General features: G+C 42.3%; 5 protein-coding genes across 5 annotated transcripts; 3 read left to right on the top strand and 2 right to left on the bottom strand.

The window, feature by feature from the left end:
* Nucleotides 1-4,650: 4,650 nt before the first annotated feature.
* On the bottom strand, nt 4,651-19,694 carry supt3h (SPT3 homolog, SAGA and STAGA complex component). Its single transcript, XM_080740520.1, has 12 exons — nt 19,621-19,694; nt 18,488-18,594; nt 14,952-15,036; nt 13,969-14,055; nt 13,369-13,462; nt 11,954-12,099; nt 11,550-11,625; nt 11,196-11,308; nt 8,319-8,423; nt 7,323-7,451; nt 6,210-6,299; nt 4,651-5,084 (listed from the first exon to the last, which is right to left on the bottom strand). The coding sequence occupies exons 2-12, from the start codon at nt 18,565-18,567 to the stop codon at nt 5,043-5,045; spliced, it is 1,047 nt and encodes a 348-aa protein (XP_080596646.1). The 5' UTR covers nt 18,568-18,594; nt 19,621-19,694; the 3' UTR covers nt 4,651-5,042.
* On the top strand, nt 19,555-23,283 carry LOC308297310 (runt-related transcription factor 3-like; the record flags this gene model as incomplete). The annotated part of the gene is made up of 6 exons (XM_080740723.1): nt 19,555-19,642; nt 20,252-20,490; nt 20,900-21,059; nt 21,942-22,046; nt 22,474-22,545; nt 22,922-23,283. The coding sequence occupies 6 exons, from the start codon at nt 19,555-19,557 to the stop codon at nt 23,281-23,283; spliced, it is 1,026 nt and encodes a 341-aa protein (XP_080596849.1).
* A 2,767-nt stretch (nt 23,284-26,050) lies between these two features.
* On the bottom strand, nt 26,051-39,565 carry LOC308297309 (follistatin-related protein 1-like; the record flags this gene model as incomplete). The annotated part of the gene is made up of 11 exons (XM_080740722.1): nt 26,051-26,056; nt 26,177-26,274; nt 27,017-27,127; nt 27,439-27,551; nt 27,691-27,809; nt 28,076-28,206; nt 28,949-29,078; nt 29,781-29,870; nt 34,601-34,679; nt 38,187-38,205; nt 39,481-39,565. The coding sequence occupies 11 exons, from the start codon at nt 39,563-39,565 to the stop codon at nt 26,051-26,053; spliced, it is 981 nt and encodes a 326-aa protein (XP_080596848.1).
* Nucleotides 39,566-44,553: 4,988 nt separating this feature from the next.
* LOC308297602 (gap junction alpha-5 protein-like) lies at nt 44,554-54,891 on the top strand. The gene is made up of 7 exons (XM_080741107.1): nt 44,554-45,207; nt 49,047-49,194; nt 49,561-49,725; nt 51,102-51,407; nt 51,995-52,060; nt 52,406-52,554; nt 52,858-54,891. Exons 2-7 carry the CDS (start codon nt 49,126-49,128, stop codon nt 53,327-53,329), a joined length of 1,227 nt encoding a protein of 408 aa, XP_080597233.1. The 5' UTR covers nt 44,554-45,207; nt 49,047-49,125; the 3' UTR covers nt 53,330-54,891.
* A 4,227-nt stretch (nt 54,892-59,118) lies between these two features.
* Nucleotides 59,119-60,207, top strand: LOC308297308 (ceramide synthase 2-like; the record flags this gene model as incomplete). The annotated part of the gene is made up of 1 exon (XM_080740721.1): nt 59,119-60,207. The coding sequence occupies one exon, from the start codon at nt 59,119-59,121 to the stop codon at nt 60,205-60,207; it is 1,089 nt and encodes a 362-aa protein (XP_080596847.1).
* Between the last annotated feature and the right edge of the window lie 741 nt (nt 60,208-60,948).

Raw genomic sequence — 60,948 nt, 5'->3', positions numbered from 1 at the left:
CCAATAGATTGATTGAATACCCAGTGAGCAAAAGGTTACAGGTTCAAGTCTCAGTGCTGACATTGTCAGAGATATACTCACCACAGATTATAAAGTGATGACCACAAAGAGATGCAATACAGTAGGCCTACTTGATGTCAGCTGGAATTGTCTGCAGCTGCAAACATTGTATGGAGGCAAATTCTCATTATATGTATATATTTTCAATGAATATCCTACTTGATCATACAACAGTGTCACAAGCGAAAGTAGCAGATACACAAGCTCGAAACGTGGTGCGAAGTGACTGCTGCTTTAGCTATCTACCGGTATGTATTATTTGAATGCTTTGAAGGCTTGCTCTCAAACAAAGTTGTTTGCAGCTGCAGCCTGCACTTGACGTCTGCATCAGGTGATGTCCCTCCATGCAAAGGAGCTGCCCTAAGTGACCACCAGGGGGCACAGTTTCCCAAACAGTGGGTCGGGACCCATTTGTGGGCCACGGAAACATTTTTATGGGTCCCTTAGTCCCCTAGTATTAATGATTATCATTTCAAAAGATAAAAAAAAAAAAAGAACATTCCCCCCCAAAAAGCAAAAACTTTAATGAATTAAAAACAAAATTCAATGATTGTTTAAATTATTTCATGAAAGAAATCAAAGAAAAATCTAAAAGATTGGGAACCACTGGTATAGCGCACTTGGTTCTCAAATACAATAATGTCATGAACCCCCAGATTAATTCATGTATGTGTGTATTTTCCCCACAAACCCCCATCTGAAAATGTTGTGCCAGTTGAACCCCACACATACAAGTTGTTTCAAAAAGTGTAAGCATGTCCAGAATACAAATTATCCTAAACAATCACAAACATTGTGATTTAAATTAATGCTCTCAAAAGGGGCATGCACACATGCACACGCACGCACGTGCCCATGTATATGCGTACAAAATAAAGAGATAGAGAAAGGCCGCCAAGAGCATTACCTTTAATTATGCAGTACTTTAAATGCGCACCCATTTTCTTACAAATAAATGATTACTTTTGTTTTTTTCTTACACAATTACAAAAACAGCTTTTTCATTTATGAACAGCTATTGCTTTACATATTAGCATTTGCTTGCGTCCAACTTGCCATAATCATGCACTGGCCCTTTAGGACACAAGTTCACACAACAACCTGTGTAGCAGCACCCAGATTGTTGTATAGAGAGAGTGGTGTCATCCCGTTCACTTCATGGGGCCAGGTCTTCCACACACACATCTATTGGCGTATAGTGACAAACTGCGAATCAGAAGTTTACAGAATGCATTGAAGTCTATGAGGGTCAAGTGAAAATGAACCACATTCGACAACATAATTTGACATTGTACATCAGACGGAAATATTATATTTCACATGTCTAAAAGGCACTCCCTTTCTCCTGGAAGCACAATGCACCTTTCACCATTTACGGTTTGGTTTTAAAATGGAAATATATGCAGATGAAGTTGTTATGCGCTTATTGCTTAAAATATGTTGTATACTTGATTGACTGAGGTCCTCGAGGGGGTCTATTCCAGGTCCCCTCCTCCGCCTAAACCTCTTCACCGTAAAACAGCAGATTTACAAGCTTCAATAAAAATAAAAAGCAACTATTACTAATGTAATAGTATATAGATCTTCTAATGTAATAGTATTTTACATGTTATCTATGGGGTTCTATACACTCGTGTGTGTGTGTGTGTGTGTGTGTGTGTGTGTGTGTGTGTAAGCCAAACAAGAATACACAGCAATGAAGAAAATATACATGTTGAAGTTTTACAGCAACTGCATCCAGTATCCAATATAAAGAGTGAGTGACTAATGATGCAATAACATAGTGTCCCTTTTGAATGCCCATAGGAATTCCATCATGTCTAATTGGTACAACTGGGAGTGTCACCATGTAAAAATGAAAGGCAACCACCCCCTAAGGCACAATGTATTATTGTTCAGTGTTACAGATAACTTAATATCTCAAGACAGACTGGACTATGATACGGATACCTAAAAATATTTCTTTCAGGTGGGACACCAATTTCACCCATTCAGGAGGGAGAACCCATTTATCAAAGTGTACTGAGACCATACTATAGACATAAAAAGGTAGACGCCTCCTCCGGCTCTGGGGCGTTGGTAAAAGAGGACTGGCTAGCTTCCGGAATTCTGAAGGACACTTCCTTGTGCGTCACAGAATGGGACGCTCGGTAGGCCAATCAGATGCGGGACTCCCTCTTTCCCACTGGGGCAGAGTGCCTTCTACAGTTCCACAGTTCCGCCAGTCCTGTTTTACCAGTCACGCCAATGAACTGCAGCGGCGGATGAGGTATCTAGCTTTTTATATCTGTGACTGAGATCAGGTACTGATCTGTCTACTCATTGTTGTGGTTCATCACTTCCAATTAATCTCCTGATAGGTTAAAATAGTTATCCTGACCTGAACATTTATTTTATATTTATGTTTAATAAAGAGATGTGTAGGCCTGTTACTGAACAAACACTCTATATCAGGGGTCTTCAACAGGGGGTCCGGGACCCCTAAGAGTTACTACAGGGGGCCACCAAATCTTTGTGATAGGATCATTCTTTTAACAACTTAAACACTCGCATCGCTATTCTGAGGAGAACTTTAGCCAAAAATAGCAGATCTACAAGCTCTCAACGACTTGCGCTGCGAGGCATTGAGAGCTTGTAGATCCACTATTTTCGGCAAATAGATTTGGTGTAGAGGTAAAAAAAAAAGAGCAGACCAAGTCCAAGGTCAAGTTAACTAAAAACACGAATCCAACATAGACTGATGACAGTGCTGTCAAACAAGTCTATGAATCTATGAAATCGATGAAAATCTGCATCACACATTTATACAATATGGAGAGGGGGTCCCTGCTTCATCTCTCTCTCAGCTAAGGGGTTTTTGGCCAAAAACGTTGAAGACCCCTGCTCTATATAGCAGTGATTACTATATTTAACACAACTTTCACAACATCAACAAATCCCTTGCAGCACCTCTAATCCTGAAGTGATAAGAGGCATTTTCCCTTGGGTTGACCTGTTCAAGCATGCCAATGTCTCCACCTACAGGTGTGATTGGTTACCTGCACCAACTGCAATTACAGGTGTAGAAGTGTTGCTGTGAATGTCATCCCTTCACATAGAAATTACGTTTTATTGGTATAGCAACAACAAGGTAATATACGGTTGCTACAACAATTGATTGTCAGAGGCGTTCTATTAATATGTTTCTACACCCCAATCATGACCCCACTTCACCACTCCATCAATTGCTCCTTGGACCATTCTGATTACGTGCTAGATCTGTGGTTGTCAAAGTGAGGTCCAGGGACCTTACAGGTATGTAACACTGAAAAGTGTTCCATTTGTAAACTCTCGATAGTAATTGAAATGACAAAAGTTTCCACAAGAGCCAATCATCTGCAACACTCTCAGTTACATACAGTACCCATAAGGGTCCATTGGTTCCTAACTATCATTTAGCTGGGGACCCCCTGGAACTCCCTCAAGGACTCCTGGGGGTCGGACTCCTGGGGGTCCCTGGACCCCACTTTGAGAACCACTGTTGTATTGAACTGTACTTTCCTGTGCTTTTTTCTGCAAACTGCTAATAAAGTATTCAGTCAATCAATGCATAGTACTGTATATGCCAAACAGTGACCTCAATGGTTTGAAAACTCAATAGATTAAGCCTTTAGTTACACCACAGTTAGCACTTAGCAGAGTAGTGTTCATATTGCAAGTTAGGGACCCCCAAAATTACTTTTTTCCTATCGATTACTCACCTCACGGAGACTTGAATTCATGGAGATGTTTTGTTTTTGTCGCATTCGTAAGACAATAATTTAGTTAAAATAAATGTACGCCCATAGAATCAATGGGGGTAAACGGTGCAAAGGCAATAATCAATGTTGAACATAATAGTTCTCCTCTAATAAAGAGAGATCCATGCAGATATTTGATCTCTGTTTGAGTGCAGGTTATGATACTGACTGAGCAGAGGAGGAAGCACGCACATCTCCAAAATATTTACAGGTGCTGGACCAAAAATAAGCACCATGAACAGAAGAGGAAGTCTGCACACTGTTTGTGAGCTCCAGCGACAACTTTAAACCTGAGGAAGACCCACTAGGGTTGAAACGTTATCTTAAATAAAGTTGTCGCTGGAGCTCACAAACAGTGTGCGGACTTCCTCTTCTGTTCATGGTATGATACTGACTGACCATGATCTATCTATGCATAAAGCAACGTTTCTATACAAACAGGGGTCATCGCCTTGCTGGCTTGTGGACATTTTGGTCAAAATTCTATTATTGCCATGGACATGCAAATGAGCATACAACATTACCAGAAAGGCAGAAACACATAAAGAGCTAGCCCCGAATGACCATTACAGGTCTGTAACTCTGAGTGTACAAATGAAAAACAAAATGCTGAATTTGCAGACACGGACAAGTCTTGCCACGGACACATTTGTCCGTGTACGGATACATTGATGACCCCTGGGTACGAATCAAGTAATCTGTAGGAGGCGTTGCAATATACAGGCAGAATGATGACGGCAATGATATTAGTAAATATGCATTTATTTCATGTACACTGATCACACAGAAGACAATTATCAGGGCCAGTGAAATTCCATCTCACTATTATAAGTGAGAAATATATGCTTATTGGCCATCCAGTGATTTGACCCTTTTTCGGGTCAAATCACTGGCTTTGGATTAGTTATGGTGGATGCAAAATAAAAAATAAAGTTCTTACAGGTATTATGATTTATACAGAACTAAGTACAAAATAACAGGAATAACCTTTTCAACTTTTTAAAGGAACTTTCAGTCATGCTGTGAGGTTTCTCCAACTGAGTTTCTAAGCGCAGTAGAATTACATTTTTGAACAGTGGCCTGGAACTTAAGTCTGTATGTGTGTGGATACCGATAGTGGTTAGCTTGCATTAACACAGGCAAAAAGTGAGTGATCAGAAATAATTTCAATATGTATATGCATTCATAAGTGAGTGTTCTTCTTTAACAGGCCAAGAAGGCCATGCCACCCCTCCGATACGAACCCTGCAAGAGAGAAAAAGAACACAGAGCCCCTAAATGACAATGAGTTAAAAGATAAAAATATCTTCCGTCTGTGTGGCCTCCAAATGTTCTAACATAACATTATACTCTGTATTTAAACACACACACACACACACAAGGAGATTGGTTTCTCTACTATAGCACATTATTTGTAAAAAGTATTTTTGTGCGTTAGAGCAGTGGTTGGCAAACGTTATAGCTCGAGACCCAAAAGTGAAATTTGACATTTTTCGGGGGGAAATAGATGATCTACAACAGCGGTTCTCAAACTGTGGATCCCGACCAAAGTGGAGTCACGGGCAGGTGACAGTGGAGTCGCACATTGGCTTGGTTTTATCAAGAAACAACAAAAGAAAAAACGTGCAGTCGTCGCCTCCAACCATAGAGTTAAAGCGACCAACAGGACGGCAAGTCGGCGACTTGACTATACACTCCGCCTCCAACACCGAAGGAGGAGAAGCAGAGAAACACAACAAGACACTGCAGAGGAATTATGTTCAATGTGAGCTGGTGGCTTAAAACAGCCATTGTGGGTGTTTTTGTTACTAGCGAGGTAAATACATGGAGTCCATGGGTCCATTTGGTTCCATCTATCCAGCCCCGCGGCTTGCAGAGCTAAATTACGGATCGCGAACGAACATTAAGCGAGAGTGGAGATCATTCTCACACAGACAGACAACCAGACAGATACCAACAGTTGTTGTGTCACAGACTCACAAATGAGCCAAAAACATAATAATGGGGTAGTGACTTGTGAGATAAAAAAATACTGCAATATAGAAATACAAGTAAAAGTCTGGAATTCAAAATGTACTTTGTGAGCTTTGTAGGTCGGCTATTTTCAAATGGCCGAAATGTATAATAATAATAAAAATCGACAAAGTAACTATTGTATATTTCCAAACAGTAGCCAAGGGGGAAATACCGGGTCCGACAGCGTTTTGCAACGCCCATTCAAATGGACAAAAAAAATAAGTATTGCAAATAGCCTCTGAGATGTTGTGGAGAAGTAAAAGTATGGAAAATGTTAAATACTGAAAAAAGTAAAAAATACCTCAAAATTGTACATAGATAGATGTACCTAGAATAGTCCAACCTAGAACATACCGTGTGTCTGTAGTTATATCTTCTGATAGCCTCTCTAATGTGATATGTCTGGATGGCTCCACTAGGTGGCTCCACTGTAGCAGGACAGCTCTGAAAAACACAAACAGTATTACTTACTGTACTTTAAGTGCTGTGCTAGTCATGGTCAGAGCCAGGTATCAGTGTTGCCAGATTGAATGAGAGAAACAAGCAGGGGTGAGATGACGGTGGAGCGGTGCTCCACTACCTTTGAAGGTGCACGCACACCCGCACATGCACCCTGCCGATCGATGCTGAGTGTCACAGCTTGCATTAACAGCAATGACCAACCTGGTTGATGCATATGAATATGGTCCATCCATTGTGTGAACTGCCAAGTATCCTAGTAGGTGTGAGAAATTCAGTCTAAACTTCGAAGCAGTCTAAAGAGTGGCTGATGGATTCATGAAATATTTAAATTACAGAGGTGGCTGCGAGGTAAATGCATAATTATGACAACACTAAAGTTTCCCCATTATGCAAGTAAATATAGAATACAATTTGACATGCAGTTGGCTACATTGTGGGTTAATAAAATAGGCATAAATATTAAGAGGTTAATTCAATCTGCGATCGCGTTCACGTGCGTGACCGCTCCACTAAATCCACAGCACACACAACAAACAAGCAACAAGCTATGAAAACAAGCCCAACAAGCAACAAGCTATGAAAACAAGCCCAAAAGAAGCAACAAGCCCCAAATAATGCCAGTGTATATCTGCTTTCATCAATCATGAGGTAATATTTTACATCTCCAATATGCCTCTGTCTGCAGTTCTTTGATATATGTGTGTGTGTGTGTGTGTGTGTGTGTGTGTGTGTGTGTGTGTGTGTGTGTGTGTGTGTGTGTGTGTGTGTGTGTGTGTGTGTGTGAGTGAGTGAGTGAGTGAGTGAGTGAGTGAGTGAGTGAAAGAGAGAGAGGTGTGATTTGAGAATGTACGGGAGCAATTGGCAAACCCCGCACCTGGAGAGCCTCTGGAGTCCAAAACCACTCCTGAACGTTTCCAGCATTAAACTGTACCGTTTGGTTATGTTTCTAGATGCCAACGTTCTACTATTTTGACATTCATGTGTCAGACACATACACACACACACCTTCTTGCGTTTCCTTTGTCTGGCTCTGCCATCCAGGCTTCCGTTACCCTGGAGAAGGGGTTTAGAAGAGTGGGAGGAGCCTGGAGTGGAGGGGGGAGTGGCCTCAGGTGAGTCTGGGTCTTTCTTTTCCTGACACAGGGAGAGAAACAGTGGCTGTTGACATGACATGCAGATTTGCGCTGACCACGGACAGGTCCATATTTGGGCTGTTATCAGCCTGCCCATCGTTGCAGGGTTATAGACCCTATTCACGGCCCGCCCACGCACGCGAACTCAGCAAATTTCTCAGCAACTTCCTGGTGCTGAGGTCAGCTTTGATGGGTAAAGTAACACAGAAATTGCTAGCCAACAAATCATTATTTCGAACGGTAAAGTAAATTATGACGCTTTGTGCCTTTTACTATCTTGTGTTCTTGATCATGCTAGCCGTATTTCATACATATTCGGAAATTGCATTACATTTGTGATTTCTGTGTTAACTCTATGGGCTTTTAGTAGCGTTTTCCCCTTCAACCGTGACGTCAGCACCAGGAAGTTGCATTGCATAACGTGAATTAACGTGAACAGCTGCTGCGACAGTCTATATACGGGCATACAGGTACAAAGACAGGCACGCTTCAGCCAGTTGAAAGTAGAGAGGCTCGTCTGTGCACACAGGGAGAACTTACATCAGAGAGAATAATACCTGGACACTTCAGGAGAGAAGTAAATAAAATATACTCGAGCACTACCCAAATAAAATATACTGGAGCACTCGACTATAATAATATTAAGACATTATATTTCTATTGCACTTTACATTTGAAACAAACCTCAAGTGACTGGTCTGCACATCCTTTATTTTGCAGGGGTGACTGATGTTTCTGACTTCCTCAGAGTCAAATATACAGTATATTAGCATATCTGTGTGCCCTCGCCACAGACACCACCACTCACCACAACAACTTGAACTTTACGTAGTAGAAGACGTATGAGAGGGTGCGACTGTGCATGTACCTCAGTGTGTGTACTGTAGTGGATATAGCTGGCAGAGATCACGTGGCTGATAGGATTGGTCTTTGACGTCATTTCCTGCTTCACCAACAGAGACAGATCTACAATCTGTATAGCAAGAAAGACACAAAGAAAAGTAATCAAGCCATGTCGTTAAGTGAATGTTTATGGATCTAGTGACATGGGTAACAAAGAGGATTTTGCTCTTGAGTAAAAATTTCACTCTTGAAATCGCATGCAGGGCAAACTATAAACGAAAAATTTGAAATAAAAATTCTGAGGCCGATTAGGAGCACAAAGTATGTTTCGGAACAATCCAAATATTGCGAGACTGTCCACTGTTTCCTGTCTGGCAACCAGATCTTGCGATACTTCCGAGACAGAAACGGTATCTCCCGCTGTTTACATCAATAAATCGTTCATAAATAGTGTTTGTTCATGAGCTGGTCTAGCCGGTTTCCATTCACTGCCAAGTATTTCATCGCACTTCCGGTGCGAGTTTTGGCACCTACGGTGAGCGTCATGCAGACCTGCCAACCCTGGGAAATTTTTTTGAGTACTCATGCGCGGGCACGAAGTGCCCGCGCGGCGCCCGCAGCGCCCGCGCGGCGCCGAATTTTTGTTGTTTTCCCGCACAAAACAGTGTATATTTTGGGGGGTTCCATGCACCTTTTTGGGTGGGACCTTTACAGTTATGTTAACAAAATTTCACACCAGAAATGTAGCACATTGCATGTCTTGACTTACACTAATAGGAGGAGGCAAGATGTTAGAACAACCTTTTAAATAAAAATGCCATTTGGTCTGGAGAAAAAGTAGGCTAGTATTACCAGGCAATACAGTAATGTTGCTTTGGCAATATTGTTGACAAATCTTTAATAAAATATACTAACTGCACTTGCTCAGAGTTAGTTAACAATTAGCCCAATAGACTAGCAAAACAGTCTCACCAGTGACTTAATGAATGAACATACATCAACATAATCATGTTATTCAAATAGCAAAATAGCTTTACATTGTCAGGTAGGCTATTTACCTTTAAATATTTACCTGTGTCTTTGTTAAACATTGTTAATTGAGCAGCCTAAATAAAACCACCTTTCTGTGCATGATTTGCATGAAGTTGAAAGTATTCAACTCATGTAGGTTTCTAGTGCATTCATTAATTGATATATAGGCCTACATTGTGTATAGATCAAATACCGTCTAGTCTGTATATTCATTCATAGAGGATACAGGCTACTCATTGTTAACAAACCATTAATGTCTTCATATATTCACAGGTGATAAATAACTTGTTCACCTTTAAAGCTATACTGTGTAAGATTCTCAACTAGTGGTCAGTAGCCATATAGCAAACCGCGGTCGCGTTCGCGTCTTTCGCCCGTTTTTCGTACCTTCACACCCCCGCGTCTGCCTCCACAACGCCGAGAGCTATCTTTAGAGGGGTCCCTGGTTCCTGTGCGTTCAGGCATTCCGGAGAAACGGACTATTTCACCCTGCCTGGTAGGCGAGAATTACCTTTTGAGTAAAGAGACACACGGGCGACTACAAATATGGCGACCCCACTTCAAGATGCGCTGCATTGGCCGGTAGTGTACCATGTGTGCATGATCGGCGATGTGATTGGGCAACGTATACACAACGTATACAGATGATGCAGATTACGTAATCATGGCGCGAAATTCTCCCCCCCTCACGGCTCATAGAAAACATATAAAGAGAAGGCTTCAGAAGCTGAAAATAACGGAGTGGGTGTTCTAAAACTTTAGCGATTTAACAGTTAGGACAATTTTAAGATTTGTTTTATAAAAAAAGTTACATAGTAAAACTTTAATGTTTTTGACAATACACATAGTCCCCCTATTAAATTCCTCCATTCATACTCATTTAGAGATAGTGGAACAGGGAGCCCAGTATTTTATTTTCATTCGTTTGGATCTTTACTCTAAAGCCTAATCATGGTCAATGTATGCTACAGTTCATTGTACCTGGTCACAAGTTTTGACATTTCCCGACTTCGCTCACGTGCAACACCGTCGTATGACGAAGTATAACACAGGCTTCATACACAACAAGCTGTCGCGGGGGCGACCGCAGTTTAATAGTATAATATTATTGATTCACTTGATTAAAACCCTAACCGCGTCGCGGAGAGGAGCGACAACACCATAACAACCATTTCATTCTCACCATCGTGGCTGCTGACATGTGAATTCACCTTAGCTGAGTGTTATCTTAATATATTACCTGTTAGTCAGACTACTCGTTGCACGGCAGCATTGTAGGGGCGACACCGATGAATCGCACAACACGGCCATTCTCCGTTTATCTTCTTTATAAATTAATCGTATTAATATCGCCGTTGTACAAACCGGGCGGCGATAGCTATGAGATGAGATGAGTAGCTTCTTATTATAACTCTATGATGAGTACTACTGTAGCGTAAGTGTACATGCTGCACCGCGCTGAAAACCAAAACAAACGCATGGCATCCGGTTCAATTCTTCTTCTGCCGAAAAAAACGAGCATATCTTCTGTTCTAGTGCTCCCCAGCGCCATGCGCCCCATTCACACACCTTTCAAGTGGTGCCTGGGAGGAACTACACGGCAGGTTGCAAAAATCTTTGCCTCGTTTGCTGCTGCAGAATGTGTTGTTATACCACGCCGCGGGCCGCGCCCATTCCCCGAAATTGCGTAGCAATGAGGGGAAATATCGTACCTGCGTACAGAGCCTTAAAATGCGTGCTTAGTACGCAAAATGCGTACGGGTTGGCAGGTCTGCGTCATGGCCGGTCAATGGCGCATCCCCGGCGTCACGTGTTTCCCTTCCTCCTAAACTTTCCTTGCACAACACCAGGAACTTGAGGCCAACGTTACCTGGGCAACCGTCTCATAGGCCAGATATGACAGGATCTCCATGGCGATGCTGTTGGGTTTCACCTCCAGACTACTGCAGTCCAACCAGTCCCGGAACTTGGATGCCTTTTTAGCTAAACCCAAACACACACGCGCGCACACACACACACACACACACACACACACACACACACACACACACACACACACACACACACACACACACACACACACACACACACACACACACACACACACACACACACACACACACACACACACACACACAGTTGACAATGTGACCGGCAAAATGATAGAACAAGATAAAAACAACAGATGGCCTAAGGCCTAATATAATGTTCTCAGCAGTCTTACCGAAGCTGAGCTGTCGGCTCTCACAGAACTCTGAGTAATGATTCTGATCCATGTTGCGAGTATGACGCTCGATGCGCTGAAAACACAAATGTATCATAATAGTCAGAGGATATTAACAAAAAGTTAGAAATTCAAAATCCCCAGGGGAATTTTTGACAGCTGTTGAAAGGTGGGGTCCCATTCACTTACTTACTATATACACCATACAGGAAATAAATACCCCCCAAAAAAGCTTTAAGTAGCATGTTAAGTGGTCAAACTAGGGGTTTTTCATGATTCTGAATCCATTGCAAGCATTTGTTTTGTACGAAAAACATTCCTTGGGCTAAAAACGGACCCACAACGTTTTGTGATATGAAGATCTATTTGATAATCACTATGAATTCACAATATTAAACCCTGACCTCCAGTCGCTCCTGTTTGATAGGATCCACGTCCTGTCTCTCAGCCAACGACAGCAGCTCTCCGGTGTGATCCATCCACACCAGGAAGTCCTGAGCCAAGCGCTGCCTCCGCTGGTTATTCCCAGCGACAGCACTCCCCCACCTGTCTACAAGACACACATGGGTTTGAGACGTTTAAAGACATAATCGGTATCAAGAAACCTACTGGAGCACACAGACATTCTAGGCATTCTTTTAGCAGGTAAGACAAGTAAGCTGCTGTAGGTGCCACTGCCACCAGTTAACGTATACCTTCTCTTCGTTGTGCAGTGTCTCTGCAGAGAACGCCTAAAATGTACTACATTTCACATTCTATTGTAGAACCCACTGTTTCCAGAACAGTGAGTCGGGACTCGGGACCCATTTTTTGGGTTGTGGGATCATTTTATGGGTCGCAAGCAAATACCCCCTTTTTCCCGTTTGGATGGTCGTGCCTGGACAAGGATTATTTTCCGATTCTAGGACACCTGCGGAGGCCTTTTGAATGCTCCCATGAAAAATGCTCTGAATCCTGACAATCAAATGAGTTTTTAAAAACAATTCCAACATTTTTCAAAAGGATTGCAAAATAAATAAAATAAACACAAATATTTTTTTATTGGTGAGAGAAGTGGTGAAAATAGCAAATCCACAAGTTTTGGTCTGCTATTTTCACTAGTTTGGGTACCAAGCAAACTTCTAATTTCTCTTTTGTGTCTTGAGTTAAAACGTTTGGGAACCACTGTATTATAGTATGACATCTACAGTATATTATACACATTATAGCACATGGCATCTACAGTATAGTACTATTTCAGTATCAGGCTAGTCCTTCCCTTTTGCTTTTTTCATTTCAGAGGCTCTTATACAACAAACTAAATCAGATAAAACATGAATTTACCTTGATGAATGTGATAACATTCTGCAATCAGCTAAATAATTTTAAAAGCTAAATGGACTCTTTTCACCTGACGTTTTCAGGCCGGGTAGGACTTAAAATGTACACTAATTAGTCGGGCCGGCCCAGTTAAGGCCCAGTAGGGCCGGGCCTTAATTTTCAGGCCTGTTGAGAACTAGAACTGATATCACTCAATACAGTTTCAGCACAAACATGGGGACAAAATTCATCCGACTGCTACAATACAGTATGCCACCAAAATGTGGAATGCCCTTCCAACAAACATCAAAAAGAGTAACTCCTTACCCTCCTTTCAAATGGCCATGAAAGAGCACCTAGAGTTGAATTAAGCAATGACTGTCTTTTCCTTTCGTACATTTATGTTCATTGCTTCTAGCGTTAATGATGTGAATTGAATACCCAGGACCACAATGGAAACTGTTTACAAACTGTTAATAAAGTATTCAATCAATAAAAAAAAAAAAGAATGTGCGTGTACCTGTGTCTTGTGTCTCGTCTTCATCCATGCTTTTGAGGAGTTTAGATTTATAATCTCTAAACTGTATATATTTTAATAACCTGGATACTTTCCTCTGGCAGCAAAACAGACAGAAAATGAAAAAGAAAGGGGACAATGAAGCAAAGAAAAAAGAAAGACAGAAGGAAATGGAGGAATAACCATTAGGTGCTTTTCAAGTTACTCAGACACTGTATAGTATACAGTATAATAAATGAATGCAAGGAGAAAAAAAAAAACATGTATAATACCATCTCAATAAATACAGTGGGAAGAAATATTAACATCAAACGCACAGTAAATAAAACATGTTCATGCCGATTTATACCTGGTGGTTATGCATTGTGATGTGCACCAAGAATAGCAGATCTACATGGTTACAACACGCCACGCAGCGGCATACTGTGAGCTTGTAGATCTGCAATTTTCAGGCGTGCAACTTTGAAAACTTTAGTTACTAGTTACTTTGTAGATGTGGATTATTATTACAAAACATACATTAACCACTTCAGCTCTACATACAATGTATTATCCTCTATCTGGCGATCTTCATGGTGTGTGAATGTGTATCTATCGACTTACCTTGTCTCTCCTCATCAGAAAGAGGATGTCCTCAGCTGAAATGACCCTTGACCCTCGTAAGACCGCCCCCTCGCACGCCTGCTGAAGCTAATCAACAAAAGCATGCATACAACAGCAATTAGATAATCTACATAATATCGTCCCAGACGGTCAGTGGAAACCTCATGTCCAAAACTGTTACTTTTCAGGATTATAAAGTAGTATGATAAAGTAGGGCATTCAGTTACGAGAGAAAAACAAACAAAAAAACAACACTGACCATAGGTCAGTTGGTGTGTCATTTCTAGAGATAATGTTCAGAGTACTGAACATGGACGAGAAGAGAGAGCATGTGTCTCTGGGCCATACTCCACACATCAGATTCTTATACTGTCCATTCGTACCAAGAGTTCCCGGCAACCCTGACCTGGTTCTGGTCCTGGAAGAACTTCCTGGCCTTGCTTTAAATGGATCCCTGGCTAATAAGCCAAATATGTGTTAATACATTAATTATAATTGCCCTCTATAATTAGGCCTACATATATTTTGTAGAACACCTTAAATATTTTATTCATTTAAAAAATAGAAGATTCTCAAATAGCTGATCTACACAGCCACAAACGCATCTCAACATGTTGTGAGCTTGTAGATCTGCCATTTCTGAATTTCTATAGATAAATATTGTCATTTTTTCTTAATAACATGCCCAAAATAGGGACACCAGTTTGAAAGTGGCTAAAAACTAGAACACGTCGGCTTTATAATTGTGTCTGAGAGTGCAACATCATTGTAGTCCAACAAACAGCTTTCTGTCCGGTGTGTGTTCCTGGTAAGTGATCATTAATTTGGAAAATAGACTAAACTGTTGCCCGGTACCACAATATGTTTGAGGTATCCACATACAGTATTAACAGACAACTGCAAGCCAATCAGAAAAGGAGTCTTCTCCATGGCTATAGAAAAGTATAGTAGGGAACGAGCTCAAGTGTGTAAAAGTGGATTACCATTGTGATGAGTTGTGTGTGTACAATGTCCTCTACCAGAGCTGCGGTCTCGGGCAGTGGCCTGCGAGCGTCTCCCAGAGCAAACCTAACACACAGGCCAAGTTGGAAGCAGAGTTACAGAGGAATACTCAACACAAAGACCATGAAATACAACCGACGATGACTTCAAGTCATCGTCTATGACGTATACCATATACCATATGACGTATACCATACAGTATATATTTATGGATTGTAAACTTTTAATAGTAACTCCATGCCAAATTAATCAATTAATCTTATTTTATTTAAGAAAACAGTGCAAATACCTTCTGCAATCCTAATGGAGATTGGAGAACCATGGCATGTCACATACAGTGCACAAACACAGCAAGTATTGGCTAGAAATTGATTAGAAAGTACTTGATGTGCTTGAAGATACCTCACATCAAAGCCGTGTCATCTCACAGCCAAACCAATGTAGGCACGAATGACAAATAAAAACATTGTCTAAATATGCCTATACCTCACAGTAAACTACACCCAGAACTCACATATACACACACACGTCCATACACATATACAAACACAGAAGAGAGAAACATCCTACACACCACTCATGCCACAATTAGGCCTGGCCACAATTTGCATACAGGCATACCACTTCCACGATACCAGACGAGTAACGTAAAGCCACATCCTGAATGACTGTCCTTTGCCCATTCCTTCTCTTTTCCCTTCTTTCTTTCTACCTCCATCCTTCCCTCCCTCTGCCCCCTTCCTTTGAGCTGTGGTTGGCTGGCTAAAGGCTTTCAGTCCCAGGGACTGGGATAGAATTGTGCTGCTGGGGGTTGTGGGCAGGTTGGCTTCAGGTTTGGAGGTTGGCTTAAGTCAGACAATTGGTTTTAAGGTTTAGACAGGTGTAGGTTTTGGGGTTTAGTTGGTCATCGGGTTGTCTGACCACCAACACCACATCTCTACTCCACAGGCCGAGCCCACACACACACACACACCACACTCGGTGAGTACCCCAAAACACACACACACACACACACACACACACACACACTTTTTGACATTCTTACAGGTGAGCTGTCAGAGCATAAATGGAATTTCCACAATTTAGAGCGCAATAAGGAGAAGTAAAAAAAAAAAAAGATCAGATCTGTTTAAACAAAGCAAGACAAAAAGTATGAATGCAATTATGTACTGTAGCAGGACATCAAGATATGCTTTTTACTTTATTAATTTCAGGGACAGTGAATATTAATGAACATTACAGTCAATACACATAACATGATTTCATGTAAATAAGCCGGATTTAGCAAGAAGTTAGAATATATAATAAAAAAAATCCTGGTGTTTTAGTGGGTGTCTAATCTGCATCTGTCAAAGCATTATTATTATAATTAAACTTTTTTATTTGAACACAAAACTTAGTATTGTAGGGGATTCAAGAACATTTTAAAATGTACTATAGTTGCAATTCAGTTGTAATTCAAAATGATTAAAATATTTTTCAAAAACTTTCAAGATTTTTCAAAAATATTAAAAAATAGCAGATGTACAAGCTCGCAGCGCGGCACAAAGGCAGCGCTAAAATCTAAAATGAGATGAATTTTAGAACATTTGCTCTGTCCATTCCATTGTCTATTCGGATTCATTTTGTAAATTGATCTGGTTTCAATGTACATATTATTTATTGATATTATAATGTTTAGACTGATGATAGGTTCTAGGTTTAATCCTAGTTTACTGAGGCACTACACTATCTCTTTATGCATTTGATGTTTGTGTGTTTACCTTGCTTACTACTGTAAGTCGCTCTGGATGAAGAGCGTCTGCTAAATGCCTATATTGTAAATGGTAAATTGTCTTCCCTTACTCTCGGCTGCAACTGTATTGATTCCTTTCTTATTCAAAAAATAATAATCAAACAAATTGATTAATCTGATTAATCAAAGCCTTGTTGTGACTTTGACATACAATGGTGTCGTGCACAAACCTCACACAACCTGTCACTGCAAGGCTGAGAGCTTCACAATCATTCTTTATTGCAAATGTTATTAGAAATAATAACAATATGTATAAATGTTATGTCTATGTAAACACAGAATATATCATTTTAATGATTAATGTGAGTGTATGATCATGATGCACTGTGCTAACTGTCTCTATTATTTCAGTGGAACAGGTTGCCATGGCTTCAAACAGCCTATTTGGAAGTACCAGCCCAATGCTGTATTGGGGTCAGTCTTTCTATTTATTGTCTGTCTGTGTCACTGTCTCTCTCTCGTACTAGGTCAGTGGTTCTCAACCTTTTCAGCAGTGTTGATTTCGTCGACTAAAACTATGACGAAAAATGTTTGTCGACTGCGTTTTTTTCACTGACTAAAACTAAATAAAAACTAAGCTGTGAGTGTGGTGACTAAAACTAAGACTAAATATATTGACAATTTCGTCAACAAAATAAAAACTAGACTAAATCGTTAGGGAGGGACTAGTGGAGAAGAGAGTCATTTTATGTTTGGTTGCTCTCAGGTGTTGCGTGCTGAAAATAGCAGATCTACAAGCTCACAACGCGTTGCACTGCGACGCGCTGTGAGCTTGTAGATCGGCTATTTTCAGCACACAACCAAGTGTAAAATCAGTCATTGCAATGCCATCAAGGCCTGCCAAAATACATTTTAGTTGACTAAATCAACTGTAGATTTAGTCGCCATTAAAATCTTATGATATTTAGTTGACTCAAATTTGACTAAAACTAAAACTTTTCAGGTGACTAAACTATGACTAAAACCAAATCAAAATTTGCTGTCAAAAACAACACTGCTTTTCAGGCCGTGACCCCCCAAAATAATCCTATTTGAACCCCCCAACTTGACAAGCACTTGGAATGTAGGAGTTGAGGCATTACATTTAGTTTGACTCTTGAATTTGGCCTGTTTTGATTCCATAATGGTCTCTCTCTCTCTTTTTTTGAGCCAGAGGCATTAAAAAAAGGTCTTCATCTGGAGACAAATTGTGTATTTTGTAAATTCAACAAAATAAAAACTGAGCTATGATGTCTAAAACAAATATATTGACAATTTTGTAAAAAACGAAATATATATATATATATATATATATATACTATATATATATACTATATATATATATATATATATATATATATATATATATATATATATATACTATATTATATATTTTTTCCTTTGTGGCAATCAATGTGGCATTGGTCCAAAGGTTCATTAGTCCGAATTTGTTAAGAATACTATGCCTAACCCTAACCTTAGTAACCCTAACTAAATTCGGACTAATGAACCTTCGGACTAATGAACCTTCGGACTTATGGGCAGTCCCCAAAAAGAAACATTAATAGTGGAATTAGACGATCAACAAGCTCAAAAATGTGTCATATTGTGACGCTTTTTGAGTTTGTATACGGACATATACAAACATTATTAACATGGAAATGACCATGACGATTATGACAAAATAATAATTGCAATTAGGTGATCATGTAATAATTGTGTGTGCGTTGTAGTGTGTCTCACATCATGCTCTGTAGCTCTGGGATGAAGCTGGCCCTTGGAGCGGGTCTGTCTTTAGAGTTGGAGGGAGCAGAGCTGGCCATGGGACTGCTGCTCAGAACCACTTCACCCTGCACACACATTACATTCAAGCTTTATTCCAGACACACAGGGGGGTCCGTATATAGAGCAGTGGTTCTCAACCTTTTCAGGACCACAAAATAATCATATATTTAACTGAGGATCCCCCCACCCCACCCCACCCCACACACCCTGACGAGCACTAAGAGTTGAGACATTGCATTTTGTATAACATGGTTCTATTGTGAAAATAGCAGATGATCGTCTATTTTCACAATTTCTGTCTCTAATATTTGATATTTGGCCAATGTTTAAGTTAATAAATAGTCCTTAAATTGTCACTTTAGAAATGTGCTGTACACTTGTTGGTTTGTTTACTGTTGAGTGAGAAGTGTTGAGACACAGTCTTGTAAATTAAGTAATGCAGATGTTTAACAATAATTTAACTCGAGGGTAGGTTTCATTTTACACTCAAGAGTTAAAGATCTATAAGGGTCCATTTGGTTACCAACTGTCCCATCATTTAGCTGGGGACCACCTGGAACCCCCTCAAGGACCACTGGTTGAAAACCACTGATTTAGGTCAATTCTTTTAGCTCAAAATGTCTGTCTGCACCTCATTTCTGTCTAACCAAGTCTTAAAATCAATCATAGCGGCTGCAAGCCGGGTGGTAAACATAGGGCAAAGTTATTTACAGTAATGGATTTAGAATAACAACATAGCAGAACAGAGTGGTGCAAAATCAACACAGCTTATGAACACCTGACTTCTTCTGTGTCTGTCTCTCTCTCTCACACACACACACACACACACACACACACACACACACACACAGGTGGCTGTGACCACTAACTTCCCCTCCGGCAGTAAAATCTGAATGATAATACAGACCAGTTCCCTCCTATTCAAACATTGCGGTCATAAACAACACACACACACACACACACACACACACACACACACACACACACACACACACACACACACACACACACACACATAGACGGCGATGAGAGACAACAGACAGGACACACAGAGAGGAACATGGGGACACAGACATGAAGGAAAGACTCACAGATCTATGAAGACGTTCAGCTGCAACCACTTGCAACTTTTTTCCTCTGTTTGTTTGTTGTTTGTTTGTTCCGTTTGTTCGGTCTGTTCGTAACGCGCTTTGATGACGTAGCTCCTGCCACCGAGCCGACGCACGCACTCTGGTCATTGTAGTTTTTCTTCGCTCTCGGATACAAACGTTTTAGGTCAGAATGCCAATGGATTCGAGGTTCAGGAGAATGTTATCTTAAAAGTGTGTGTGTGTGTGTGTGTGTGTGTGTGTGTGTGTGTGTGTGTGTGTGTGTGTGTGTGTGTGTGTGTGTGTGTGTGTGTGTGTCACTGTGTGTGTGTGTGTGTGTGTGTGTGTGTGTGTGTGTGTGTGTGTGTGTGTGTGTGTCACTGTGTGTGTGTGTGTGTGTGTGTGTGTGTGTGTGTGTAATAATATACATTATTAATCATTATAGTTTTATATAAATAATTTAAATAATATATATAATGTATATTATGTATATAAAAGCATATATAAAATATTATATATATAGCCCAGAGAGAGAGAGATCTATATCTGTTTTTGATGACTTGATCATCACGCAGACTCTGTTTTGTGTGCAATAAACAACACAGGGAGGTCATCCCTCTATTTCTTCCTTTAGATCCCCTGGTGAAACGAAGGCTCACACCACCACCACCACCACCACCACCACCCAGCACTCATCCACCAGAGTGCCAGGACGTGAGGCCCCTCCAGGGGCCCCTCACTCAGCCACAGCCCCACCAAAGGAGCACAGTCACTCCACTCCCAGGCCTGGTCCACACCGACAGTCCTAACTTCCTCTGCAGCAGCCTGCCTCAACACTGGAGATGCAACAAGACCCTGCCTAGAACCTTCACTGTTAGTATTTCATTACTTTTAAAGAGGTGGTGCCAATGTGCCATAGTTTTGTACTATTTTATATTTTGTATGTGTCTATGGAGTTAACATCTTCTTAAAATAAATGCGAGAAGTCTCTGTAAGCGTGCGTGCGTACGTGTAACCGTTCGTCCCACCGGCTTCAGAATTGGCACATGCGTTCCCTGCCGCGGTGTGGATCAGTGCCCGGCAGACAGATACAGATATGGTTCCCACTGCAAGAGGCTATGCCTGTAGGAATTAATGAACCCATCTATTTGCCTGTCTATCTCTTCTCCCCTCTTCCTCTCTCTCTCTCTCTCTCTCTCTCTCTCTCTCTCTCTCTCTCTCTCTCTCTCTCTCTCTCTCTCTCTCTCTCTCTCTCTCTCTCTCTCTCCCTCCCTCCCTCCAGGTGGTTGCTCTCAGCGATGACGTCCCAGACGGCGTGGGCGTCATAGTGATGGCTGGCAACGATGACAACAGCAGCGCCGAACTACGCAACGCCACCGCCATCATGAAGCAAGGCCACGCCCACTTCAATGACCTCCGCTTCATAGGACGCAGCGGGAGAGGTTAGTTAGACCAGTGGTTCTCAACCTGTGGGTTGGGATCCCCAGGGGGGTGACGAGGAGGTCCTCGTCACCCCAAAATTATTTTGGGAGGTCCCCAGATGATTAACTTAATGTGTAACATTGTTTTCTCTCTCAACAGTAAACAAACTAACATAAAGTTTGAGTGTATAGAGGGTATCTGCACATTTCTAAAGTGACAATCTAAGGACTTTTTAATACCTCTGAAATGTCAAATTAAACATTGGCCAAATTGTCAAATATTGGAGGCAGAAATAGTGAAAATAGCAGATCTACATGCTCACAACGTGAGGCGTTGTGAGCATGTAGATCTGCTATTTTCACAATAGAACCGTGTTATGCAAAATATAATGCCTCAACTCTTAGTGCTCGTCAGGGTGGGGGGTCCTCAGTTAAAATATGATTAGTTTGGGGGTCGCAGCCTGAAAAGTTTGAGAACCACTGAGTTAGATCAGTGCGGTTCTCAACTTGTGGGCCCGGACCCCCACTTGTTATTCTTTTTTTTTCAAAAAAAGAAAATAAAAAGCTCAATTCTGCATCAAAAGTAATCAACAAACTATACTATAAAAACTGATCAAACATTGGCCACAGTGTCAAATTATATAAAGAGGGAAAGGTTTACAAATCTACAAGATATTTGGCTATTTTCGCAATTTTTGGAACTGAGTCAAACTAAATGTAATGCCTAAACTACAAATCCAGGTTCTTATGTGGGGGGTCCCTATTTCAAATATGATTGTTTTGTGGGGGTAACACGGCCTAAATGGGCTGTGAGAACCACTGAGTTAGACCAGTCCAGAAGGTAGATTTTGCGTGTGTCACATTGCTCATTGATGGTGTGTATGGTATGTATTATTCCTGCAGGGAAGAGTTTCAACATGTCAATCAACGTGCTGACCCAGCCCCCTCAGATCGCTACTCTGCAGAGAGCCATCAAAATCACTGTGGACGGACCCCGCCTGCCAAGACGTTAGTATGCTGTGTGTGTGTGTGTGTGTGTGTGTGTGTGTGTGTGTGTGTGTGTGTGTGTGTGTGTGTGTGTGTGTGTGTGCGTGTGTGTGTGTGTGTGCGTGTGGAGGCCTGTTTACTGTTGCTGTGGTTTGTCAGGGCAAATGAAAGCTTGCACGCACGCACGCACGCACGCACGCACGCACACACACACACACACACACACACACACACACACACACACACACACACACACACACACATAATCTGACAAGACAACAGTATAGTAATAACTAGCTTTGGAAATTGGAATGAGATTCAGTTAAAATCAAGCAACAAATGTTACCAAGGATCTGCTATCAATTAAATTAATGCTTGCCTCCACCTCTCTCTCTCTCTCTCTCTCTCTCTATCTCTCTCTCTCTCTCTCTCTCTCTCTCTCTGTTAGGGCAGAGACAAAAGGAGATGAAGTCAGGAACATGCAGGTCTTCCAGCAGCGTCAGCAGTCAAGCATCCTCTGGTATTGTCTGGGAGAGACGTTATCTTTTAGACCAGTGTTTCTCATACTTTCAGATTTCAAGGTCTCCCCTTAACTCTTGAGTGTACAAATGGAACCAAATTTGGTTCCGTTTGTACACTGCCAGAGTTACATACTTGTATGGGTCAATTTAGACCCCCTAAAGGAACCCAGGAGTCCCTGGAATCCACTTTGAGAAGCACTGTTTTAGACACTGATGGCACAAAACTAATGGAAAACATCCAATTGAAATTGTCTTGTCAAAACTGTTGTTTTTCCAGGAAATGGAAAGAAAATTCACCCACTGTTATACACCTGTAAACCTGTGTTGTGACAATAAAAGTTGATTGTGATTCTCTCCCGCTCTGTCTCTCTCCAGACTGCAGGCCTCTCTCCTCCTCTCTTTGGGCCCATCATGAGACATCGTTTCGGGGCCAGGTTACGTCTCTGACGTCACCCTTCGCTCCAACGCCCAGACTGCACCACATATCGTCCAGCATGCCCTACTCCACCCCCACGCCGCCGTACCCCCACCACTACATGCCCCCACATCCTCCTCCTCCTCCTCCCAACCCTCTCAACCACAGTGGTCTGTTCCAGCCGGGCAGCTTCTACTACGGGTCAAACCAACACATCCACACCACAGGGGAGCAACGCAACGTCTCGGCTCCGCTGATCAGTCACGTTGAAGGGGTGTGTCTTTCTGCCAGAGGGGAGGAGCCTGTCTGGAGGCCCTATTGAGGCCCGATGTCAGTGTATTGATCGATTATTCACTTTCACACTTTTATTTAAATTATTCTACTTCTGTTGTGTGTTTTTTATTTTTTTATATTTAATTGCCTTTATTCTATTATAATAAAAATGGTTGCTCTGCCTAGATTTCTCTACATTTTCCAATGTTTGCCTGTGTTTATACCTCTCTACTATTTCAAAAAGCTGGACTCAATTGTGTCATCCTTTATTTGGAATAACAAGGCTGTAAGGATATCTAAAAACCACTTGTGTAAGCTCAAGGCAGAGGGGGGCTTCGGTCTTCCACACTTCAAACTGTACTATTGGGCAGCCAATTTGAACGCGCTCTCCTACTGGCGCAGTCATCCGACAGCCGATCTCTTAAATACCCCAGCCTGGCTGCAGACTGAGATGGCCTCCGTCAGGCCTACCTCTCTTACTGCACTGCTCAACAATCCTCCCAAGCGTAAACTACCATCATACATTACGAACCCAGTTATTATCAATTCTTTGAAAATTTGGAACCAAATTCAGTCTTTTCTTAAACTGCCCAAAGTCTACTTGGATAGTCCAATCTGTCGGAACCACGCCTTCCCTGCAGCCTTGTCAGACCGTGTGTTTTCCATTTGGAAGGATAAAAATATTGTCACTATTTTAGACCTGTATTCCGAGGGTATCCTCATGTCATTTCAACAACTGCAAAGGGCTCATAATTTACCGTCAGCTCACCACTTTAGATTTCTCCAGATCAGAGCATACCTTCGGACTCATATACCCCACTTTGAACAGTTAACAAGACATAACACATTAGACAGTATTCTTCTGCATACACCTGGCATTAAGGGCTCGGTCTCCTTCTTTTACGACATCCTCCATGCTTCTGTGCCAACATCCAGTGATAAATCTAGGATCGACTGGGAGAAGGATTTGAGCATTCCAATTCCAGAGGATGTATGGGAGTCAATCCTGAGCAATATACACTCCAGCTCCATAAACGCTAGACACACTTTGGTTCAATTCAAAGTAGTCCACAGACTACACTACTCAAAGTCAAGGTTACACGCCATATACCCTAATACCTCTCCCTTGTGTGATAAATGTAAACTTGAGACAGGCACACTTGCCCATCAGTTCTGGTTCTGCCCAAAACTGAATTCCTACTGGTCCCTCATTTTTGATTACCTATCAAAAGCCCTTAAAAAAACCATTGACCCTGATCCACTATTGGCTATGTTTGGACATGTTACCTTCAATCCTTCTATTAAATCATCCGAAGGCCGAGCGATCTCCCTTTGCACATTGTTGGCTAAACGTCTAATTTTACAACAATGGAAATCTGAATCTAGCCCTTCATTCAAGCAATGGCTCAGAGACCTGGGCAACGTGCTCCATATGGAGAGAATTCGGTACTCAATTATTAAGAAGGACGATCTCTTTTTGAAAATATGGCAGCCTCTGCTGGATAGGTGGTCAGTCTCCTGTGACAGAGCCCGTGACCGGGGTGTCCCCTCAAATGCCTGAGAACAGTCTGGGTTTTATTTCCCTGAATCCCGCTTATATTATTAGCTAAGGTTTTCTTTCCTGGATGCTGTCAACAACTACTTTTACTTTTATTGTTCTCTCTTTGGCTGATTTTTTTGTCTTTTTGTTTTGGTCTGTCTTTGTCTTTTTGTCTGTTTTTTCTTGTGTTTCCTATGTAAAAGGGGAAACTGACTTTTTGACCTGTGTTGTACTTTGCTACTTACCCCCAATAAAAACTATATTAAAATTTATTCTATTATAAAGAATGTATAGTGTATTGTCTAAAAATAATGATGGGAGTAATTCTAATCAACATTATTCGTATGCTAGGGTTTTATAGTATAGCAGATTATTAGTTGGTTAATAAAGTTTTTTCTAAGAAATAAACTTGATTCACAGGACTGAAGAACAGGACTCAGCGGTGTCTCACGTGGATCAAGTCCGCTTGAGACGGTGAGCCTCTGTCGTCTCCACCTTAACTGAGGTGCTTTTTTGATACACACGGACTGAAAGACCTGCAAAAAAGGGACTCCCGTTCATAGAGCCTATAAATTATGAGCGGTGCTAACCGCTCCTACATCTGGCTTTGTCTGTTTGTTCGTTTGTCCCGCATCTGTTCCGTACCGTATGTCCTGCCAAATCCCACATTGGCCAAGCTTCGTGGGATGCTTAATGAAATGAACCCATAAATAGCACAGCTCACTTCACCCAGACTTTTTCCAACTGAAATGCCACTTGATTGTTGTGTGCATGAAAAATGTAGATTACCGTAGTTCAGAAAGAATAATATTATTTCAAATGTAAAATAAACCAAAGATGTCTGGGAATGTTTTATTTTTCCACCAAAACAGTCAAATTATTAACATTAGCAACCTTGTGTTAATGATTGTATGTATACCATATATTTATATCAGTTTTACAGTTTATACCATGTGCCACCAGTGATTACTTTCATCCAATGTGTGTTGTGTGTACAGTACCATAAGTGTGTACATTTAGTAATATAATCTATAACAATATAATACAAATTGAATCTTCAGCCCTGGTAGTGCTGGTGTCATGCTTAAAACAGAATAAAAAGTACAAAAAATAAAACAAAACGCCCCAAAAGGTCATCCTGTTTTAATACTGGATAAAAATAGTGGCTTCATAATTTGAAACACAGAAATATAGAACTTTAAGTTGAGGAAGGCCTTGAAGCTGGCGAGAGTGAATTCAGTGGGCGTTGCCTTGTTGTCCCCATGGCGAGTGTCCCCTAGCCCTAGAGAAACAGACAGTGTTGTTCAGGGGGTTTGCACAAGGTCACAGGAAACATAATGTAGCCTATAAATATGACAGAAGACATTCAACAGGAATGTCAAAGAAGACAATATGTGTCTACCTGTAAAGCATTAAGTTCCGCTACTCTCCTGCTCCATTCCTCTTCTGTCATCTCTTCATCCTCTCCTCCTGGCTTCTCTTCCACCTCTATTTGCTCCCCTGAAAGACAAGATAAATATCAAGATTTTGGTCGACTTAATCTACAGTTGATTTTGTCGCCAAAACATTATTGGCGGGCTTTGATGCCGTCCTAATGGCTGATTGTACATTCGGTTGCATGCTGAAAATAGCCAATCTACAAGCTCACAACGTGTCGCAGTGCGACATGTAGTGTGATCTATTTTCAGAGCGCAACACAGAGCGGAGAGCGCAACAAAAACATAAAATGCCCTCTATAACATTTTAGTCTATTTTTATTTGTTGACGAAATTGTCAATATATTTAGTCTTAGATTTAGTCTCCATAGTAGCCTAGTTCCAGACCCTGAATCGCTCGCCACACCCCTTTAATTTTTTTAATTCAGGCTGAGTGTCAGGCTATCTCCATAGCTCAGTTTTTATTTAGTTTTCTTCAGTGAAAAAAAGTCATAGTTTTAGTAGATGAAATCAACACTGCACCTGACGCCTATTTGCGCCTTGCACGTTTTTCTTTTCTTCCTTTTTCTGCTGTGAATTTGTGTATGAATGGAACGGGTGAATCTAGTGCACATTGTAATGTGCTATAGAAACACATTTAAGATAGTTATTGCTTAACGAGTCATGAGCTCATTTATATTTCAGTAATTGTTAACTGCTTCACTGAATTGTAAATGTAATTAGATACTACTTGTTGCTGCAAAAGTAGTGGAGTTAGTGCATTATTTAGTAACATGTTTATTCCCAACACCAGTGTTTGTACTCACCATCACAGGTCAGAGCAGTGCACACCCAGCTGCCACAGGCACACACACACCTGTTACACTCCATCTGAGTCTCAGAGCCATCCTCAAACACCTCGTCCTCTAGAGCACATTCTATGCACACACACACACACACACACACACACACACACACACACACACACACACACACACACACACACACACACAAGCATACACACACATAAATATAAATTTCACATGGTCATAATTCATTCATCAAAGAAATGAGCATTCGTTTGATGTAGCTACCTATGTCGTTAGAAATGTTTAATTTTTGTCTTCATTTTGGGGTCAAGCATTTTATGCACTTGAGGAAATTGCCACCTGTCAAATACTGCAAACAACAACAACAAAAAAGTCTAAAGATAAAGAAGTAATATTGATTTATTGTATGTGTGTGTTACGTCTCTCAGGTGGTTGGTAGGTGGGGGTCAGACAGTTGATGAACTCAACGAGACTCAGCTTCCAGTCAGCATTCTCATCTGATAGCTCTATCAATGCATCTACACACAGAGACCTAGAGAGAGAGAGAGAGAGAGAGAATCATGACTGTCAGTAATAAAAAAACAAATATTTGTGTGTGTTTGTGCGTGTGCGCGCCTGCATGCTTACAAGCGAGCGTGTGCGTGCGTGCACATGCGTGTGTCAGTGTATACCTCACTAGCTGACTATTCTCCAGACTCTGAGAGTGTGTGAGGTTGAGGGCTGTGTCGTTGTGTTCTAGGAATCGCAGAAACTCTGTCGAATCAAGCTTGGAATCTCCATTATCATAGACCTGTAATACACACACACACACACACACACACACACACACACACACACACACACACACACACACACAAGCGCGCGCGCACACACACTCTGTAACTATCACATTTTGATGAATAGGAAATTGATCATCCATATTCCCATATGACTTGAATAATCTCACATAATAATCTTGTGAATTTCTATCACAGTACCACAGTAACTATAGCTACACTACAACTAATACCTACAAGTAGGCCAGACCAAGATGCAAGACAGACACACTGCTCTGACCTTGAAGTACGTGTGCAAAAGGTCATGGACCGAGGACCCGTTTGAGGACAGGCTGGACGTTCCTGCTTCTTCCTGAATCCAGTGGATCACTCTGTTCCTCAGCCAATCACGATCAGACAGGAAACATACAACTATACGTTCACAGAGACAGACAGACACTTTGAAAAGCTTGTTCTGCATCACAGCACGTGTCTCTTTTTATTATCATTATTTCCAAAGATTTTCAAAAAGAAAAGATTAATCTTTCAGAAATCCCTAAAACATTTGTCACTCATGTTGAGACATTGTGAGCTTGTAGATCAGATATTTTCATTAGTTTGGGTCTCGGAGAGACAGAGAAGATCTGGTGCTACAAGGTTTGGGAACCAATGTGTTATAATTGATAACTTAGTTGCTCCAGTTTATAACGTGTTATAATTGATAACTTAACAATAAAAGAGTATAGCCGCACACTCGTAGCTGCGATGCAAACTTTTTATTATTACAAAGACTCAGAGAGGACCAGAGGGACAGGAACAGAGAGGATAATTGATAACTTAGCTTCTCCAGTGTAAATCGATAACTTAGCTGCTCCAGTAACCTGTTATAATTGATAACCTATAACAAACGTGTGTAAAATAATGAGCTGTAAACTTACTAGGGCTGACGTCTGTCCTTTTGTTCTCTTCTGGAAATAAAAACACCCAACAGTCACAACTCTTATGCCAGAAAGGCAGACACATACAGTAATAACGCTTATGTTAATGTGTGTGCGTGCGTGCATGTGCGTGTGTGTGTGTGTGTGTGTGTGTGTGTGTGTGTGTGTGTGTGTGTGTGTGTGTGTGTGTGCGTGCCTTCGTGTGTGCGTGCGTGTGCGCATGTGTGTGTACTAACCTAGACACCTTCCTCTATGTGCCACATGTATCTTGGTCTGGGTGACGCATGCCTCTCGATGCAGCTCACAGTGGTTCCTGTAGGATCTATCGTTACTTCCACACACCCAGTGCTCTGAGGCGTCACACTGCTGGAGAACCAGAGAGACACGCACAGATACATAACAGACCTATAAGCTAATGCCAATAATGTGCAAGCACTGACATTTGACAGTTAGTCGACAGTATGGCAATCCTTGCACATTGGCCTTTGGCATACACACCGTATATCTAACAAAATCCTTCATTTTTATTAGCTACAGCCGTGTTGCTTACATGAAATATCTTGGGCGTTTTATTACAGAACAGATGCCTAGAATGATGATATGCACAGAACATCCTCAGTTCAGCATGTGTTCAGAAGCAGTTAAGATCACTCAATTCAGAGCATACCGTACACCACACTACACTGCCCACTTGTGGTCAAGATACCCAGAAGTTTACAGAAACTTCAAGTAGCCTATATTGATGCCAGATGATTTTACTCAAAGGGCCTATGGTGCAGTACAAGTGAAATGTTTGTAGCTGCAAGACTTTATACTGTACCTTTCAAGCTGTTTTACATAATTTGATGCATAGATTTGAGTCGTTGTTTGGTTAAGTCTGTGAATACCATCATTATGTGAACGATGAACTATTCGCCTCTGGTCGTAGGATGCATTTAAAAATGTCCTAAAAATGCCATGTCCTCATATCGGGCTCTTTTATACACTGTATGCATGTGTTTTTCTATGGATTATGAGTCTACAATATATACAGAAAGAACAGCACTCTTAAACATGAAGAGTAATTACCTGTACACAGTGACAGACTGGTTGTCCTTTGTCGGTCGATACACACTCTCTGCCTGCGCCACAGAATGTCTTAGCACACACCGATTGGTCCTGCACGCACGTGTACACACACACACACACACACACACACACACACACACACACACACACGCACACGCACACGCACACACACACACACACACACACACACACACACACACACACACACACACAGAAGAGAGAGTGAAGAAGAGAGAGTGTATGTCTGTTCCAGACTGCAGATGGTGACCTTTAACCTTCAATTCAGAGAGACGCACACACCATTTAGCATGACAATAACAAGCACATGCACGCACACACGCACGTGTGTGTGTGTGTGTGTGTGTGTGTATGTGTGTGTGTGTGTGTGTGTGTGTGTGTGTGTGTGTGTGTGTGTGTGTGTGTTCGTGCGTGCGTGCGTGCATGTGTGTCAGCTGGCCAGTGTAACTATAAGGTGTTGATGTGAGGAGCTTTGACCCTCAACTCCCTACGGTCCGGGCCACATTCAGACCAACCTAAAGCTGGTTCCAACTCACAGTTGCAATCCTTCTAGATCTCATTCATGTAAAATTAAAAACCATCTTTTATTTTGGATCATGTTGGCTCAACCTTTTTGTCTGTTTCCGGTTATGGGATCCTGGAAAATAGAACAGGATAAGTTTCAAAGTAATATTTATTTATGGAAAACAGCCACATTATACAAATTCACATGCGCGCGCGCAGCGCGCACACACACACACACACACACACACACACACACACACACACACACACACACACACACACACACACACCCCACACACACACACACACACACACACACACACACACACACACACACACACACACACACACACACAGTAAAGACATGGTTAGATGACTATAGGTGAAAAGCACTTCCACCTATAAACATGAGTTTAAACACATTCCTGACATTCCTATACTTAAGTGTTGCACGCGCGCACACGCGCACACACACACACACACACACACACACACACACACACACACACACACCCCACACACACACACACACACACACACACACACACACACACACACACACACACACACACACACACACACACACACACACACACACACACGTGTCAGACAATAGATACATCTGCTGCCTGTGAATCTCCAGCTGACATCTGGTACAGTCTCACCAGCCCTGTTGTTAGCAACCAGCTGAGCCACACACACACACGCACGCACGCACGCACGCACGCACGCACGCACGCTATGTGGAAGCAGTGTTTCCCGTACTAATGTTAGGTTTGATGTTTTGACACTTGTTTTACAAGAGTCAACTACTAACTCCTAAATCCTAAAGTTGTTCTAACAGTATTTAAATAATGAATTATGATGACTCCAGGACGTGTGCTCATAAGTATTTTTGAGGAATGCCAAGTTAAAACAATTATTTTTAATATATTGTTACTGTCGGGCAGAAACCATCTCTATTTTTCAACCTTTTTATTTTATCTTACCAAATCAGTGTAATTCAATACCCTTTACATCTGTGTGTGAGTTTTACTATATTGAACCAATTTTTAAAAAAGCGCTTCTGACTAAACTTCCTAACAGTTAGGAGACCTAACTCCATTGTATCCTCAAAACTGTCAATCAAACCACCCAACTCCAACTTCTGGAGTTGTTTTTTCCATCATTGATCAGAACGACAAAGTCAGACGGAAAGAACCCTCCACATTAATGGTCAAAAACCTCCTAACTCCACTATAGCTGTATTTGGTATGATAATACGGACACATGTAAGTATCTGACAATGTATAAAGTCACCATACCAACTTTGATGAAGCAGTATTGTGTTGTTCTATTTTGGACTATTTTGCCCAGTATTCTTTGTCATGCGAGCAGTTACTACAACATGAATTTCACATTTTTCATTTTTTCTTGTTGTTTTGGTCTTCCCAGTGCCTCTTCCAGCCCAAAGACCCCCAATTCATTAACTCTTGCCTTTCATGTCAGTGATTTTCTGAATGGGCGTGTCTGAACGGTAAAGTAAAGTAAATATATACGGTATGAGGTGGAACCATGAGGTAAAGTGGTGCTAAAATTGGAACGATACAGAGAAGATTAAGATTGACTCTACATGGTTCTCATCGTGGTTCCCTAATATTCTCTGTATCGTTCCAATTTTAGCACAAAGACAGCCAACAAAGGGCATTTTGGCATTGCATCTGAAACGGCTTGGAATTAGAGACAGACAACATGATATTTCAATATCCAAGTGGTTGTTTAGGCTAAAACCTGTATAAAACTGTATTATGAACCAATGTTTATATAAAATATATATTTTGAAAAGCATGGTGTGGCCCCTATAAGGAGAATTGTGCATAGGAAAATCCTTACTTTTAATTCAACCAAATGTTTGCACGGTCCATTTGGTTCCATGTGTACCTGTCCTCTTACACTGAGGACTTTACAGTGTGGTATGATGATGAATACACTCACGAACAGCTGGAGGCTGCTGTGTTATTACAGAGCTGAGGCGCCACTGTGGCCATTAATCATATCAACCTGAATCACATACAGTGCACACCTCAAGGCATGTGTGTGTGTGTGTGTGTGTGTGTGTGTGTGTGTGTGTGTGTGTGTGTGTGTGTGTGTGTGCGCGCGCGCGCGCGCGTGCGTATGTGTGTGGGCGTGACTGTAGATTTCAATAATAATCCTCCTCCATGGATAATAAATAATTAAAAGTCAGACAGTCAAAGTACATCTTAACACACACACGCACACGCACGCAAGAATGCCTGTGTGCACGTGCGCAGTGCGCACACACATGCCTCTCTGCAGACCCCTCTCACCTCAGGGATATTGCACTGTCAGGTCCTCCTCGTGTCAGAAGTCAACATTTGTCTCGACTCTGTCACTCCCTGTGACAGATTTATGCCATGGACGGAATGACTCGACATGTTTAAGCAATAAAGTGAGTTTCACCATTTTTCTTTTTTTTAACCTGCTGTCGCAGTTAGCAGTTTACAGCGGTTCACTACAAGGCCATGTGGGTCTAGACTGGGGAATGACAATATAGCTATTAGGTGTCAAGTGCATAGGGATATGTATCAAAACAAAACAGAAAATAATATCATGATCAGTTATAACAATAAATGTCAAATTATAATGTGTTGTTTTATCTTCTATCGCAGAGACAGTCATGTCTGTTAAACAAAAGTATCAATGATGAAATCATCTTTTTTGGACAACTCTCACTACTAAAGTCAAAAGGTTTTCAGGTAGTGATACTGATAGAGTAGGGCAGATTTCTGTCTGTCTGTCTGTCTGTCTGTCTGTCTGTCTGTCTGTCTGTCTGTCTGTCTGTCTGTCTGTCAGTCATCACCACCACCATACTGGAAGGAGCTAAGCTCCAACAGCTGGCTTTGTCTGGTTCCCAAACTGGTGGGAAAAACATGATCAAAAATATAAGTAGGAGATGTATGTTTTTATGATCAAAAATATCTGGTCCCTAAAGTAAACTGAAGAGTGGTCTACATCTGGCCTAGATATGGCCTACATCTGGCCTAGATATGGCCTACATCTTGGCACAAACGTCTCAAAGTTTGTTGCACATCCCTTGGACCCAAAAACACTGGGTTAAAAACAACCCAATTTGGGTTGTTTCCCAACCCAACACTGGTTAAATATTGGACCGACCCATCGCTGGGTTAATTTAACCTAACATGTTGGGTTATTCATATAACCCAATGTGTTGGGTTATTTAAAATGTATTATATTTCCTCATTATTATATATTACTATTATGTTGGTGGTTCCTTTTTTAAATTGAAATTTCATCGGTACAACTGATAGTTGTCAATTTAATTAAATAATCACATTATCACAAAGCATGGGCGAAGCGATTCAGCCTATGCTAATCTTCCCTGTTAAAGTTACAATATCAACTAATTTATTGACATTACCAAAATGAGACAATACATGGAAGAATAGCATGGTCTCAGAGGCTAAACCTTCAAGAGTCCTCAAAGGTTCTGCATCTAATTCACCTCTAGGGGGAGGGAGCTCAATCCTAACCTAGCACCCTAGCACTTTAGCTTATGGTTGAAGCTCAAATACTGACAAATCAAATTCTGACATAATGTCAGTCAGCTTGCCTTGGCAGACACTTGGATATGACACTGTGTCATATCCACACAGTGTCATTGACACATTTAGCATTTTTTGCTCCTAAAAGCTTAAAATGCCACTGGAAATGCTTTACCCAGCATGCTTTGCATTGTTATGCAAAGCAATGGTGACCAACGTATTTACCCAACGTGTTGGGTAGTCCAAAATAACTCAACAAATTCTATGGAAATTACAACCCAACAGCTAATAACACCATACCCAACAGAAATAACTCAGCGAATTGGGTTATCAGAATACCCATTTGCATGAAAACAACCCAATTAAATAACCCAATAGGCTTAACCCAGCCAAAACAACCCATCATTTTTTAGTGTGTTTGGACCCATTGGCCAAGCTTCAGGATTGGTTAGCGGGACGCTTGATGCAATTAACTCATAGATACTTAGATAGCGCCACTCACTTCAAACTAGGTGTGATTTTTAACACAACGGTAGACTAGTTGATGTTTGTTTGGCATGATTGAGTTGAAAAAATGTCAGCTACGGCAACGGTGACAGTCATCAGTCATCTGACTCTGACCACCAGTAAAATAATGGAGACAGTGAACCTCAAACGGTGTATTACTACTACATTCTGCATTGCTCATTATTAACATGCTCCGATCTTGAGTAAAATGTTCAGTTCTGAGCTTACCTTGGTGAGAGGAGAGGAGGAGACAAGAGGAGCGAGGAGCAGAAGTAACCGGAGCAGGAGCATGTTAGCAGTCCTCCTCCTGGAGAGGAGAGGAGAGGAGAGGAGAGGAGAGGAGAGGAGAAATAAGAAGACCATTTGCCACTGCAAAAATAAACATGCAAAAACATACATCAATAACAGTTATAAGAAGAAGAAACGTCAAAGAAGAAAGCCATACCAGTCTCTCAACACAACCCTGCCTTGAAACAAGTTGGTCTGTTTGCAGCCAGTCAGTGGGCTCAGGACATCCGTCTAGAGAGAAGAAGTACATCCAATCTGTCCAGCTCCAGTTCCACCACAGTGAGTGTGGTCAGTCAGATGTATTTAATAAGAAAGCATAGATCCTGTCTGAGTCAATCACTATAGCCAGCAGAGCAGTCTGCTCTGATCTACAGCTGGACATGAATGAACACACACAGAGAGAGAGAGAGAGAGAGAGAGAGAGAGAGAGAGAGAGAGAGAGAGAGGAGGAGGAGGAGGAGGAGGGTAGAGTAGGATGAGAGGAGGAGGGATGAGAGAAGAGCAGCTGTCCAGATGGAAGCAGCCCCCCTCCATTATATACACACATGCACGCACGCACGCACGCACACACTCTCTCACACACACACACACACACACACACACACACACACACACACACACACACACACACACACACACACACACACACACACACACACACACACACACACACACACACATTGTACTAGTAGTTCTTGAGGAATGATGACTCAAAGGCACACAACCAGCACACTTGTGTTGACCACAAAGGACCACAATGGATTATGGAAACAAGTCCTCAGGACTTCTTTTTGTGTTATCCTTTTAGCGTACTGTCTGACTGTACCTTGTGCTGTTTACATTTCTGACTAATAAAGTATTCAATCAATCAAAGAAATATAGACAATAAGTTAAGGCAGCAAAACAATGTTACAGATTACAGAAGGGCATCAATTAATTACTTCATATTCTCCAATCATATTATGTTGATGTATTTCTTTTTCTTCTATTTTATCTGATGATCCTTGAAATGAATTGATGTTTCTTGCACAAACATAAAGCCAATTGAAAGGTCCAACTAGCAATGTTTGTTGGCAGATATGGACAGCCTACTGTATAAGCAGACCCATTTTACATTACGTTGCGATTCAGATTAACCAATCATGGTGGGAAAAGTACTACATTCTTTAAGTTAAAGTCCAGTATGAAAAATGTACTTGTAGTAAAAGTATAAAGTATTGCCATCAAAATATACTTTAAGTACCAAAAGTAAAAGTAGCCTTCCAATTAAGCAGTCCCATTTCAAAAATGTATGAAATCCTTTGAAAATAGCAGCTCTACAAGCTCACAAAGAGTCACATAGCAAAGCGCTGCGAGCTTGTAGATCAGCATTGGGCTGAAGTGGTAAATATGTTTTTTAATAATAATCATAATCTAGAAAATAACTAGTAACAAAATAATTGTAGTGTACAAATATTTGCCTCAGAGTACAAAAGTACTGAAAATTGGAAATACTCCAGTAAAGTAAAAGAAATTCAGATAGTTGTACTTATTAAGTACAGTTTAGTTACTTTCCAGCACTGAGGTTAACCACCAGACTAAGATTCTGCGGGCTGTATTTTGATTGCTCTTATGCCTTAACTTAAAGGCCTGTCCATACTGTCTCCGAGTCCGACCACCGAACCTTTCGGCGGAGAGTTCCGACTTTCCGACATGCAGCCTTCTGAACTCTAAAGGCTCTATCATAGTCCGAGGTGAAGAGCTATCACCTCAACTTTTAGGTGATAAGCTATCACCTAAAAATGTGATAGGTCACTATGTGATAGTGGAGGTCATCATAGTCACGGTGAAGTCCTATTACCGCGATCAAGATCGACCAATCAGTGAACGGGGTGATGGGGAGATGAAGGTAAAAACAGAGGAGAGAGTTCGGGGGTTTGCGGTGATAGCCCTTCACCGTGGCGAATGACGTAATGTTGTAGTTTTCTGACTTTAAAAGACTACACCACGGTGATAGCTTATCACCACAGACTGTACTATGATAGGGCCATAATTCGGTGGTCGGAGACAGTATGGACAGGCCTTTAAGTTAAGGCATTGGCCACTATAGACGCCCAACTGCACCAAAGTGTTTCATTATGGACCTACTGATATCCCTAGTGTGGCGGTGAAAATGATATCTGTCTTTACAACAGACAGAGGTTGCTCTTTAATGTCATAAGCTTTCAACCCCTGAAATTGAATGCATCCCAGTCTACATATACAGGCAGTGTGGAGCAAACCAGAAGCTCAGGCCGAGACTGCCGTCCTGCAGTGTGCTGCTTTTACCAGCAGATAGCAGAGTAGCCATTTCGGGAATGCAGAACATACTGTATCCAGACTATCCACACATGTTCAAGATTCCACAATCCACATTCACACTTGTTTTAATTGTTATGTCCCATTATGTTTTATTGTTATGTCCTATTATGCAAGTATAAAGAGAGTAATATTGTTTTCAGCTCAACGACATTTCACCTACAGTATAAGAAAAACAGCACTATAGCAATAAAATAACATTAGTAGTATCATCACCTCAGGTGATGGGTGAAGTAGGCCGATACCACCATGAAGACTATACTGTAGGTGTCAAACGAACCCAATTAACAGTGTTGGCTGATGGGAAACCAGTAGGGAAGGGCATTCTCTGGGTGTTGTATACTAGCGCCTCCTAAACGTTGGTCTGGCAGCCTGCTCTCATGAACTTGGCTTAGACATCATGACAACAAGAGAGAGAGGACACACAGGAGTAGAAGTTATTTTATTTCAACAAAAAAAAAACTGAAACTCTGTATTCATAACATACATGTCAGTAGTGTAGTACATGTCTGGATGTGGGAAAATGCAGAGCGAAAGTAACTCAGAAACAGACCAAAGCAAACAAAACAAACAATTGTAGGTCAAAGCTTTTATGTTCCTTCCTTTTAGTATAGCATCAAAGTGGGAGAATCAGGCGGTCAACCCAAGGCACTCCATTCAGTGAAATTCAAAAGCCTTAATTGGTCCATGGTTTGGCAATGATTAAAAACGTAGGTTACCAACACGTTTCGGCCCAGCGGCCTTCATTAGGGTCCAATAATTATGTCATGTACAGTATAGTACACACACACACATCATTATATACAGTAGCAACCACAAACTGCCAATCATCACACAAAAAACATTGCAAGAAATACAATAGTATATATACACACACATTGTGTCCACATTACATAATGGCCACACTACTTGTCCACTATGGTGCACAGTGAAAAACTAATGTATATTGTGGTGAATGATCGAACCAAGACACAACAGTGTAACAAACATGTTTCACAGAAGTAGGGTTTTGCAGGAAAGCATCAAGAAGGTAAGTAGGCCTATATAGACAACATGTCCATGCATTTTCCTCTACACTCGAAGTTAAGGGTATTTGAGTCCCAGGGTTGCCTATGAGAGAAGAACAGCGCAATGTCAAAGTCACGTTCACAGTGAACATAAAATTGAAGGGAAATAGTGGTGATCTCACCTTACCGCCAGATACATGTCTGCACGCCAGGAGAACCAGAGAGAGACTGAGGCAGAGCGAGCACTCTACTTTAGGTGTGGCCTCCACCTAGCCGGTGAGCACAGGTGTAGAGGCATTAGGCTGATGAAGCAGGAAAGTGGGCAGGTACCGTCCCTCGATGACACAGCCTAGGTGGAGGTGTGGTCCTCTTGGCCTCACTCTGCCCTCATGCCACTCTCTCTCTCTAGTGACGTGCCTCCCTGGTGGTCTTCCCTGCAGCAAGACACCACAATATGTTGTAATAATTATCTACATCAACAACTCTCTCTCTCTCTCTCTCTCTCTCTCTCTCTCTCTCTCTTTCTCTCTCTGCATGCACGTTTATAAAGGGTGGGGGCTCTTTACAGTTTACAGTTACAGTTTAGGCATTTAGAAGACGCCTTTAATCCAAAGCGACTTACAATAAGCAAATAAACATCACAATAATAAACAAGATTAAGTGTCAGTACATCAACAGCAATATAACAAATGTGAATGAATATATCTAGAAAAAGAAACTATATAATCTGTAAAAAAGGTTTCTAAAAACCTAAAAACAAATGCTAACTAGCTTCACGTATGGTCATTGATTTTTCCAGTAGTGCTAAGGGTTTAGGTGGAGTCTGAAAAGGTGAGTCTTCAGTCCTCGGCGAAAGCTAGCGAGTGAGTCCGTTGTTATTTGTGTCTTTGTGTCTATCCAATTAGAGACCTAACAGAGATTTCACATTTTCCAACTGGGTGGTTGCCGGTTGGTGACTCAGTCTGAAACAAAGTCTGAATGGTTTACCAACGAATATTACACAGCTCAACAAAAACTAATTCAAGTAAGTACGTGGGAGCAAAAGTAGCACTCCAACTACTCTTTCACAATTTAGAATTATACACAGTCATAGAACATATCAGATTCAACGAAAAACCAATTCAAGTAAGTACGGACCGGCCAAATACCCTTTCACAATTTAGAATTAGTTATGAGGAAACCGAAAAAACACAGGCCAAAAAGACTTTGTGAACATACACACACCACAAATTACATCACTCGGTTGGCTTCCTTCATAGATAAGGATGTGCAAACCTCCCGGGCTTTTCCCACTATATAGTTTGTAATAATATGCTCCACAAATGTTTAGGCCATTTAACAATGGTTGCAATGCGTTCAAAGTAAACGCATCAAAGTACGAGTCAATTCCGGCCTCTCTAAAGTGAGGAACCAAAGCAAGGTGCTTAGTAATATCAAAGGCTTTGATATTGGCTGAGGGAGAATTAGGTAACATACCTGGCGTAGGTTGAGGGGCAGGTGACCTGTTGAGCTCCGCGGCCCTGATGCGTAAGCGCAAAAGCTCAGCTTCCTTGGCTTTCATTTCGAGCTCCACCTCTCAGAGGCGAAGAGCCAGCTCGAGACCCACTGGGTCCCCCTCGGACAGTTTGCCGACCCTTTTGTCCCGAAGCCAGAGAGTAAGGCCACAGCCTCTCCCACCCCCTGGCCGCTATGGGGCTCTTAAGCTGTGACATCATTTTGTAGTCAGGTGCCAAGCAGATTTATTGTCAATATGGGCAGTGCTGTGTCCCTCGCTATTTCAACAGATCCGAGACAAAAATAACGACTAAAGTATAATTCTACCACTTTCCTGTCAACAAGAAAGAGAAGAAAAGATTCACGGGCGCTGGTGCCTCTTGGCACCAGGATTTCTCCTCCGCCTACAAAATGATGTCAGACTTAAGAGCCCCCATCACCGACTGCCGCCGGCCCTCACTCTCACCTGAACTCGAATTTGGAACCACCACAGGCCCGGACACCCAATCTATTATACCTTTCTCAATTTCTCCATCACTCTTGCTTTACCTTCAGCCTTATTTGCACCTACTTGAACATCAGCCTTGAATACTTTAGCTATTCGAAGCAACTCTGGCTTCGTACGCTGGTCCAATTTAGTCACAGTGAGAGAAATCGAAAAGTAATGCACACCCTCATCTAGATCCTTAAAGTCCTCATCTGAAGCCATTATCAAAATTCAAAGACCGTATGCAACAACCAAATCCCCCAGAAACAAGTTATTGACTACCAGATTGAGGACAAAAAACTAAACCAGACCCAATGTAACCTTTAACTTAAAACTAACCAAGACAGAATTAACCGCATGTACAAGAATAAGCCTACAACAACAAAATTAAAGACTAGTTTTAGGGATAATTTGTATCAAGCTGCGTGACCAAATTAATTACAAATATGAATACATTTTACCCAAGGCCGAAAAAAAACCCTGCAAATACTTTTGGAATTAAATTTAGGCCGAATTAAGACCGGTAACGAGACCCCAATTTATGTTACGACTCCCCTCTAGGGTGGGGAGTGAAACATGAAAGTGGAGGACAATAGCTTTTCAAAAATGTATTTATTTTATTATTCTTTTGATCAGTGACAAAATCTTTGCAGGACTTCAGGGTGCAGGTTCACAGAAGCAAAACTACTGTTCTAGAAAAGAAAATATACCTAAACTAAACCCTTTAAATAAAAACTAACCCTACTTACCTAACTAAATAATAATAATAATTTAAAAAAAAGACCAATCGCTTTTTGTCTCTTCCTCGTGGTCTTCCTCTCTCTCAGCTGTTTGGTGTGATTGAAAAGCTGGTGTCAGAGGAGGTGCTGAGGTCAGATAATCCCACCCTCCTGGTGTGTACTGTAACACCAAAGGAGCACATCCTATAAATAGACAGAATAAGTAAGCCAATGTGTGTGCGGTGTGCACTTGCTTTCCTGCATTTGAGAGTGCATGCGCCTGAGTGTGTTCATGTGTTTGTGTGCGCGTGTGTGCGTGTTCATTTAAGGCAAGGTATGTTATCGAGTTTAATGCATGACGATAACAGAGGTGTGACATATGCATAGACATGCAGACAGACACACACATGCACAAACACACACAGACATTCTGGTACGGAGTGTGAGGGAGGACAAGAGGGGACGCTGACAGGAATTAGAAGTCTGCTCACACTCTTTCACTCTTAACCCTGGCACCCTCCCTCTGCCTCTCCATCCGGTGCTTTCCATCTCGCACACTGACACACTCTCTATGAAGCAAAACTTTACTTTTCTATAATAATAATAATAATTAGAAGAAATCCTTTGGCTCCTTCCTGCGTGGAAGCCCCGAGTAGCACATGAATTTGTAAAGTAAATGTGGAATCATTACCAGACCAAAATGTACCCTGCAACTTTTTGTTTATCGCCAAAATGACTTTTGAAGCATTTGTAGAATGTTAAACGAGAGAGATTCAAGAGATAATGCAGCAGAGATAAAGTGATTTACATGAAGGCTTCTCTTAACAGAAGTGTTTTTTTTTTAGAAGTGTTTTTCAAGATGACACAGAAAGAATCAGCTCGTCTATTCTAATAGCCTTAGGTAGGGCATTCCAGAGTCTAGGTGCTTACAGAGAAAGCCTGATCGATCACCCAGCCTTTCAGTTTGGTGTGATCTTGGGACCTTTAGCAGAGCCCCATCAGAGGACCTCAGGCTGCAGGGAGGCTCATTGGGCGACAAGAGCTCAACAATATATTGGGTTGCAACTTTCAAGACCCCTCTGAGCCTTAAAAGTTAGATCTTAGAAGAAAAAAAGTCCTTTTGCACACCTATGGAGATGGTCAGTTGCATATGCGTAATAAACTTGAATAGCAGAAAACGGGGAAATCCGCACACTGTCTTCACGTACAAAAATATATATATTGGTAAACATACAACGTTCGATCACTCTGACTTTCATCAGGCATAAATAAGCAGCTGGCACACAGCCAGTATATATGACAATAGAGAGGCGGGGGCAAATCAAAGCCACACACTGACACCAATCTGTTACCATGGAGAGGGGCGGCCCATACAGGTGAGCGAAGGTGGTATTTTTTCCACTGTAAAAGTAATACTCTTAAAGAACATGAGAATAAATACGGCTACACAAATACAATTAAATAAGTCTAAGTCGCTTTGGTGGCGCAGTGGTAAAGTCCCTGCCTACCACCACGGAAGTTGTGGGTTCGAATCCACTGTGGTGCAACCGGCCATGTCGGGCGTCTGTGCGGACACAATTGTCCCGTGTTCGGGGGAGGGTAATCGAACGGGGAGGATTAAATAGGTTATTGCATTGTATTCCTATGGGCTGGGGTGGCACCTGTCAGCAGGGAGTGTTGGGCGGGAGGAGTAGGACGAAGGCCCTACAGTACGTCCTCCTGGTGGGGGCTCCTCACTGGCAGTAAAGTAAGTAGGATACAACAGCACTGACAACACAGAAATGTGTGTGGGGAGGAATCAATTGGTATAACGACTAAATTGGGCCGAAAAAGGAGTAAATATAATTGGCTACTCTAAAAAAAAAGTCAAGTCAGTAGAAAAGGGTATTATAATCATGAATAATACCATCCATCCAAATATCATCTTTGTCTGTTACTTCTGTGCTCTGTGATTGAGAAACCAGTGCGTGCGTGCGTGTGTGCGTGCGTGCGTGCGTGCGTGTGTGATATATGTGTATGGCACAAAGACACTTAAAATGTTATCTAAATCTTCTGTGTTTCATAATACGTCTTCTTACAAAACACTAATGTTGTGTGGCCCCATTTACACTGTCAGCCGAATCCAACCTGAATCAGATCTGTGCCACATCTAGATTGGAATCCGATTGGTTTAAATGGTCACATGTTCACATGGAACAAATCAGATTCCCATCTGGATGTGACACAGATCTGATTCAGGCTGGATTTGGCTGCCAGTGTAAATAAGGCCAAAGTGTCATGTAAGTTCACCATATGTGGCAGGCCTCCATCTAGACAACAGAGGCTTGCGGGGTTACATTTATGCCCATTGATGCCACACAGGCTCCAATGTGGGGAAACATTAAAGCCGGGTTTATTCCCACTGGGTCTCTGAAATGTCCAGCTCATAGTGGCTGGAGATGCCTGTGGCTGGCTTATAAAATATATAGCCCTGAAAGGTAATTTGAGGTAAGTGTAATGTTTAACAGAATGTTTCTGTCAGTGTGCATCAACAGTCAGTGTGTCAGGTTTTATCATTTTGGCATTTACAGTAGCAGATGCTCTCATCCATGACTAATTTACAAAAGCACAAGATTGGAGTGATTGCCATGATGAACCTTTGTGAAACAACAACAGGGCAATATAGAGTGCTACGAGAACTAATATATGACAGTAACTCACTGTAGTAGTTACAGTATGTCTGGGGGATTTAGAGAGATTGATAAAGCACCAAACATACAGTAGATGCGCACACGCAAGCGCTCACGCGTGCACACACACACACACACACACACACGCACACACGCACACACGCACACACGCACACACACACACACACACACACACACACACACACACACACACACACACACACACACACACACACACACACTTAGCATAAAATAAGCCACTGAAACCAAGGTATCTGTCTCATCCCTCCGTTCTCTCGAGGAGGATAACAAGTTCCACCTCCTCATCCTCATCACCTTACACTGCAGCTTTTTACTACTTTCAAAACTTACTATTGTGAGCTTGCAGATTCGCCAAATAGCCTTGACCCGTTTGAGAACCACTGAAGTACAGTACTACCACCGAGTAAATGTACTTTGTTACTTGACTTTCCACTGCACTTCGGTCATATGTTTCCATGGAGTGGTAGACGGAGGCATGGCATCTTGTTGTTGTTACACCCTAGAGCGATAGAAAAGGTGCAGTGAGTGACTTAAACGGTGACGAAGCAAGCAATATATAACTTCAATGGAGAAGAATGGGCAGACAGAGTGGAATGCTGGACTAGGAGCTGTTTCCATTGTGTCCTAATACAATATCTGACTTCCTTTAGATGCTAGATACCACACACACAGAGGAGTTGAATAGGAGTCAGCAAGGCAACAATCTTGCTTCCTCTGTAGATGTTGGAGTCAAGAAAGAGTAAGATGGAGACAGAGGGAGAGAGAGAGAGAGATGGGGAGAGAGAGAGAGAGAGAGAGAGAGAGAGAGAGAGAGAGAGAGAGAGAGAGAGAGAGAGAGAAAGAAAGAAAGAAAGAAAGAAAGAAAGAAGGGGGGTATGGAGGAAGAGGGAGGAAGAGGGGGAAGAGATAGAGAGAGAGAGAGACGAATGTGAGAAAGAAAGAGGAAGTCTGATAGGCGAAAGGAGTGAGAGAGAGAGAGAGAGAGAGAGAGAGAGAGAGAGAGAGAGAGAGAGAGAGAGAGAGAGAGAGAGAGTGGGGACAACAATGACGACAAGGGGACTGGAAGGCTGGCACACACCAACCACTCATATCAGAGCTCTGGACACAGCAGTCTCCATCCATCTGAACTCTGTTCGCCTGCCTGTTTCACTCTCTAGTTGACTTCTCTGACTCTCTAGTTGACTGACTGACTGACTGACTGACTGACTGACTGACTCTGTCATTGCCAGGTTTACAGTCTATTATTCTCTGACTGACTTTGACTGTCTTTCTGTCTGACGTCTGAAAGGTGAAGCAGTGTGTCTGTCTGTCTGTCTGTCTGTCTGCCTACCTGTGTGCTTCTTGGACAAGACAACCTTACAAGTTGTTTCTGTCAGTGTGACACAGTCTCAAGTTCAGCGACTCAGCTAAACCTTGGATTTTGCTCTGAGAATACTGAACATCACACCTACGACTGGAGGGATTCAATCGTCCACAGCGGGTCTCACTGCTGAAGACTAGAGGGCATCGCTTTCTCAACTAGAAGACATCTCTCACACACACTCACACACACAAAGTTGGTGGAAGAACACTATCTCAAACTTTTGTTTAGTATTAGTTTCTGCGGAAAAGCTAACGGAGTGAAACCGCTGTTCTTCAGTAAACACTGCTGTGCATTATTCTTCTGCTCATCTTCGCCCACACTGGATTGAAGTGTTTTGCTCAAAGGCATCTCGACAGTGACTCACGGTTTCTCTCTCCCAGAAGTTCAAGATCTGCATTCATCTGATTCATCCTCTGCAATCCATATTAGGTAATGTAACTTTCTGAGAAAGAAAGAAAATGAGTGAGTGTGTGTGTGTGTGTGTGTGTGTGTGTGTGTGTGTGTGTGTGCGTGCGCGCGTGTGTGCGTGCGTGTCAGATGGATGGATGGATTGACAGTGCACAGCACAAAAACAAGGATTACGCTTGTGTATTCAAGATGTTTTCATGACAAATACATACTCTGAGACTTTACATTTGTTAATCCACAACTTCCTTTTGAGTCCATGGGAAAGACAATATACATACATACATTATATATCACTATTGGTGGGTGGAATGATAGACTTTTCTGCACCACTTTTAGGCTAAAATAAATGAGTAAAGCTCAAATATAAATGGAGTAACAACTTGACATCCTACTTCATATTTAAGATTGATTTCAGACAGGCCAATGCCGAGAGACAGGAAACCAATGGCAGACAGAGAGGAGAGACAGAGATTGGAACCCCGGTCCTGGAGCTCAGTAGGAGCATTCAGTATGGGAGCATTCACTAACTGGCTGATCCCATTTCAACCTTTAATTAATCTTTCACAATTGTTATCGTTCATGTTCAATTCTTGACTGTGAAGCTCAGACAGACTAAACACTGTGTTTGTGTGCACATGTACCATGTGTGTTTCTTCCCATTATCCAGGCAGGAAACAGAACAATACAGAGGGCACAGATACACCCACACGTGTGCACGCACACGCATACACACACACACACACACGTGCACGCACACACATACCGGTACACGTGCAAGTGTGTGCGCGCACACACGCACGCACACACACTCTCAAAGGTCAGACGAAAGTCTAAAGAAGGAAGTAATATTGTTATTAATAATGCTGGGAGCGCTTGTGAAACATAAACATACAGTACACACACACACACACACACACACACACACACACACACACACACACACACACACACACACACACACACACACACACACACACACACATGATGGAGTTGGAGGTTTAACAGTAGAAATGTAAAATGTTGTTTTCTTTTCCAAAAACTGAGAGCAGTGATAAGAAATGACTTGTTTAAATTCCCCCAGAATCAGCACCACTATCAGAAGATCAGTTCTAGAACGGTGCGAAAAAAAGTCTATTTGTAACTTTCTCATTTGAGAACCAACAAAAACAAAACATTTTAACATCTTAGAAACATAGTCATTCATCTCATCAAAAACGGCTCTGCCCGAGCGATAGGGAAATAAATACTCAAAAAACACACTGCTGTTCCTGGAAATTCCTTAAAATGACAGCTTACAGCATTCAGGTCATTAACTACCGGTAAATTGCTGGAAACCCTCTAAATTGCAGTACATTTGATGAACGGTGCCTCGCCACATTCCCTATCTCCAAATACCACAACACTCCGAGAGTGTAGAGATAAAAGTTTGTAGTTTTGTACACTCTCAAAGAGTTACCTTAATGCTGAGAAACAACCAAACAATCCTGTTATCCAGGGTGTCAATAGATACCGGTACATTAAAGGACAACTTTGTTTTTTTACAACAAGGGTTCATATTTTAGATTGTAATTAGAGAAAATAAAAAGTGAGTGTTAAAATGTTTTCATTTGCTTCGTTCTATTGTTTTATCGCATTTACCGTGCTAAAATGTGGGGCATGCGTACGCATGGGGGCATGCGTACAAGTGGCTAAATATGTATTTTTAGACACAATAAGCGAGCAGTTTCTTTATTGCTATTTACAGTAACACTTCTAGCCCCGATAAGTCACATCCAACCATGAAAGGTTGCGTTGTATCTTGGGAATGGGCTTATTCTGTGTAAAATGACATATTTAGCCACTTGTACGCATGCCCCCAAACACTGAAATAAGAATCTCTAAAACAATAGAAAGAAGTAAATGAAATCAATTTAACACTCATCTTTTATTCTTTAATTACAATCTAAAATATGAACCCTTGTTGTAAAAAACTAAAGTTGTCCTTTAACACTCAGGATGTTGTAGAGCAAAATAATCATATTTACCCTGACAAGCACTAAGAGTTGAAGAATTACCTTTTGTATAACACAATTGTGAGCATGTAGATCGGCAATTTTCAAAAGGTCTGCCTCAATTTGGCCAATGTCATTTTAGAGGTATTAAAAAGTCCTTAAATTGTCACTTTAGAAATGTGCAGATACCCTCTATACCGATACTTCAACTTTATGATGGTTTGTTTACTGTTGAGTGACAAAACAATGTTGCACATTAAGTTAATCATCTGGGGACCCCCCAAAATAATTTGGGGACCCCCCTGGGAGATATGAGTAGGGCAAAAGTGTGACGTGACGTGACGTGACGTGACGTGACAGACGGAGGGACTGACAGCCGGTGGAGGTTTTGATCATATATGCAATTTTCCATGTGTGTGTGCGTGCACACGCATGCCTGCGTGCGCACGTGTGTGTGTGTGTGTGTTACGTTGGCAGTGTTTACCCTGCATGTCTAGATTTCCTTCCCCAGAGACAGACCGGCAGAGTGTGGGAACCAAGGCGCGAGCTAAACTAGGACTTTGGCACAGACAGAATTATTAATGGGTTCGGGGACAGGGTCAGAGGTTCAAGTTAATAAAAGAAAGACCCCCTCCCTCACATCCTCAATGACCACCACCCATCCCTGTCCTCTAGACAGGTCAGTTTAAGCACACTTAATCCCAATTTTATACTTTGGCATGTATTTACGCGTTCAGGATATAGCAAAGGTTAATGTGGTTAACTTGGTTCAAAAGGGTGCGTTGGGGCTCATCCAGCTTGTGTACTGTTTCACGAAAATGTCCAGGGGACTTTCAATTGTGGTCCTAATGGACCCTTATGCAGGGGTCGTCAACAGGGGGAGAGTTACTGCAGGGGGGCCACCAAATCTTTGTGCAGGATCATTCTTTTAAATTAACAACTTGAACCCTCGCATCCCTATTCTGAGGAGAACTTTAGCCAAAAATTGCAGATCTCCAAGGCATTGAGAGCTTGTAGATCGGCTATTTTCGGCAAATAGGTTTGGTGTCGAGGTATAAAAGAGCAGACCAAGTACAATGTGAAAGGTCAAGTTAACTAAAACACGAATAACAGACTGTTGACAGTGCTGTCAAACAAGTCTATGAATCTATCTATGAAATCGATGAAAATCTGCATCACACATTTATACAATATGTAGAGGGGGTCCCTGCTTCATCTCTCTCTCAGATAAGGGGTCCTAGGCCTGAAAACATTGAAGACCCCTGCCCTAATGGTTTGCTGAGTGTCGGATTAAGTCAAAAACATAAAACTCTTCAAGTGTCCAAGCTGAAGCAACAAGTAGGTCGGGAGGACTAGGCCTGAAAACGTTGAAGACCCCTGCCCTAATGGTTTGCTGAGTGTCGGATTAAGTCAAAAACATAAAACTCTTCAAGTGTCCAAGCTGAAGCAACAAGTAGGTCGGGAGCGGCTTATTGTTGGTATCAGCCGGTAACACGCGGGAGTCTGTCCCCGTTACAATGCGCTAGACCCCTGGGAGATTGACTGCTGAGGTGGAGCGCCCCACCTACCATCAGCTCCCAGTACTTGCCGCACGACTTGCCAAGCCATGCTATTCATATGCTGAGTTGGCAGTGCCCGGAATCGAACCCATTACCTTGCGGTTCTAAGGCAAGAGCTCTACCGACTGAGCTACCCGGGCAAGCAACACAACAATTAGGACTGTATAATATATGAGAACATGGAACAGCTTTAGTAAGCTTGATGTACATACTGTACCGATTATGCACTACATGTTGCCTGTGCCAGTTAATTTTCTGGAAACACCTACCCTTGTACAGAGGACCACACATATTGTCCTGTCTTCTCCAGGTTGATCCTGCGAGTGTGATTGGTGCAGTCATATAACCAGAGGGCGTATTTAGAATCCGGATCTGCGCTTTGATTGGCCATGGCAGACTGGAGCCTGCTGGGAAACTTCCTTGAGGAGGTACAGGAACATTCAACGTCTGTTGGCAAGGTAACGCACACAGACACGCACACCTGTAGTTGGAGAGAGAAAGAGAAGGGAGAAACATCAGATGCTGTATTCTACTCAGTAGTGTGATATACATTCATTATTATCAAATGCCCAATTGTTGTATTCATTATAATTATTTGATATGTGGGGCGCCTGCTGGCCTGGTGGTCAAGGCGCATACCACGTACTAGGCTATGATGCCTGCTGGCGTCGCCGGTTCGATTCCCGATTCGGATGACCTTTGCCACATGTCATTCCCCATCTCTCTCCTCATTTCCTGTCAGTCTACTGTCCTATCGAATAGAGGCATAAAAAGCCCAAAAACAAATCTTAAAAAAAAAAAAACTCTGTACTTGTATCCACCAGGTGTGGCTGACCATTCTGTTTATCTTCCGTATCCTGGTTCTTGGGACGGCTGCTGAGTCCTCCTGGGGAGACGAACAGGAAGACTTCACCTGTGACACTGAACAGCCTGGTTGTGAAAACGTCTGCTATGACAAAGCATTCCCTATAGCGCATATACGATACTGGGTAAAATACTGGAGATTATAATATAATGCAATGTAATATTCTATCATATAAATGGTCTAATATCACAAATGCCAAATCCTAACAGACAATGTTCAGTAGTATCCTATACCAGTCGCCATAGACGCCTAAGGGTGCCATGTCTTGGACTCTTGGCCATCTGGCCAGTGATGTTTGGACCAGTTACCCATATATGGAGACCCCTGGTACCCATATAGATATTCACAGATATGGGATTAATATTGATGACACCAGGGATCTCCTTGGGCATAAAAGGGATTTGGTTCCCCTGGCATCAAGGGATCTCCATATCTCCATATATGGGGATAAAGGGGAGTTGGTTCCCCTGGCATCACAGGGATCTCCATATATGGGCATAAAAGGGATTTGGCTCTGACATCACAGTGATGTCAGAGCGTGAGTCAGCGTGATGTCAGAGCGGCAAACCCATAGACCGTAAAAAAGCGTACACGGACATGGACATGATGTGCCGTTTCTCATAGTAAACTTGGCTAATGGGTGGGCTGGCTGGAGGTAGCCTGGTATAACCAGCCTAGATAATGCATCTAGCTAACTAACTGCAGTATCTATCCCTACCTTGTTTTAACATGGCTGGGATGTCTAGCTCAGCTAGGCTGGAGGACCACTGCCCCGTCACTATGATTCAGACATAACCAAATACAAACCATGTCGTTATGACATCACACTCATACATGGAGATCAGTAGTCCAGAGTCACAGATCTGACCCCTATGCCCATATATGGTCATACCCAAATTTGGAACTAACCGACTTTAAACATGGCACACAGCGGCAATGATTGGTTGTCCAGAACTGCTGATACGACCAGAGTCACCAGATGACGTCAGAGTTCTCCATCTTCTCCATTATTTCCAAAATCTATGGAAATAAAAGTGACAAAGACTCACAGATACAGAGATCTCCATATATGGGCATAAATGGGACACAGGTAGATAGACAGATACAGAAATCTCCATATATGGGCACCAAAGGGGCACACACAGGTACAACGGGTACTCTGCCAAAGCCCTGCCAAAGGCCCCATCGGTGATGAGACTTAAAGTGGGTGTGAGGTCCGAGTAGCAGTCCGACGCTCTAGTTGACAATAGTTTGCACCCCTAAAGCAAACACATGCATTATTACATGTAATAATTTCAGCTGTGTTGCTTATCAAAGTGTACCAAGCTCAGTCTAGTCTCCAGACCTTTAGATTATTTTTTTACCTTCTGATGGCAGCAATTTCACAAAAAGTGGCCTAGGATTGACAGTAGCTCCCCTGATATATCACCCCACGTGATATATCAGAATTTAGAAAGAATTTTAGCAATGTATTTGTATTGTATCTTTTCTGTTCCCCAGGTACTCCAGATTGTCTTTGTGTCCACTCCCAGTCTGATCTACATGGGCCACGCCATGCACAACGTGCGCAGGGAGGAGAAGAGGAGGAGCAGAGAGGAAGAGGAGGGGGGAGGGAGAGAGGAGGACCCTGGTGGGGGCGGAGGAGGAGGTGGAGGAGGAGGAGGAGGAGGAGGAGAGAAAGACAGGAAAGCTGTGAAGGCTGGAGAGAAGGGAGATGGACCATCGGCGGCGGGGGGTCGAGTTCGCCTGAGGGGGGCGCTGTTACAGACCTACATTCTGAGCATACTGATACGAAGCATCATGGAGGTACAATAAAATGAGCACTGCTGGCGTCTTCAACAGGGGGTCCGGGACCCCTAGGGGGTCCTCAGAGTTACCAGGGGGGCGGAAAATCTTGATAGGATATTTTTTTTACATGAACCCTCGCATCCCTATTCTGAGGAAAACTTAAATAGCAGGTGTACAAGCACAACGCCTCGCAGCGTGAGGCATTGTGCTTGTAGATGTAAAAATACAAGCACACGTAAACATGAATTAACATGAATCCAACACATACAGTACACTGATGATAATGCCATCATACAAATCTATGAAGCTATTTATGAAATCTATGAAAACATAGTGGGGGTCCCTGCTTCATCTCTGTCTCTCATCTTAGGGGTTCTTGGCCTGAAAAATGTTGAAGGCCCCTTGTGTACAGTACAGTACAGTACAGTACATGTATTTGTTTTTCTATGGCTTGCATGCCTTTCGAATGACATCTGATGAGGCACAGAGATGCATACTGTATAAGAATATGAAATTGAGAATAATATTTGACTGTGAACCTTACCAATGGTAAAAAAAGAAAAAGGAATGCAAGTTAAAAGTGGCTGTGATGTCACATTCTGCAGGTGGTGTTCCTGTGTCTACAGTACTACATGTATGGAATTTTCCTCCATCCACTCTACGTCTGCAGGGTAATATCAGAGAATGGTGTTTCAAATATAATCCACAGAGCACTTCTCCATTAACAGAGTTAGTTAATTAACGGGGCGGCAGTGGCCGATAGAGCGGGCTGGATGGGAACCGTGAGGTTCCCAGTTCGATCCCGGGCTCCCCCAGTTATTGTCGAAGTGTCCTTGAGCTGAACCCCCAATTGCTCCTGTGCATGTGCCATCGATTGTGACGTTTGAACAACAACAACAACAACAACAACAAACAAAACAAAAATCCACAAAACAGGAAATTCCATATAGCTTCCCTATTCTTATCACATTCCCATGCTTTCCTTCTCTCCCAACACAACCCTACATACATACCAGGCCTGGCCCTGTCCTCATCCAGTCAACTGCTACATCTCCAGACCCACGGAGAAGAACGTCTTCATTGTGTTCATGCTGGCCGTGTCGGCCGTATCTTTGGCCCTCAGTGTGATTGAGCTCCAACACTTAGCATGGCGACACTGCTGCAGGTGGGTATAGGGGGAGCGAGTGTGTGTGTGTGTGTGTGTGTGTGTGTGTGTGTGTGTGTGTGTGTGTGTGTGTGTGTGTGTGTGTATGATTTTATCTCTATAAGTTTGTGTGAAGGAAGGGAGGAAGGGTGTGTTTCTAGGTGGGGAAGTTCCTGGTGGCGATACCTTAAAATGGAAAGTACACAAAGACCGTACTGTATGTAAGGGTCTGGAACTATTTTAAACTTCCACTCATTCAGTTTTTACTTCCTGTAATTAAACAATATTAACTGAATCTCTGAATCTTGTATTTATGTGTTACAGACAGTTGGTCAACAAGAGGAGGGGTGTTTCCCCCGGCGATGCCAACCCCCTGCCACTGCCACCCCCTGAATCCCCATCAACCCCACCCCCAGACTTCAGCCAGTGTGTGATTGGCTCTTCTCACTTTATCCCCTTCCCCCATCACCGCCTGGCCCACCAGCAGAACTCTGAAAACATGGCTGCCGAGAGGAACAAAATGGCCGCTGCTGTGGAGGAGAACTTCCTCCACATGACCTGCTACACGCTTGCAGGGAAGGAAGCCGGTTACGGTCAGATTCAAGCTGGTGGTTTCCTCAAGAGTAGCGGTGGCGAGTGCTACATTCCTGGGAGCGGTGAAGCTGGCTGTCCTCAGACACAAAATGGCGGCCCCGGGCTCAGTCCCAATGGAGGAGTCTGCCAGAAGGACAAGCGGCGATTCAGCAAAATCAGCGGAACCAGCAGCCGAACCAGGGCAGACGACCTATCCGTTTAGTTTAGGGACACACACACATGCACATGCATGCACACGACAACTCTGAGAGGACAGTCTGACTTTGCAAAGAGGAAGAACTGTGTTTCCAAACACATTCTGGTGATAGGTGACACTATCATCAGTCACACGATTATGGGCAAAGCCTCTGATCAAATCCGTGAAGTGCTGTTCTCCCCTGTGTGGATAACGTTTCATGTATTTGTCAAGTTATGGCTAACCTTTCGCCGTGGAGCTGTAGGAGCTATGGCTATTATGGACACAGACACACACAGCCATGAATGATTGCAATATCCCATCACTGCGCTATGCTTGCGGATGCTGTTGAGCAGGTTTGGTCCTGTCAATGCCTTGAGCACAGGTCGAAAGGCCACATTTTGATGCTTTCTGCTTCAGCCTGGGGAAGCTGAGAAGGCTTGTAATAGTGAGGGTTTAAGTAAATCACATACACCCATATACTGTATACAAGAAGCATACATACATGTGGAAGCAGGAACACATGTCAAACAGTATCCGTGCATACGTTCTCATCAGGGACAGCTGAGGAAATTAGAGCCTTCTGATATAGCACATATGCTAATCCTGCCTGTCTGATTGAATAACCTTCCTGTTTGTCCGTCTGTCACCCGTCTGCCTGTCCTTTGACCTTGTCACTCTTAAAAGTAATTTCAATAGGGCAGTGGGCCTGAGGGGTTGGTTAGCTGGCTGTTCCTCCTGTCAGAGATTGGACCAGAAACAAGGCAGACAGTCAGAATGAGTAGAACACTAAAGAAGATTTTAGTACCAAAAAGATGGACTAGACATGTAAGCCAATCTTGTCTTTCTTTCAAGTAGCACTCCAATTTACACTTTCTGATTAAGTCTGAGGACAAATGTAAATATAAAAGAACAGAACATAAAAATGTTGGAAGCAAACAACATGGGATGAATCATTGAACCATTCAAATCAAATGTTATAATGTACGGTGAATTCAGGATATGCTGTAGAACAGCCACTAGCCTAATGCCAAATCCCTACAGTAAAGGAGTCTGGGACATCATTAAGCCTCAAGTGATTCAGTTTGTAATTTGTGCAGTGTTAAAATTGTGGCCAGCCAATATTAGTTTTCCATTTTACAACTTCTCAGGTAAAAATGTATTGGGAATCCCTGCAGTGGCACAACTGAATTAGATTGAAGGCTCTTGCTAAACATACCGTTTCTATGTTAATGATACCATTTCATGGTGACCATAACCACTTAATGTTGTTTTTTGGGCACTACAACACATTATTTATATTTTTATCAATCGTACATGACCAGTTGTGAGAGGCTTGTTTGACTTTGAGCTACTAAAAGCGAATACTGAGACACTACATTGTCTTTATGCATTTGATGTATTACCTTGCGTTTACTGTTTACCTTGGATTACGAGTGTCTGCTAAATGCCTAAATTGTACATTGTAGTTTAGCCTTGGGAATGGAGCATGCTCCAGCAAAAGCACAATGGACTACACATACTGTGACAGTTACTAGCACCACTGGACTAGGTGTGATATATTTTCTTTGTGCAATAACATACACTCTACATTGTTATTAAAGGGGAAGACCACCCATTTTCAATATTGAACTATGTCATTAATATACCTTAGAGGAGTTGTGTGGAAATAGAAAAAAAGTTCCCCCCCCTTCTGTGTTGCCTAGAACTGGAGGTATATTAATGACACATTTCAATATTGAAAATGGGTGGTCTTCCCCTTTAAGTACTGCTGTTGAGAAGCTATTATATATTCTGCCTGCCATGAGACAATGGGAAACAATAAACTTTATTTCCTAGTTTGGAATAAGACATGTTTTGGTTGTTAAATCTTTGGCAATATTATCAGCATGATTGGGTCTGCTGGTCAGTTTGACCTAGCCCACTGATCAATCAATATGCCCATATATAGGCATATGGAGATCCAGTTGTCCAGAACCTCTAGTCTAATCCAACAGACATTCCCATATATGGGCATATACTGATGAGGGATCTCCATATATGGGCATAAAAGGGACGACAGACAGATACAGAGATCTCCATAAGGGCATAAAAGGGACACATGCAGACATTTCTATATATGGGTGACGGGTACCAGGATTATTACATAAACGAGTAGGGTATGCATTCCCAACTTGCATTTTTTCCGACTTGCATCACAGATCTAACCAATATGCATATACTGTACTGTAAAAGAGATTTGGTTGTCCAGAACTGCCGATCCGACCCATATATGGGCATAACGGTATATGGGCATGCATGCCCATATATGGGCATATACTGATGACATCAAGGGATCTCCATGTATGGGCATAAAAAAGACACACCAGGCAGACAGTGTACATACAGACAGAGCCAGATGTTGGAGCTTAGCTCCTTCCAGGAGCACTGCTCAAAAAGGAGGTAGGGCCCCAGAGGCAAAAACACTGAATGGGTTCTCAGATTGGACAGATACAAAAAGGTACAGAGATCTCCAAATATGGGCATAAAAGACACACAGACAGGTACAACAGGACAACGGGTAAAACGGGAATTACAAAACCAGCTGGGTTATGCATTCATAACTTCTTGCATTGTTCCCCACTTGCATCGTTCCGGAGTAGGCTGGTCTAGAACCGGTCTAGAACTGTATGAAAATTTCTCTAGATTGTTGCATCATGGCAACAGGCACCTCTCTGCTCAGGAAGTGAATGAACTTCCAGTGAATACTTCCTCCAGTTTCTCCAGTTAAGCAGTAAGTGCTATGATGACAAATTCTAATGCATCTAGTCTAGATCTAATTTAAAATGTTCACTGGTTGGAAGGAGACCTTTCAAAATCATTTAGACTCTTAGAGGCTATGGAGATTGGGTGTGTGTTGTTGTTCCGACACACTCTGACGTTGCGTTGTTCATCCAACTCTCTCCCTATCCCTAACCCCAACCACATGCATAGCCACGTAGTCAGAGTAGGTAATGAGACGTCGGACTGACGTGTGCCCCCCATGGAGGTTACATTAATGGAAATGGAGGAACTGGATGGGTGGGGAAAAATCAATGCAACGATGTCCCCATTCAGCCCACCCTACAAGCACCATATGGCCTATGCAGTCAAACTGTCTCCACTGGTACAACAGACTGCATTCTCACACAGGCTTAAACAATGGGGCAGAAAGCTACTCAAGAATTTAGACAGTCACATAAACATAGATGGAGGCAGGCTGCTGAGAAGTGCTATGAATAGACATGGACACATGGGAAAAATGACGTTTTGACTAGTTCCCATAGCAAATGTCCAGTGGGAAGCAGGGGCTTATGGGACAATTCCCAGTATACAGACACACAGTCCAAGGAATGTTGTAAAATGCCTTGATATTGACAGAGTGAAGTCTTCAGGCATCTACCATTCTCCGTAGAGTGAAGAGTAATTTCACCTCACCACATTTGAGGCACTTCTGAACCAGGTCCCTCACTTCCCCCTAGCCTGTAGAAGTGGTTCAGACATTTCTTCATGTCAAGGACAATGATCTTTTTGCAGGTTATTTTCAAATCGCCATGGCTAAAGTGGTTAAACTGATTTTGCTATATTGACAGATTTAGCTGGGGACCCCCTGGAACCCCCCCAATGACCACTGGGGGTCCCCAGACCCCACTTTGAGAACCACTGCTGCAGATGACAGTGAACATGATGAAATGCATCCATCCAACACTGGGTAGCCTACACTCACTGTCTCAGATAAGATGCTCTCACCAGCAGACTGAAGTCAACAAACAGCTGCAGGCTTTGAGCGTAGCGTTAGAACTCCCTCTGATGGACAAACATTTAAATGACCCATATGTTGACATCAGTGGTGGAAAAATAACTACATTTCTTTACTTAAGTAACAGTATCAATACGGCAATGTAGAAATACTCTGTAGGTCTGTACACGACAAGTAGGTCTAAATAAGTATTGGCATCGAAGTACAATTAAAGTACCAAAAGTAAAAGTAGTCATTTTGCACCGTTTCAATACTTACAATTCTGGGAAATTGCAAGTGTGGTTGCCTAGTATTTATATTGTATTGTGAGGTCACATGAAGCTTAATTGACCAATCCGCAACTTCTCCATTGAACACAATGGACCTTTGGGGTTTTGGGCATACTCTAGAAACAAAGATCGCACTTGTGCGAAGTGAGCGATGCTCACTTTGCATGTGTCAAACACGACACACATGCATATCTCCTTGTATGGGCCTTTCTGTCCGTGACGTTACCTATCTCCATACATGTAGTTCCGTGCTCATACAAGTACTGTCCTGTTGGGCAACCACAATAATCAGTACAAAAGTAGGAGTTCGAAGTCTAGGCCTAGACACCGGTGCCACATTGATGTAATTGGTGTACATTATTTTTCGATAGGGGCTGCATAAAACATCATCAGCAAAACCATATGAGAGCTTAACTACAAGATCTGCAGCGCACAAATAGACAGACTGCTTTTTCTAAACCACCAGTGTGCAATTAAAAGAATGAATCAGTGATTCCCAAACTTTTCAGGCAGCGATCGCCCAAAATAACCATTGTTTGAACTGCGGAAACTCCACTCGAGCAAGTACTTGGAATTGTAGGAATTACATTTAGTTTGACTCGGTTGGTTCCACAGATGAATATTGTGAAAAATAGCTAAACAAGCTCACACATCACGAGGCGTGGCCAATTTGGTATTAAAAGGTCTTAAAAGTCCTTAATAAATGTGCAGATGCCCTGTACACATGGTTTGTTTACTGTTGAGTGAGTAAACAATGTAGCACATTAAGCTAATCATCTGAGGACCCCACAAAATAATTTGCCAGTTTGGGAATCACTGCATTAGAACACATGAACCACATAGAATTATCATCCTGCTTCATGATCATAATCACTTGTGGGCTTATGCCTTCTATTATTATCTCTGCCAGGCCGACAGGCCCGGAGGTGGAGATTACTGTACAGTATGTGTTCGCCCCTGTATGTCTGTCTGTGTGTGTCTATATGTAGCTAATCTCACAAACTGCTGGACCAATTGCGCTCAACAGAGAGCCGCCATGCTGGGCTATCTAGCCTGGGGTACTGTGTATCTGCCTGTGTCCCTCTTATGTCCATATATGGAGATCCCCATGATGTCATCAATATGATGTCATAGTACTGACATTTGCCAGACCGGAGTCTGAAAACCATTGGTCCGTTCTTCTCGATATATAGATAAGCTTATATGCACCCACCCATATTATTATAGATGTAATTTGAAGAAAGATATGTTTTTTAGAGGTGATTACAATGTGCGCTCCAGCGAGTTGGTGCATTTCCCAGTAAGGATGGTGAATTTGCCACTTTGACAGTCCTGACAAAGATTAGACAGTCACTGTCTGATCACAGTGTTCTGGACACTGACCAATCACAGCGTTACTTATGTCTGATGTCATCACTATGACATCAGTGTGAAATATAAAATGATGAGCAAGGTCTTAATCCACACCATTCAGCAAACATCAATGGTGTTGGTATCTCTCTGGACGTGGACAGTATTGCAGATCAGTACAAGGCTAATCCATGCAGAGGCAAACAAGAAATTTGTTTCGTTGTTCAACTGAAGAATTATGTTATGGAATGATGCTGGGGGACTGTTGGAAGAAGCTCTCCTGGTTTTATTACCAGTATCAGCTGGTTACAGGCCTCACCATGCTTGACGCCAGGGAGAGGACCATGTTCAACTCTCTGGTGATCGCTGTAGCAGGTGTTGCCGTTTACTACACACAGGCTCTTAACTATGCTCAGAGGATGTCGTCTTGTCTCAATGGGTTGATCTGGAAGGACTGGCTATGGTTTCCTGAAGGCATGGGCTGGGCCGATATGACGGACCATGATGATAAGATTTTCCCTAAATCAGGAGACCTGTGGATCGCCATCCCCATTGCAGTGATGTTCGTGCTCACTAGATGGATATTTGCGAAGACGATTTTCTTTCCACTTGGTGCTCGACTCGGGGTGAAGGACAAGCCACGTGTCAGAGTAAACCCAAATCCAGCATTTGAGTCCTCCTTCCGTTACTCTAAACATCCCTCGCAGACCGAGTTGGAGAGTTTGAGCAAACTGACGGGCTGGTCGGTACGGCAGATCCAGAGATGGTTCAGGAGACGGCGGAACCAGGACCAACCGAACAAACTCACTAAGTTCTGTGAAGCCTGTTGGAAATTTACATTTTACTTTGTCGCTTTCTTCGCCGGCCTTGCAGTACTGTACGACAAACCGTGGTTTCTCACGTCGCCTGTTTTCACAGACATGTGGAATGGCTACCCTAGATTCCCGCTGCTGCCTTCCCAGTACTGGTATTACATGATTGAACTGGGATTCTACATATCACTGGTGTTCACTGCGGCGTGGGACGTGAAACGCAAAGATTTCAAGGAAATGCAAGTCCACCACATAGCCACCATTAGCCTCATCACCTTCTCCTGGCTGGTCAACTACATCCGGGCGGGGACTCTGATCATCCTGGTGCACGACGCCTCAGACTACTTGTTGGAGTCGGCCAAGATCTGCGTCTACGTGGGCTGGAGGAGCGCCAGCGACTTCCTCTTCGTCTTGTTCGCGTCTACCTTCATCATCACCCGCCTCGTAATCTTCCCGTTCTGGATCATTCACATGACGTTGGTTCAACCCCTGACCCTGTACCCTCCCTTCTTTGGCTTCTGCTTCTTCAACGGCCTGCTGGTTCTGCTCCTGTTTCTAAACATGTACTGGTCTTTTCATCTGGTGATCGCTACCAAAAGGTTCCTTTCTGGAAGCCATGCTGAGGATGAGCGGAGTGACGAAGAGGCAGAGACAGAGTCTGAAGATGAAGATGACGGCAAAAGAGAAACCTCTTAAAATGGCCATTGTTTTCTCTCCAATTTAGTTACCAATTCTCTATATTGTCCCTGTCACTACCAACCAACACTGGTGGTCTGGAGAGAAGTGTGTACTGTAGAGTAGACCACTGGTTCCCAAACCTTTTATCTCAAGACCCAAAAGAGAAATGCCCTGGACCTAAAACATTTGTTTTTGATTGTGGAATTTCTTTGATATTTTTAATGTATTCATGAAATCCTTTTGAAAAATCAGTTCTAATTTTTTTGGTTACATATATATCATATTAAAAGTTAAATATTTCAAAAACATATAAAACAAAAAACGTATAACATGACAATACGGGGAGTTACTTCCTTTGGCATACTATATGGCTTGGCAGTGTGTACAAGAAATAATATGGTACAAATCAGTCCACATGTCCAGGGGTTTACAAGATTATACCCAGATACACAGACATGGTTATTACTGCCTCTATACCAGAGTAATGTCAAACTGAAGTGCTCCTACTGCCTTCTTAATAGGTATAGTTCTCACACTTTCAATATAGGTTATACAGTTAAAAGTTTAACGGTGGCGCAGTCGGTAGTGCTGTCACCTCACAGCTAGAAGGCCCTGGGGTTCCATTCCCGCCAGGGACGCTGTGGGCGCTGGGGTTGGGGGTACTAGGTGGTGTTGGCAAAGGGCCTTTCTGTGTGGAGTTTGCATGTTCTCCCCGTGTTCCCTAGGGTAGTTAGTAGATACCCTCACTAAAAACATGCA

Source organism: Nannobrachium achirus (assembly GCF_963921795.1).
Source record: "Nannobrachium achirus genome assembly, chromosome: 13".
NCBI classification, from domain to species: domain Eukaryota; kingdom Metazoa; phylum Chordata; class Actinopteri; order Myctophiformes; family Myctophidae; genus Nannobrachium; species Nannobrachium achirus.
The sequence above is the reverse complement of the archived record's forward strand: the minus strand, read 5'-3'. Positions and strand labels throughout refer to the sequence as shown.

Coding starts and splice junctions, on each gene's coding strand:
- supt3h (XM_080740520.1), bottom strand. CDS start 18,567: ATGGCCAGCTCTGCTCCCTCCAACTCTAAAGACAGACCCGCTCCAAGG. Junction 14,056..14,951: donor ACACACAACTCATCACAATG/GTAATCCACTTT, acceptor TTTGTTGATTAG/CTTCAGCAGGCGTGCGAGGG. Junction 5,085..6,209: donor GATATAACTACAGACACACG/GTATGTTCTAGG, acceptor TCTCTCTTGCAG/GGTTCGTATCGGAGGGGTGG.
- LOC308297602 (XM_080741107.1), top strand. CDS start 49,126: ATGGCAGACTGGAGCCTGCTGGGAAACTTCCTTGAGGAGGTACAGGAA. Junction 49,726..51,101: donor TAGCGCATATACGATACTGG/GTAAAATACTGG, acceptor TCTGTTCCCCAG/GTACTCCAGATTGTCTTTGT. Junction 52,061..52,405: donor ATCCACTCTACGTCTGCAGG/GTAATATCAGAG, acceptor CATACATACCAG/GCCTGGCCCTGTCCTCATCC.